Genomic DNA, 72089 nt, shown 5'->3' on the forward strand with positions numbered 1-72089 from the left:
AATTAACGATTTCTTTTATACGTTCTGTTTGTTTTCAAACTTTTCTTTAGAGCAATAAGAATCACACCAAGTTTCTGATAACATATTACAAATTACGCTAAGAAACATTGATAATTAGTAATTCACAAGTGAATGAGTCGACCTCTTTAATCCGTATTCATATGAACTTCAATTCAACCCCTAGCTAGAGATTGACAACGCATGCATTGTACGTGTACTGGTTATTTAAAGAAAAAGAATGTCAACAATGAAAGTGAAACTACGGTAAATCATTTGATTACTATTTCGATGCACATAAAATCATTCTTATACGGTTAAAAACAATGAGAAACATGCATATATTTTTAATCTATAAAATAAAATCAAACAGACCTATAAAAATCCAATTGTACGTGTTGAATTAATCTATTCATGTCTTTATTTATGTTTACATCGCTTATATGGTCATGTGAGGTCAGTTAATTAGTTAATTAGATGGCGTCTGGACTAAAATACACACGAAACGAACCTATATATTATCTACCCCATACTCTGTAAACTGTTTATTTTAGACTTTTGATAGTTTGGATAAATGTTTTACATTGTTATAAATCAAATATGAGAATTTGAGTCAAATCGGTGACCATGAATTTGACAGCTAGTGCCCCTTTAAATATCAGCTGTATTTGTATTCGACTCGAAACAGGTGTAGTAGCTCACTAAAAGCTCGCATACACCTTGTTTCCTAGCCTCGTACAAATACAGCTGACATTTAAAGACACTTAACAGTTATTGTCTATATATCCAGTCAACCCTCAAGAAAAATATCGTTAACTTAAAGTCATATGAAACGAGTGACCAGTGAAAAATAATGATATTCCAATTCTTGAACCAATGCATACAAACATCATAAACTTAGTCTTCTGTGCACGGTTTTATCATTTTTTTTTTTTTTTTTTTGCATAAATTTCGTATATTATTAATCGTCAATTTTGTTTTAACACGTACAATCAGATAAAAGTTTATTTTAAGGACATCAGTGCGTATTGCGATCACCGGATTTTTACGAGATGGGTCCCACTGAGGTCACTTTGCATACGGAAAATATGTCGGGGAATCGCTTCCTGGAAGGAAGCATTCACAAATAAAGTAAACTTCTTCTAAAAAGGAAAAAAATTAAAGAATTTTCTTCAGAAAAAAGTATATGTACATAAGTTTTATAATGAAAAATATCCATTGAGTTATAAAAAAAATATGCATTTTTTTTTTATTTGAGGTTTCATCCTGAGATTGTAATCGTATGCCAATTTTGTTATAGGAGATAACATCGAATTTCTACCGTTTACCACTCATTAATTGACCTGACGATCATAACCTTTTCTTACATTGTCTGTTGATATGTTAAGCAATTAAGGTTTCAATTCCTCAGGAAAAGTTTATTTTGATTATGCTATTTTAAGGGTCTTTTTAAGTCATTATGCTCTTCATGGCTTAATGTACTTAAACGTCCTTGCCTTTGAAATTGTTTTTTTTTTTTGGGTGAAGGGAAGTCAGGAAAATCTCTTCATACAAAAAAAGGAATGGTCTGTTAAAGTTGCAAAGCAGTCCATGAAGATCGGACGACGACCTGCTTTTATGTTACATCCACACCATTTAATCTCTTGTTTATCGTGGTCTCATTGGCTATCAAACCATACTGACATATATTAATAAATGAAGCAGTGGTTAATGTCTGTCTAATTTCTAACGAGGACTACCTTGTATAGTTTATTCTAGGTTATATTACATCTATTATACTAAAATAACAAGGTCCAATTTGTCAGCCGTCATGGGGAAAAACGACCAATCAAAGAATTCAACTTTATATAGCTACTATAGGACAACGGTGTTGATTAAAAATTACACCACTCCATACCCTTTTGTTTTCCAGATAATCAATATTGCCATTAATTAACCTGATCCGGGTCGAATCCGATACCGATGCCAATAGTATAGTCACTTGTTACCTATTACCTTATCTGTACGTTCCGCATCTGACAGGCGCACCACCAAACGGTGTATTTATGATTTTGCTATATACACGGGTCATAATCACAGGTTTGACACCACTAATTTCAATCATTGTTCCCTATTATGACTTTCTAAGATGACAATATGAATACTAAAAATCAGGACTTAAAATAAGGCGTTTTTGTACAGTTTTCAATTCGTTAGCCGGCATGACGTAAAACAGCGAATTAAATAATTCAACTTTCTTTATAACTATTATAGGACAATGCTGTTAATTAAAAAATACTCCATTCCAGGCCCTTTTGTTTTCCAAAAAAAAAATATTACCAATAATTGATGGTTCATGGTCGACGGGTTCAAACAGAAAGATTTGAAAGCAGAGAAAACTGTGCATCTTATAATCGGCATGACTTTATCAGATGAAAATATCAATACTAAAAAAAGGCTTACGCATAGTTACATACTTAAATTCAGTAACGGACCCGCGATATCACGGGTGTGTTCTAGTAACTTATAAAGAATTTTACATATATTTTATAAATCTGTTTGATGTTCCATGTATGTCAATGCGTAATGAGACAAGAAAAATTAACAATAGTGAACATGTTATATCTATATTTTTATCATAGAGCGAATATACATTTTTAAAAGTATAACAAGGTGCAAATGAACTCGTGAAAATAGCCTGGATTATTTTTGTTCATGAATGATATATGTAAACTCTTGTTTTCAGTTGATAGGATGAGTTATAAATTCAAAGTTCATGTCACACACACAATATCAGTCAGTGCTTTGATTATGGATTTTTTATGAGTAGGAGGAATATGTAGGTAGAGAATGTATCATGCATAGCATTTCCCAGGGAGATTAACTTCCCTCTTTATTGTCCTTCTATTCTACGTGACATTAATTAAATTATTTTACTCATAAAAGCAATATTTTCATTTGTATGTCAACTTTAGATATGTACCTATATTGTGTTAATCCAAATGTTAATCTGGTTGATCTTTTTGTAAAGATAAAATCTCCTAAATTTCGTACAAGTAAACCATTTATAAATAATACTGACAAGACATATAAGTATCAATGTTTTTAAATAAAGCACAATTCCATTGCCAACGAAGGAAGGTCTCCATCAGAGACCAAAATAGAGTTAACATCATACCGTGAACTTTATCAATACATGTATATGGAGTAAATATCCTTTCTTCTCGTTCATACGATATTTCGAAATTGGTTGACATTTATTGAACAACTGTGTCATAGAGCATCACACATATGTTCAAATAATCTTAACCACAATGTCATCATGTCATGACGAGACTCAGCATAGAACTTGTACTTAGTAATACCACGAGCACCAAGACGGTGCCACATGTGAGGACGATCCGCTTGCTCTTCCGTAAAATATGATATCATCCATGTTTTTATTGGGTTCTAAAAGTGTGTTGTTTCCATAGAGTAGATGACCGAACATACATTTCAATGTTTCTCTTCAAAATAATATGGTATTCAAAGCATGAAAACGAACGATTTTTAAAAGTTTTGAAGAATGCACTATTTTATTCTTTGTTTTTAAAATGTCTTGCTGCATTTCGACATGTCATATGTGTTCGATTAAGCATATTGGACAGGTCATGAACTATAGATGAACCTGTTTTTAAAATAATATAAGGTATTATTATGTTAGAAAGAAGACAAGAAGAAAGTTGCTGATATGTCTATTGTATTGACTACAAACAGAAAATTGGTTTTTCAGCCTCTAACGTCCTGGAGTACCATTATTACAACATCCATTTCCTACTAAAATATTAAACAATTCTTAGTTTAAACAACATAAATAGAAAAATATATTCATATATAAAGTATTTCTAAATTCATTGGTAGGATTATTTGTATATATCTCCCAATTGATACGATATTCCCGTGCTGGCATTTCCTATCATGATATTCTTGATAGAGGGTTGCTGCTCACAAGGAAGCTAATAAACCTAAAGTTCCAATTGGTGAAGTTGGAATCATCACTTCGTAAATTTTACGGACGACATCACGAGTTGGTTGACCGTTATGGAATAACCGTTTCACAAATGATATCGGATATGTTTCTTACGTCGTAACTACAATCCCTTTCCCTTTCATAAATGTGACCTACCGAATTAGACTATTTACCGGATTTGTTATAATATAAGCAACTAGACGGGTGCCACATGTGGAACAGAATCTGCTTACCCTTCTGGAGCACCTGAGATCACCCCGAGTTTTTTTTTATGGGGTTCGTGTTGCTTATTCTTTAGTTTTCTATGTTGTGTGTGCTATTGTTGTCTGTTTGTCGTTTTCATTTTTGGCTATGCCGTTGTCAGTTTATTTTCGATTTATGAGTTTGACTGTCCATTTGGTATCTTTCGTCCCTCTTTTGTACTTTGTACAAAAAATGTCTTGACAAAATGAAAACAACAAGTTATAAACATGCGTCCTTAGCGCTTCTTTGTTTACTTGACTTCTTCAGAAACGCTCAAATCCGATTAAAAGCCAATGATGTAGTGTACCGTAAACCAAACCAAACTGAGTTCATTTTCAAATTGTAAAAAATTATTGAAATATAGCAGGGAATAAATAGGGTTTTTTTATTACATGGTGATTGTATCATGATAAAATCGGGAGTGATCAGGTATTCCAGAGGGAGTTTCAAGTTGAAAGCCTGTGTCAAGATTATCGTTGATAAAACCACAATCCCGTCCCCTTTTCTCGATCTGACATTCCCTAATGAGACTGATTACCAGATTTGTATTTACATGAGCAACTCAAAAGATAGTGTTCATTTCCTTTGCTTTCACTTCTTTTTAAAGTCATATGAAACGAGTGACTGGTGAAATATAATGTTTATCCAATTTTGAACCAATGCATGTATATATCATAAACTTAGTCTGTGCATGATTTTATCATTTTTACGCAAATATATCGTATAATCGTCATTTTTTTCTCTCTCTATATGTTATGATTTAACAAATATGGCAGATCCTTAAATGCCGTATTTTGACTCCAAAGTTTACTGATTGCGACCTTATAGTAAACAATCAACAAAAAAGCATGGATATTGAGCACGTGTTTAACATATACAATCAGATAACTGTTTATTTTTATGACAGATCCATGCGTATTGCGATCACCGGATTTTTATGAGAAGGTTCACGCTAAGGTCACTCTGCATACGGAAAATATGTCGGCGAATTACTACATGGAAGCAAACAAATAAAAAAAGTAAACTTCTTCTAAATGTGGACAAATTAGAGAATTTTCTTCAGAAAAAAGTATATGTACATCAGTTTAATAATGAAAACTATCCATTTTGTTATAAAAAAAAACATATGCATAATTTTTTTTTTAATTTGAGGTTTCATATGACTTTAAAGTCAAATTTTTATTACCTAAGAGATTACGTTCAAATAAAAACTTGTATTGAATCGTCAGATACTGTTAATTTTTATGACTAAGCAATACAATACTTTTTAATGACCGTAATAAAAATGTGCAATAATATTTTAGTAAAAACAGACGTTAATACTTTAATTTGGTAACATTGTAAATGTTTTTTAAAACATTTTGCTTCATTGTTGTATTATATATTGTTGTCATTATTAATAATGTTGTGACACTATATTGCAATGAATTTTCAAAAGTAAAATCACTCCGAGGAAAATTCAAAAGGAAAAGTCTCTAACCAAACGCCAAAATAAAAAGCTCAATTCATCAATCGAATGGATAACAAATGTCATATTCCTGACTTGGTACACTTTCTTATGAAGAAAATGGTGGACTAAACCTTATTTTAAAGCTAGCTAAACTTCTCACTTGTATGACAGTTGCATAAAATTCCATTATATTAACAACGATGTGTGAACCAAAAAAACAGGCATAAAAGACAAAAATGTCAAAAATAGAGGCACAGCAGTCAACATGTATTATAATCTTAATCACTATAATATTGTGATCAATATCTGTCCAGAAAGTTAATTATTGGAATTATTTGAACCATCCCACATGATGCTCGTATTACATAAACAAAGACATTTTTTAAATAAACTGAAACTGAAATGACGTCCTTTGCCTTTGATGTAAATATTTCCAATAGAGGTTTTGTGTGTTGAATTGATACACTATATTCCGCCTGTTCAGTGTTCAGTGTTATAAACTATTGCAATGGCTTTTATTTTTGTGTTTATTTTGGCAGTTCATGCAACATTATTATTTCCTTCCTTAGCAGTTAATTTATATAAATAAATATAGAGTTGCATTTCAAAAAGTTATTAACGTTGATACAAATACATAGCAGCATTCAATCTCGAGCATTCAATATAGAAACAATTTTAATTTAAAACCGTTAAAAACATACCTTAATAAGGAATGTGCAGATCTTTATTATTTTCACATTTGTCTGTCAGTTTATTGTACGAATGTCCTTCTTTACACGGTTTTTCTTTTCTAACTTCCAATAACAGGTTGCGAAGGTCGATCAAGTTCTCACCTGACTTGTCTGGTCCTAAAAGAAACATTTAAAAACTAACATAAGGATTATGTACCCTTGTGTTGATTCAATACTAAACATATGGAAATTTTATAGAAAATCCACAGCCGTTATCCTGATACTCTCATATTTGGCAACTCGGTTACTGATAGATAGAGGATAATTGCATGCAGTGCTAGCATTGAAAAAAGTTGATCAATGAAGTTTGTGTTTAAAACAAATATAAATATGGACAAAATCAAGTACACCTTTTAGGGTGCGCTGAACTATAGTGAGTTTATATAGTCATCAAAGATACCAGGATTATAATTAAGTACGCCAGTCGCGCGTTTCGTTTACATAAGACTCACCAGTGACGCTCATATCAAAATATTTATAAAGCCAAACAAGTACAAAGTTGAAGAGCATTGAAGATTCAAAATTCCAGAATGTTGTGCCAAATACGACTAAGGTAATCTATGCCTGGGATAAGAAAGTACTTAGTTTTTTCGAAATATTCAGTTTTGTTAACAATTTATAAAAACGACCACATTAATGATATTCATGTCAACACCAAAGTGTTGACTACTGGGCTGGTGATACCCTCGGGGACGAAACGTCCACCAGCAGTGGCATCGACCCAAGATAGTGACTCAACACGAGGTGTTTTGGAATTTACAGGTTGCTTAGAACTTTTTGTAAACAATAATCGCTAGCACATCATAGAAAAGCATGTGAGTAATATATGTTTAAAATTTTATAACAAAAATCTCTGTATTAAAGGCTGTGGATTTTTTTTATAAAAATCTTGGTTTATTTGCAACAAAATCTTCTTTTTCTATTAAATTCAATAAAACAGTAAATAACAATGCTTTGCATCAAGTTTCCCCTTGGTATAGAATGAAATTCAAAACAGTGTGGCTGTGGCCATTGATTGACACATTAAAAATCATCCATTGACTGGGACAATTTACGTGAACGTTTGTCTGTAACGACCACTGTTCACGACGTACCTACGATAGACATTTAAACTGTGGGGTCACCAAAGGTTTCTTAACGCCTTTAAGGAGGCTCGAGGGTATAAAAATTTCAGAAAAAAATCAAACATTTGTTTTTCATTAGAAATTTTATTTATTTCCTTTTGTAATTGTTACTTTATCATATGGTACAAAAATCTTTCAAAACAATCAATTCATGTTGGCCCCAGATGACTTTTAAAATGTATACATCATTGAAAAAGTTCTAAATTATCTCCCTTTGGTGGAAAAATGCCATTTTCTGGCTTTAAAATTGAAATATCTTTTTCAACTCATCGGTGACCTATCTTTTTTAATATAATTTCCATATAAGCTGTACTTAAACTAAATTATTGTAAAATTTGAGCGATTTCTGTAATAAATTTCTTTTTTTATTTCGATATTACCTTTATTTCTCCTATTACTTCAACAGAAAAAAAACACCTTTACAAAAATGTATGCTTCTTTCGAAGGCAGATTGTGAGCGCAAATGAACGGTGACCCCACTTTTTTATTTTATTTTTCTATTAACTATAAGATAAAGTTTATTTATAGAAAAATATAGAGAAATCCTATATAAATGATTTAGACCCGCGAACCCCCTTAATTATAAAATAATTCGAAAAATTAATCAGGAATAACCTTTATGTTTTGATTTATATAATTGATATAAATCAAAACATCGTGTTATTTCTGATTAATTTTTTCGAATTACTTTATTAAGGTGTTGAGAACCTTTGGTGACCCCATAGTTTAAGTGTCTTTAAAAAGTACACAGTGAGCAATGGTCGTTACATACAAACGTTCACCTAAATTGTCCCAGTCAATGGATGAATTTAATGTGTCAATCAATGGCCACAGCCACACTGTTTTGAATTTCATTCTATGTACAAAATGGTCTATTTCTATTATTCATTATATTTGTTGTTTTGATACTAATACAGTTTGAAAAGTTCGTACAAAAACAGCTACAGAAGGGGTCATAAACCTTAATTTATCTACATGTTATACAGAAAAAAAAACGTTAGAGATTATCACATACGTGTGGCTAATATCAGTTTTGTAAATAAATGTTGAAATACTTAAACTAAACTGTTTGGTATTTATACACGTATATTTATGAAATACATAAAGTACAGTTTATATAATTGTATCTCGAAAACGATATTATTTTTGAGAATTTTCATCTTTTCTGCATGAATCAGAAGAAATTGTATGGGTTTCGACCTCATAAACCCCATCAGAAGTTTCTTGTTACAAATACACTCACTACCTTGAGAAAGGATGTCGTCGAAGGATATTGGTTTGCCGACCGCAAAAAAAAACTATTCATTCGATCTAATTTATTAGCACATCTTCTAAAATCGATTTTTTGCATCCTTAGCTCATCCTTCAGGTTATTCACCAGAGAACATCCACAAATTTAAAAACAAAAACCAAAATTTAAAATCAGTTAAAACAAAGAGTTTTAAACAATATGTGCAAAACTTTAGAAGAAATATGTGACAAACTTTGTTGGAGGGCGATTTTTTACCTACATACATCAGAGGATATAAGGACAAAAAATATTATTAACACTACACGTGTAATATAAATGTTTTTCCCAGCAAAATAGTTCTTTTCAAAAACGTATTTTGAGTTTGACTTTGAAATATACTTGAGAAATTAAAAGTATTGGTAAATCTGTATGCGACATATTTTATTTAATATTAATTTCATTTAATTTTGGTATGATGACTTAATTGAAAGTTAAAAAGCGTTACAATTAATCTCTGGAGTGGTTTAGATTGATGAAAAATTGGACCAAACATTTCCAATCAAATCATCTTTTTTAATTAAAACATCATAATGTTACTATATATGAATTTTATCTTATATGTGTTACTACATTGTCGTTGGTCAACAAAATTTCAATTTTAACATATATATTTTTCACTTAATTACTTGAATGAACTCTGATTTATAATTTGTCATCCGGACCTAACATATATTATAATGTTATAAGTTTATGTCTATATTCACATGAATAGGTAATGCACCTGGTCAATGAAAAAAATAATATATAAGTCATTAAATACGGTTAAATTCATTATTAATCCTATAAGGATTAAGCTTCTTTTAACGGCGATTATTCCCTTTTCATAATATTTACTTTAACTTCATTCAAAACCTTTTCTAAACATTAGTACAAAGCAATTTTATTTCAGATATGAACTCGAGTATTAATTTTCATTCTATTTTAATTCAAATATGTTTTAAAATGTATATTACCAATACAATTTATTTAAATCTTTGAGTCAAACCTGAAACCTCAACAAACAAATTCAATAAGACAAATGCAATTAATGTCGAAATGGTACTTATGGAATCGGTGATCTTTCGCATCTTGAATTGTCAAATAGCAGGAGTCACTCGTCTAAATATAACCGTTTAACCTCCGAGGGTATCATCAGCCCAGTAGTTCACACTTTTGTTTTGTCAAATCAATGAAACGTTCATTTACATTAAATGTTTTATTTTTTATGAAAAAAATGGTTCCTAATACCTTGATCGAATGCAAGGCAATTTTAATATTGCATTCCATGCAGTTACTTAAACTAAAAAAGTATGGACTGTTAATCCTTGTAAAGAAAATATATTATAAAAGTTCTTAAGGAACCTTGTTCCTATTGTCATGAATCGGAAAACTATGATAATATCCGAAGGGAATGTACAATCTACATAAATATTTTGTTTACTTTGAAATTAAAAACAAATCCAAAATGTAATCTTACAATTGATTTATTGTTACCTGTTTGTTAATATCTGTTCGTGCGATTATCTATGGGCCAAGTACATTTATATTTTCCTAAATCATCAAAATCATCATAGCTGAAATTTTCTCTCGATCTAATTTAAATATTTTCTATTCTAAATTTTATTGGTGATGAACAAGGTTAATTAAAAAAAGGATCAGTTGCTCCTTTGTTCTTATGATACCATTTTTATTTTTTATTAATGAACAGACTTATGTCCACTTGTATTTTTGTCTATCTGATGAGTTAAGCCTTTTTCAACTGATTTTTATAGCTCGTTCTTATGTTGTACTGTTATACCACTGTCCCAGGTTAGGGGGAGGGTTGGGATCCCGCTAACATGTTTAACCCCGCCAGATTATTTACGTATGTGCCTGTCCCAAGTCAGGAGCCTGTAATTCAGTGGTTGTCGTTTGTTTATGTGTTACATATTTGTTTTTCGTTCATTTTTTACCGTTAATTTTCTCGTTTGAATTGTTTTACATTGTCTTATCGGGGCCTTTTATAGCTCACTATGCGGTATGGGCTTTGCTCATTGCTGAAGGCAGTACGGTGACCTATAATTGTTAATGTCTGTATCATTTTGGTCTTTTGTGGATAGTTGTCTCATTGGCAGTCATACCACTTCTTCTTTTTTATATTATGTCATTCAAAAACATATAAATGCATGTTATAACTTATCTATGTACTAACGCGACGAACGTGGAAATAACTGCGAGCACCTATGTTCTAATACGCAAAAATTTCAAATTAATCCACTTTATTAAACTATAAAACCCAATCAGTATAAACCGTCAAACTGTGTTCGTGTAATTTATATTTTCATCTTGCCATGTAAAGAATCAGACATATCTACATCTTAATAAACATACTAATACCAGAGCATCATGTGCCTTTTAAAATCAGCAGTTTTTATGTTTAATTGCCACATCAACTGTAAAATTCCAAATTCGTGATTATCTTCTTATATATATTTATAATTTTGTTTAACATTTAAGGATTTCAGCAATCATCATGGCGATTCATTCCATGACAACTGTTGATTTGACGGTAAATAGTAGCCAATGAGAAAAAATGTTTGGATTGAGTATTATAAGAATGAAACATATTGTCTTTCTAAATGTCATTTAAGAAATAATGGAAACAGGATATATACACCTTTTTCAAAATTATTAACACCAATTTATCAGCAATCTTACCTGGGCTTCATAGATATTGTGAAACTGCATATTCTTGATGTGACGTGAATCAGATATGGATACTAAAAACATCCCAAAGATCTTTTAGAGTACATACAATCTACGACTCTTTCATCTTGCCTATATATATAGTATTAAAGCATTTGACTTTTCTACACTTTATACAAGTATTCCCCATTCCAAACTAAGAGACAATTTGACAGAGTTGGTATTGCTTTGTTTCATAAAAAAGAATTTCCAACGTATCTTGTCTTGGGGAGGGATAAAGCCTACTTTGTAAAGAATCACTCTGATTCAAACAAAAAATTCTTTGAAACTGACATAATCAAGATGCCTGATTTCTTGATTGACAACATATTTGTTACGTTTGACGGACTTGTTTAAAAAAAATACTATCGGCATTCCCATGGGAACAAATTGTGCCTCCTTCTTGCCGATGTGTTCTTTTATTCCTATTAGGCTGACTTTGTACAACAACATTTTAGGAAGAAAGACAAGAAGTTCGCAATATCCTTTAACTTTACTGTCCCCTATATAGATGATGTTCTGTCACTAAATAATACAAAATTCGGTGACAAGGTTGAATGCATCTATGCCATCGAACTAGAGATAAAAGATACAACAGATACAGTTAAGATTGCCTAGTATCTTGACTTACAGCTTGAAATTAACAATGAGTGTCGCGATCTGTTGAAATCAAAACTTTACGAAAAAACGAGATGATTTCAGCTCCTTATTGTGAACTTTCCGTTTCTATCAAGCAACATTCCATCAGTGCCTGCATACAGAGTATATATCTCAAAATTGATTCCATATTCCCGGGCTTGAATTTTCTATAATGATTTCCTTGATAGAGGGTTGATGCTCATAAGAAAGCTATTAAACCAAGAGTTCCAAATTGGGAAGTTGAAATCTTCTTTTTGTCAATTTTACGGACGCCACAATAAGTTCGTTTACCGCTACGGAATATCCGTTTCACAGCTGATATCGGATATGTTCCTTATGTCGTAACTATAGTATCGTTCCCTTTTAACAAATATGACCTACCGTTTTACCGATTTACCGGGTTTGAAATACTTTGAGCAACATGACTGGTGACACATGTGGAGCAGGATCTACTCAACCTTCAGGAGGACTTGACATCACCCACAGTTTGTGGTTGGGTTCGTGTTGCTTAGTCTTTAGTTTTATATGTTGTGTTTTGGGTACCATTTGTTTGTTTTGTCTTTTTTGTAGCCATGTCTTTGTCAGTTTGTTTTCGATCTATTAGTTTGAATGTCCCTCTGGTATCTTTCGCCCCTTTTCTATAGATAATTACAAATGTTTATAATATTCTTACAGGGGTAACATATAACTGTAACACTCGGTCATATGCACTTTTTTCAAATACACTGTTTCGATACCTTAAAATTATTTTCCTATTTAACCGCGTACAGGTGAAATTTGATCTTTATCAAGTCATTTAGTTTATCTGTGGCTAAACGTTGGTAAGCAATTGACATATCAAATTCCTATAGGAGCATTAGGAGCATTGATTACCATTTCAAAGTTAATCACACCTTCATCGCAGAGTTTTACAACGTTATGTTGACACAGGAACTGTAAATAATAGACCAAGGTCCGGAAATCCCCGTTTAACTCCTTGTCGTGATGACAGACTGATAATTCGTCGTGCTGAAGCCAGCCCATCTACTCCTGCCCCACACCTTAGAATCACAATCGAAAAGCACATCGATTTGTCAATAGACATGCCATTCAAACCAGGCACCGTTTAATCAGTTTTAAATGCGCTAACGAGCATCGACGCTGGAACATGAGAAACAGGCAAAAATATCTTTGGTCAGATGAGAACCGGTTTCTGTTACGACCAGCAGATGGCAGAATACGAGTTTTGCGGGAAACTATAACTGCATATGACCAAAAGAACCTCTCCTCAACAACTGCATTGGATGCAGGTGGTTCTACAGTATGGAGTTGCTATTCATACCGTTGTAAGCTTGGTATGCATATTCTGCAGGGTAACATGAACGAACAGTCATTTATAGATTTTGTGCTAAGAAACATTGAACTCGCTCATTTTAATAATCATCCACTTGCGTTAAAACCCTTGTACATGAACCCTATCGAACATAATTGGGATGTCATTGGCAGAAATCTCAATCGCAGAGATCCACCGAAGCAAAATCTTGACGATTTAAGAGTGGCAATTGCTGTTAAATTGAATAGATTTTCTCAAATAAGTTCAGAAGGCTTGTACAGAGTATGAGACGTTGTGTTGTGGAACTGTACCGGAAGAGTAGTGGCTAAACATCATATCGATTCCAATATTGACCTAAAATTTGCCGAACATACTAACAAATTTCTGTATTTATATTTTATAATTCATTGTCTGCAATTTACCGGTAAAGTCCCTTCTTTTGGCGTTGATAAATTCATTCGTGTGAAGCACAGTTCATAATTATATGTGACTATTGAACAGCGGTTTACTACTGTTGCCTTAATCTACGAAGAAGAGACAGATATATAATTATTCGTTTGCTGTCTTACCTTTATATAAGGCTTTGTGTTTGAGAAGGAAAATGTGTTGATTATTCATATCTGGTATACAAATACGTAACATTTAATGCTCTTTAACTTGGTAGTTAGCTTTCCAACTGTTTTAATTTGAGCGCCACTGATAAGTTTCCAGTTCACGAACGCGCGTCTGTAAGCCTGTTGACTTTGGTGAGTTTTTAATAACACGTACAGTGTTGGTGCTGCTGCAGGTTGATATTTTGTTCCCGCGGATATCACCAACCTATAAGTCAGCACTCTGATTTCAGTTGGGTTCATTTGTCGTTGTAAGCTTTTTGAATATTTGGAAATATTAAGGTTTATCTACCCCTGTCAAAATTACCATTTATAAGTATTTTTTTTACAAAAAGCTGTGAAGTATTTGACTTTAGGAATATATATTTGGGGGTATATAGGTCATCGTTCTGTCTTCAATTAATCAATATAATATTGTTTATTGACAAAATAAAACAGAGCATATATATGTATATTTTATAAAAAAAAAAATAGTTAAACAAAGAACGATGCATCTATATATTTATTTATAACAATAATAATATGTCCCTGCTGTTTTAACCACCTGCGCCGCTAGTACAACATCCATGTTCTACAAAAGTATGAAGCAAAAGCCTTAATAAAGAAAACAAAACATATTCAATAAAACTCGGAATCCATATGATACGATCGCAATAGTTTTGTAATAGTTAAGATTATTATTATGGGTATATGTCACAAATTAAAAGTCGACCGAAATGGATGAACAAATTTGGAAAAGTAAAGTGTGACAACTATGAAATATGTAATCCCTCGTACGCACTTCATCAAATTATTTTAATTCCAAACTGAAATATGACTTCATATATTTGACGCGTTCATTTCTTGCTTTTTTATTTACCATCACTAAGATAAGCTGCTTTATTGTTGAAGGCCGTACGGTGACCTATAGTTGTTAATTTCCATGTCATTTGGTCTCTTGTGGAGAGTTGTCTAATAGAAATTCTAATATGACGTGCTTCTTTCGCTTTGTAAACAACACCGTGATAAAATTCTCGATATATCTATACTTAGCGCAGACTCCAAGATGTACACAAATGGCTGTTTAAATATGCCTCCCACGTAAATCCACATGTATCGTAACCTATGTGTAAACGGTTGTGGATTTCGCTGTGTCAACAATTACAATTGAATAAAACCCTACAGAACATTTATTCTGATTCTGACGCATAACAAAAAGAATTTACACATTAGAGAACGGAAAAATGGACAAAAACAAAATAAATTAAAATTCCGCGAAATTCCAGTAATGATTTTGGCGCATTAACGTCATTTCAAAACATGACGTCATACGAATGAAAACGTCAAAGCTGAAGGTTTTTCTATTGCGTTTACCTTCTAAACTCGGATACAATTGCATTAAAATAAAGTATTGAGGTAGGTGTTGCTTGTTTTCTGTTCTATTGCATTATTCGCACATTTACTAATTTCAGCAAGTCAACATGGCGGCTCCTTGGTTACAATATGTCAACAGTGAATTTAACGGTAGCTTACGATAAAAAATGTAAATTTAAAATTGCAAATGTTGGGTTTACTGAGAAGTAAAAAAAGTAATCACATTTTTTTTTCAAGCGGTTAGTTAAGAAATCATTCATGCAGGTTTATTAGATTTGTTTTACATTTATCGAACAGTGGGTAAAATAGAACAGCCACACACACGGTATACCCATCATCGCTTCAGTTTTTAATGATCGTATTTGTCCTATTAGAATCGAAATAATTCATGGAAGCCATAGATTTGTTGGAAATTTACACATGGCCTGGGCCGTGATATTCGTTAATTTTATCCCTCGCTAACGCTCAGGATAAAATTCGAGTATCACGGCCCAGGCCATGTGTACATTTCCAACAAATCTATGGCTTCCATGAATTATTTCTTAATCTTACAACATCTTTTATATCTATATTACTGATAAATTATTACATCAGGATTTTTGATAGCACAAACTAGTCAAACCAGTTACTGAATTTTATCATCGGTACAAGGACATTATTCGTAATTCTAATATAACGTGCTTCTTTCGCTTTGTGAATAGAACCATGCTTTAAATCCAATAAAATTTGTTTGCATATGCGTATATTGACTACTGCAAAATAATGAATATTGTCAAATTGTTACGCATTTAATATATTTCATTAACTTAAAACACTTCCAAACTCTTAAATGATGCACATGTTATACTAATTCATCAACATGTAGGCATTATATTCGTGTTATTAAATATTTACGAATATAATGCCTAACCATGTTAAAACTACAATAAAGTATAGCTTGCATCAATTATTTCTTAAATATAAATCTACATGCAGACACCTTGATATCTTTTAGAGACTATGTTTTGCAATGTGACTGAGATATTGTAATATGAGACATGTATCAAAACGTGACCTCAACCTATCTTATATGTTGTGTGTAGAATATAGTTTGTCTTATTCATGTTATAAAAAAGGCAAACATCTTTATTTTTGGTTACTTTTATGGTTGACAAAAGAAATAAATTTCAACCAGATGTAATTGTCTACATAAGAAAATGCCTGTAACAAGTCAGGAATTTGACAGTTGTTATCCATCTGTTTGATGTGTTTGAGTTTTTTTTATTTTGACATTTAATTAGTGACTTTCCGTTTTAAATTTTCCTCGTAGTTCATCGTTTTTGATATTTTACTTTTGAGTTTGTATCTACATGAAGAAAAAAGAAAACAAATGTAATATCTAGAAATGATGTAAATGGTAAAGTGGATATAACGCAAATTTCAGATGAAACTTATGACAAAAAGTGGAAGATACAGCGTTAATTAAAGAATATCAATATATTTTAACTTTTGATAAACTTACTTTCCAAACTATTGAATCTTTCATCAGCATCTTCACATTTTCCTGTCATTCTATTGTAAGAAAAACCTTCTTTGATGCACTGGATTTGCCCTCTATCTCCCAACAAAAGTTTACGGAGGACATTCACAGGGTCAATTGGTTTTGCTGGTTCTAAATAAAACCATTTAATTTACTTTTAATAACGGAATATAGATGTGCAAAAATATAGATAGGAAATAAAACAAACTCCGGTAATCAAATATAGATTTCACAAGGTTTTATGCAAATTCACTCTGCTTATAAATGATAGAGTTTATTTTCATTAATGACGTAGCTTTCATTAATGCATTATTTTTTCGATGGACAAAAATAACGAATTTTGGATAAAAAAAAACATATTCCGATCAAACATATATTTTATAGATGTTAACTAGGTTTTATTTCGATGTTACAATGGATAACAGTCATTAATGCTTTCTTCTCAAGTTTCCAGACATAATATTGAGCTCAAACAAACAGCATCCCATTCGTCCTGTATGTCCTATGGGATGTGTTGAGAATATAAATACAACAATGGTTCTTTTATTTATCTATATTATGGGTGTATCATTGTTCACAACATTAAACTAATATGACCTTTTGGGAATATCATCAAACAGGGAAAATAATAATGATATAAAACCAAGAAGATGTAATTATAAAAGCGCTAACTCGCCCACAAAGACCAAAAGACTTAGACGTTGACGACCAAAGGTTACCGTTCAGCATTCAACATTGATAAATACTGATACCACAAAGTAAGTTATAAAAGGGACGAAAAGACTAATGCTGAACAATTCAAACAGCCATATTTATGTACAAATCAATGAATGAAAAAAGAATATGAATTATATGAACATACAACCACTACTTAATGCATCACTCCTGAATAAAGAAATGACAATTATGATTGTGAAGCACAGGTGGTCGTGTGCTCTAGCGGGACGGCTACAGTGCAGGCGATTGGGTGTCACGATATCTCAGTAGCATGGGTTCGAATCCCGGCGAGGGAAGAACAAAAAATTGTGAAAGCAAATTTACAGATCTAACATTGTTGGGTTGATGTTTAGACGAGTTGTATATACATAGTGTACACAGCCATGTATCACCATCATTGCTGGTGATCCGATGGATAAATCTGTTGTAGAGGTGTCACTGACTCAGACGTACTTATTAATATAATTATTTTCTGTGACTGTATCTTGCATTAATTTGTAGGATCCTTTACTATAGATAACTGAGCTGATCTGTAACAATAACATCTCCATGCCTTATATATCATGTACTGTAGTACCGCCGCTAGATTAAAACTGACGAGGAAAGGTAACACACGGCCACCGAAAGCTTTATTATTGTGAGGCCCAGGTGGTCGTGTGGTCTAGCGGGACGGCTACAGTGCATGCGATTGGGTGTCACGATATCTCAGTAGCTTGGGTTCGAATCCCGGCGAGGGAAAAACAAAAAAATTGTGAAAGCAAATTTACAGATCTAACATTTGCTGGGTTGATGTTTAGACGAGTTGTATATACATAATGTACACAGCCATGTATCACCATCATTGCTGGTGATCCGATGGATAAATCTGTTGTAGAGTTGTCATTGACTCAGACGTACTTATTAATATAATTATTTTCTGTGACTGTATTGCATTAATTTGTAGGATCCTTTACTATAGATATTCGAGCTGATCTGTAACAATAACATCTCCATGCCTTATATATCATGTACTGTAGTACGCCGCTAGATTAAAACTGGCGAGGATAGGTAACACACGGCCACCGAAAGCTTTATTATTGTGAAGTTCAGGTGGTCGTGTGGTCTAGCGGGACGGCTACAGTCTAGGCGATTGGGTGCCACGATATCTCAGTAGCATGTGTTCGAATCCCGGCGAGGGAAGAACAAACAAATTGAGAAAGCAAATTTACAGATCTAACATTGTTGAATTGATGTTTAGACGAGTTACATATATATATTTATTTATAACAATAATCAACTTTTCCTTCTGTTTTAACCACCTTGGCCACTATTACAACATCCATTTCCTACAAAAATATAAAGCAAAAGTCTTAATTAAGAAAATAAAACATATTCCATAAAACTCGGAATCCGTATGCATGATATTTATTGCAAGCGTTTGATAATGGTTATAAGTTAATTTTGATTGATATACATGTCTTAAATATTTATTCACAAAACTAAGTTTATTTGAAAAATCGATCGAAATGGATTCACATCTTTTGACAAGAAAAGTATGGCAACAATAAAAATATGTAAGCCCCGCAAACACTTCGTCAAATTTTCTCAATAACAAACCAATTTTTTTATTTAAAAACGCTTTATTACTGAAAAATTATTACACCAGGGTTTTCGATATCGCAAATTAGGCAAATCATTTATCAAATTCTATCATCGGTAAAAGGACATCATTCGTAAAAAAAAATCAACATGAAGACACCTAAAACTCTCGTCTTTATTTATCAGAAAAAAAAACATACAAATAAAAAGGAACAAATCATCCCAAAAACAGAACTAATTTTGTTGAATGTGAAAAAAATGTCTTTGAAACCGTTTGATGTTGATCGAGTTTCTTTTAGAGACTGTGTTAGTGTTTTGCAATTTGACTGAGATCTTGTCATATTAGACATGTATCAAAACGTGTCTGTTTTTTTCTATATATTGACCTTTACCTATTTTAAATGATGTGTGTGCAATATATTTCTCCTTGTCCGTGTTATAAAAAAGCAAACGCCTTAAATTTTGGTCACTTTGTCGGTTAATAAATAAATTAGTTTGTAGTATATAGAAATAATGTAAATGGTAAAAAAGATATAAACACAAATTTCAGAAGACATCTATGCCAAAAAAGGGGTAGATACAGCGTTAATTGTAAGATTATCTATATATTTTCAACCTTTGATATACTTACTTTCAGAAAGATTGGATCTTTCATCATCATCTTCACATTTTCCTGTCAATCTATTGTAAGAAAAACCTTCGTTGCACTTGTATTGCCCTTTATCTCCCAACAAAATTTTACGAAGGACATTCACGGGGCTAGTTAGCTTTTCTGGTCCTAAATAAAACCATTTAGTGTACTTTTAATATCGAGATATAAATGAGCAAAAATATTGGTAGGAAATAAAACACACCGGTAATGAAAGACAGATCCCATATGGTTTTATGTAAATTCACTCTGCTAATTAGAAGCTGAATTAATGTTTTAAACGCTTGAGTTTTTTCGTCATTGTCGTATTATTTCATGTAATGAACAAAAATAACGTGTATTCAGCATTATGGATTGAAAAATATTCCGATCAAACATATATTTCCTGACGTTTACCAAGGTTTTATTCCGAGGTTACACCGAAATATCGTTGTCATTGATGCTTTCTTCTCAAATATCAAGACATACAATTGATCTCAAACAAACAGCTTTCAATTTTTCCTGCATGTGCTGTGGGATGTGTTGAGAATATAAAGACAGCTATGGTTCAATTATTCACCTATATTATGGGTTTATCATTGTCCACAAAAGTGAATTGATATGACCTTTTGGGAATATCATCAAACAAGGAAAATAATAATTCATAAAACCAAGAAGATGTAATTATAAAAGCACTTTCGCCAATAGACAGAAGTGTATCACTACACTATTAAAATCAGTAGATAAAAGCTTTACCCATCAGATCATCAGATCAATACAAAGCAAAAATAACTACCAAAAAACTGATAAGACACAAAGTACAGATATGATAGTATAATGCACTCGTAGTAGCAGACAAAAAAATGTGGTTTTTTTTTTTTTTTGGTTTTTTTTTTTTTTTGGGGGGGGGGGGTTGTAGGAGACAAAGTTCTTTATTATAATATAATATATTCATATAACAAGTGTTTTTTCAGTATAAATCTTCTGGCATTCAAGAAAAGTGGTAGATACAGTTTTAAATATTATATTATGTCTACATGTTCATCCCTTTATATACTTACTTCCAGAAAGATTGGATTTATCATCATCATTTTCACATTCCTCTGTCAGTACATTGTAAGAGAACCCTTCGTTACATTCTTTAATTTCATCTTCCAATAACAGGTTACGAAGGGCATCAATTTGTTCATTTGTCTTGTCTCTTCCTAAATAAGACCAAATAGTATAGTTTTGATGACGAAATAGAAATAACACAACATAGCAATAGCACAAAAAAAAAACACACCTGTAAAGAATATAATAAGTCTGTACATTGTTTTCTACAGATTCTGCAATAGAACAAATTGTTTGCTGTTTCTTCCGTAGATTTTTTTAATTGTGCAGCTTCGGTTGATGGGGCTATTTTTTTTTAAAGAGAATTAAAAAGAAAAAAAGAAATTCATAATGTATTTTCTATAAAGGCAACAGCAGTTAATCGCTGTTCAAAAGTCATAAATCGATTGAGACAAATCCGGGTTGCATACTAAAACAAAGGGAAACACATCATCTATAAGAGGAAAACAACGGAACAACTGACACACTGAAGTGCAACAAATTACAAACGACAATATAACATACATAGAAACGAACTTTTAGATAAGGATTGCCATATTCCTGACATGTAAAATTTAAGAAAAATATGGTTGAACCTGGTTTTGTGGATAGCCAAACCTCACACTTTATGGCAATCTTTAATGTACCGCTCAAATGACAGGAATACAGTACGAATTAATGCAAGACCACTTGGGACAGAGAAATTCTTCAAGAAATAATATAATGGAACATTTCGACATGTTAACCACAGAATGACAACGAATATCTAAAAAAAATTAGGACAGTACACAAAAACAGCATAATAGAATTACGAACTGTCCATTACATGAATGAAATAACGCCACAAAAGCGACGTCACATTTAAATTTCTAAAAAATGGATCTAATTTGTAATTAGGTTTGTTATTATGTTATTTGATATATTTTATAACAATAAGAAGAATATCAAATATATAGATGTGTAAGTAATTGTAAATTATAGGCTGAAACACATCTTTTGATATCCCAGTGACAAAGGTGAAACTAAAATGAATGAGATATAACTAAGGAAGAACTATTCCTTGATAACAAATGAATTATTACAAGAAACAATATGTCGATGTCAATTTTTATTTATCAGCCATTGTAGTTTCAACCAAGAAATGACCGAAATTAAACATATAAATTTGTTATTTTCACATTCCCTTGAATCAAGAACAGGAAAGATATAAAGCTGTTTTTGTACTGTTTGTATACTATTTATATATTGAGAAAAGGTTAGTTTTGCCTCCTTGCATGTTAAGATGACAATATAAATTGACTGAATATGCACAGATAAATATGTGCCTATTAAGACATTCACTTTGATTTCACTGTGGGACTATTGACGTTATGTATATTTCATATGGGATAAGTAGATATGTTATTTTTAGCTAGGGAAATGGCGACATATTTCTTGCTTAATTAAGACGTACACTGATTCATTAGTTCATTACTGGAAGAATTCTAACCATACCCTAGGACAGATAAAGTCTAGGTAGATATGCATGCTTCCATTATCTTAAATTATGCTAATTATTTCAATACAATATGATCATGAAAAAATACAGACTTTTCTTATTTATTATGTATAGGTCTCAACTTTTATTGTTTTTCAATATATAAATAGTATAAAAGCAGCTACCATTTTTTATGGCATGTAATAATATGTTTTATATTCAAACACTTTATGGTATTAAGAAAACATTTCACAATCTAGAGTAAATTATTGTAGAATTTGTAGAGGTTATAAATAATCTACGATATAATCGGCCGTTTGGTTACTTATTTATTTTTATCGAACATTCACAAATAAAATGAAATCATAAACATAGTGTAGGAATAAAAAAAATATAGAATAAAAACAGAAACACAAAGCTACATTTTCGATAAATAAATAAAAGTAAAGTCATGGGTTCCCATTTACATACATACCTCTAACGTGTCGGGTGAGTGCGATATCAAAGCATATACACACCAAAAATAACGTCAATACTGAACGTGGAATATTCATGTCTAACTTTCTTGGTAAATATTTTTTCCGTTCTTTTTCGTATCAATTATGTCTGTAACGGAATTTTACAGTGATTTTTTTTACGTTTCAACCTATTTTTATACGACGTACCTTGACATAAATTCAATTACGTGAATGGTAGGTAAGATGAGTTAGTTCAAAATTAATATGGCGTTACATCTAATCTCCTGGTTTGATTGACGAAAACCTTGGACCAAACCTTTTTATTCAAATCACCTTCTTTAATAAAAAATATTTGCAATGTTTCCATTTATGAAGATTAATTCAAACTAACAAATGTAAGTGTCAACCTTTACTAGCATGAACTTTGATTTATAATTAGTACATCGGTCTAGTTGACAAGTCAATAAACTACAAAATCGTGTTTAATCCTCTAAAAGAATTTGCGTAGTTCTGTGTTGATGCAAACGCACCAATAACACATGCGTCATTAAAATCATAATTCAGTAAATTTAAATTAATTTTATTATTATATGTAGATTAATCTTTTGTTATAATCTATATTTAAAACCTTTTCATACACATGTTTTGAAAATATATATGCTGGGATTTAATTTAATTTACGAGTTTAAAAAGCTTGCAGAATACATTTTAAAGTTCTTGCACACTATGTTATTGTACTAATGTAGTACCGAGGCTTTCTGTTAAAGGCCGTAATTTGACCTATAATTGTTTAGTTTTTACAAATTGCAACTTGGATGGATAGTGTCTCATTGGCATATACATGTAGTATAAATAGATAGTGACCACGAGCAAGAATGATTTTGTGAATCAAATCAGTTTCACCAATTGTTGAATCGTGTTTCCAATTCAATGTTGAAATTAATTTCTCTTTTATAACTGAATACATGAGTAAACCATCCCAAGCTAAGGAATTAAATTGAAGGTCAAATGAATATGCATTCAATGATGTCGTATTATTCCCTTGCAAATTAGTATTTCCCTATTCTACTTTCATAAATGATGAACAAAGTCAATATATTTATATCTCGTAGATAAAGTGCCTTTAAAACGACGTTATTGAATGGATTAAATCCAAAGAGTTTCTAATTGCAACCCCTGATTTTAGTATGGATGTAGTAGTTCAAACTTTTATCAAAGTGTTTCCAAATTTTAAATCTACAACATAAGGAAAGTTTTTGGTTGTTAAAATTAACATAATCAACAATTTGTAATTACTGTATGCAAGATTATATTATTTTGCATTTGAAGTTCATGCTCAATTGTTTTATGTTCCTTGCTTGTGTGCCTGTCACCGGTAACAATAAGTATTTGTCAAATACGTAAATACACAACACTTCTGTTAGTCTGAGGTATAATTTCAAATAGGAAATCACAATTACAAACGCGTGTTCGTCTCTTTTATCCATTGCATGACCATAGTGCTGCAACTGTATTGAGGACAGACAAATAAATGAGGAGATATGGTATGAGTAACAGTGGGACAACTCTCTGTCTACGTCACAATGTATAAATAAAGACAACAGTAGTATACCGCTGTTCAAAACTCATAAATCTATGGACAAAAAACAAAATCGGGGTAACAAACTAAAACTGAGGGAAACGCATTAAATATTAGAGGAGAACAACGACACAACATTAAAATGTAACACACACAGCAACGGACTAAGCATTAGACAACATCCGATGAGAATAACCAATATAACATCAAAACCAAATACATGAATTTGGGATAGAAAAGTACCGTGACACGTCTTATAGTAATGTGAATTCACAATCAAAAATAGGAGAAAACAAACGACACAACGGAAACACAACGTAAAAATGTTACACACACAGAAACGAACTATGATATGACAAAGGCCGTTTTCCTGACTTGGTACAGGACATTTTTAAAGAAAAAAATGGTGGGTTGAACCTGGTTTTGTGGCATGCCAAACCTCGCACTTTGATGGAATTGTTAAATATAACATTAAAATGACAACATAATAATACAGGACTACAATACAAATAAATAGCAGAACGTATTAGGCATAGAAACACATGAATAATAGATAACAAAAGGCATCAGGTTTAAAATAAAAGTTAACATTTATATGTCAATGTACGGTTTTTCACACCGAGTCTTGGCTCACATCGAAGAAAAAGATATAAAGGGCATCACAATGATTAGTGAAAAAAAATCCAAATTAGAAATACAGTCTAATCTATATAATAAACAAGAAACACCTAAGCTTTTTTTTTCCTATTTCCTATTTAGTTTTCTGATATTTAACTCTTGGATGTCGTGGGCTCATTCAGCTTTAAGTAAAAACTGTTTCTCATTTTGACTTTATTTTGTAGGCTAGCTTTTTATCAGAAGAGTTAAATCAAGAACATTTACATGTTACATTTTGTGATATTATCTCCCCTGTTGTTTAAATAATTTTGATCGTTGTTTTTAATAAATGACAATTTGATTGGAATCTTTCTCCCTGTTACTAATTCGCCTCGAAAAAACGACCAATGTCTGACCTGACATGAGTGTTCATGCACTCATATATTTAGTCATAGGGTGGGTTCTATATTTGGTATCCTTAGCTTTTATATATATATCTATTACGCTGATCACATTAGACATAAAAACTTATCTATTTTATAAATTCATTTATGTCTATGTGGAAAAATTCTGTTTGAACTAAACAGTCAATTTGGACTGAGTGTGAATGGCATAATTATTTTCATCTGTTTTTAACTAACCAATCAGATCACAGATATATTTTATCGTAAAAATATATCAGCGACAAGAAATATCCTCCATTTTTTATGGATATTTTTCTTTCGCACCCTCACCCGAATTACTTGCCACCTTGTATATTTAAATATGATGTGGGTTTTGTGATTTATTTTTTTATGATTTTTCCATTATGTTGTTAATGGCTTTTTTATGATATGTTACTTTTTGTAAGTGGTCTTTTTATACGACACCTTTTTTGTAGGCTGGCCTTTTATTGGCAAAACTTTTAGGAATTTTTGCTCTTTTTACTTCGTACTGTATTTGGCCCGTTAAACATTTTTTGATTCGAGCGTCACATTAACTGTCTTTTGTAGACGAAATGCGCGTCTAGCGTAAGTGTAAAATTGTATTCCTGGTATCTATGATGAGTTTATTTATGGTACGCCACTTTTTGTAAGTAGCCTTTTTGTACGACACCTTTTTCGTAGGCTGGCCTTTTGTTAGGGGAGTTAAATCAGGGGCATTTAAATGTTACCCTTTATAAGATTATCTCCCCTGTTGTTGTAAATAATTATGATCGTCGTTTTCAATAAATGACATTTTGATTGGAATGTTTTTCCTTGTTAATGATTCGCCTCCAAATACAGAGCAAGGTGTATCCGGACATAAGTGTTAATGCTCTCATATATTTATTCATAGGGTGGGTGCTAAGATTGTAACAAAATCATGACTGCTGTACCCATAGTTTGATTATTTTATTTTTTTATGTCTGTTTTGTTCACGCATCGTTGTAAATATAACGAAATTTGATGAAACTGTCGTAAAACTGAGAGGTTTAGCGCTATAGAACCAGGTTTGATCCACCATTTTCTACATTTGAAAATGCCTGTACCAAGTTAGGAACATGACAGTTGTTGTCCATTCGTTTGATGTGTTTTGTCATTTGATTTTGCCATGTGATTAGGGACTTTCCGATTGAATTTTCCTCGGAGTTCAGTATTTTTGTGATTTTACATTCTACATATATTTGGTATCCTCAGCTTTGATATGCATATCTTATGCTGATCACATTATACATAAAGTTAGTTTTCTGATTTTTTCCCATATTGGTCATCATTGATTTTTTTTTTACTTTTTTTTTATAGAAATCAGCATATACTTGTGTACCTCGGGCGTGATTTCAAACTCGGTAGTGAGGTAAATATCAATTTGAGTAGTTTACTGATGTTCGAATCTTATAATTCGATTGAAGGGACAAACCCAAAGTAAGAATAGGACAGAGGGAATCGCATAAAACCAAGTTATGGTCTCCTGCTATGCATTTATATCCCGTCACGTGAATCCACACTAAATAAAACATTGAAAATTTGGAATAGGACACAAACGGAAAAATTACATTTAAGACTTTGGTATCTAAAGATTTTAGACTACAGTGACATGTAATTATTTCTCACTATAGAAGCTGAATACATGAAGACGATATTGATAAGTATGCTAAACAAATATTTCAAAAGTTTACTTAAATAGCAAAATAGCTGATAAGAGGATAAAACACATACATTATGTTCACATTTAATGTCACAATAACTAATTTGAAGTATACTTATTATAAGAGAAAAAGCCTACTCTTCCCTAAAAATTATATTCGAAGCTTGTACAACCAAAAAATGCATTTCCAACAATTTTTTTTAGTTAAATAATTTTAAATGGAATTACTTTTTTGTTTTTCTATTTGATATTTTTTTTAAATGTTGGTTATTTTCTAATCAAAAAGGTAGATAGGATGCTGACAATTCATTCCTTATTTTCCCCCAATTCCTCCTCCACCAAAAGCTCCAATACCTGCAAAAACAAATTTGCATATAAATTTATAGTATATATTTACTTCGGTGGCCATAAATATTATTCCAACAAGATTTATTGATACTAATATATATATCACATTAGTTGTTATCTATCAATAGTGGCTCTTTTTTACTATTCCTTGTCATTTTATTGCATTGCGTATTATGTTTTAGAAGGATTAAGACTTCAATAAGATATGCTTTGTTGTTGAAATTGGATGTACCAGAAATCAATCAAAAGAAATCACTTTCAGTTGCAACTCGTGGCCAGAGACAATGTGTTCAATCATAATACGCTAACTATCCTACAACTGAACTAATTGATAGTAAATATCATGTAATGAAGTTTAATAACTATCCAGGCAAAAATTTATTAAAAATATGATTATAATTAGACAAATGAATATCAATTTCATTTGTCTAATTATAATCGGTGAAATTTTCATCGAGGAGTCGCCCGTTAGACACTGGCCAGCTACCGCGGGTCTCTCAACCATCGAGGCCGGCAAACTATACCCTCGGTAAAAAAATTTACGTGGGTGAAATTTTCATCGAGGAGTCGACATGCAGTTTAGTTTCCAGTTTTCGATATTCAATTATGCGTTTTGAAAGTGAATCCCAAGGCTTATGTTGTTTTTTTTAATGTAATGGAATTTATGCGACTGTCAAAAACGTTAGAGGTTTAGCAAGCTATAAAATCAGGTTTAATTCCCCATTTCTACATAAAAAATGTCTTTACCAAGTCAGGAATATGACGGTCGCTATCCATTTGTTTGGTGTTTGAGCTTTTTATTTTGCCATTTGATAACGGACTTTCAGTTCTAATTTTCCTCGGAGTACGTATTTTTTTTTTTTTTTTTTTTTTTATTTTTTTTTATTTTTTGTGTATTTCAAGTGATATCAAGACATGTACCTTGCCTACCCATATAATTTCGAATATGACAAAATTGTAATTTGAATTCGTATCTCTTTTTCTATTCTTAAAACCCTCTTTTCCTGCAATGTTTAGTAGTTATTTAGTTCTAGTAAACACTCAAAATAGCAAAATTATTCTTTTATCAGTCTGTACACATCTGTTAAGTTGTATCATTGGCAAAAACACAATTACTCATTATGTTAATATATAAACAGAGGGGTGATAAGATTAAATTATTGAAACTAACAATATATGTCGAACAAAAGCTGCCGAAACCATGATTGAATGATAAAGCACGATTATAGCAACGGTAGCCATCTGATAATGATTGGAACTGATAGCCCTGAGATAGTGTATTAACACTTTATGCAAGCGCTGTTGGCTGTTGCTAATGACACTATACATGTTTTCGAGTTTTCAGAAGGAAAGTTTATAATCATACTTTTTTCAATGAGTTTAGGTCAAAGCAGATCTTTAATCTCAAATATTTTATGCAAATATAATTGGATCAGTATTCATAATTTCGAGCGGAAATATGCGATCAATAATTATCAAAAATATTCAGTGAAAAATATATCACCATATTCACAAAAAGTGAAGTTCAATAACTAGAAATTTAAGTCTAATTAATTAAAATTTTTACTTACCGTTTACTATACAACTTCGAGTTTCTTTGCGAAAGATTTCGCCATCCCTACATTCTATTAAAAAGAAAGAAGTTAATTGTACAATGTATGCGTCACAGCATTTAGGCCATGAAACCAACTATTTGTTAAATCAATTAGGTGTAATTATTCCACAATAAAATTAAAAATGAAAAAAATAAGAAAATAAACATTAAATTTGCAATATCTTTAAATTTGCGAAAATATGTAACCTTGTTGTTTGATATTGTAGATTAAACAAGGTTCGTGAATTCATGCTTTTAAAGTAGTATTCTTTGTAATTAGAAAAATGTTCTGCAAACCGCTATATTCTTATTACAGAATATGTTCATGCATTTTAAATCTTTTATATAAAATGCTGCATATATAGTGAACTATTTGTCATAGTGTATAAATAAAAATTAAATTAAATTGCATATCTCTAAACAGCTTTGTGCCTTTCACTAGGAACAATTCTGACAGAGAAGAAAATCGTACTTTTGCATTTTCCTGTAGTTGCATTGTACACTTTATCCTTCTTAGCACACTTAGCAGCATTCATTATTCTTCTCGTTTCGAGAAGATTCAAATCGGAACGCTCCATTGTATTCAGGTTGTTCAGGACTCGCAATATTCCATATTCCTTTCTTTCTGAAAAAAAATATTTATTTTAGAACCATGTGAACTTGAAATTTAGTTTAATATCCGTAAGGAAAAATCTGCTACAGTTCTTTTCTGTGATAATAGCACAGCAGGGCGGCTTAAAACTACAGTATATGTTAAACGTGATGATGAAAACTGTCGAATTGTCAATTTTCCTTTTCTCAGTAGTAAATATATATACAGTAATCGTGGCAATCCCAGGTAGCCCGGATACTGGTGACATCCATGAAAATCTGTCAACTGAACTTTTATACATCTAGCTAATTAACGTTTAAAAAACGTTGGAACATATATTTTCATATAAAACAACCAAATTTATAATGGATTTTATATATATTTGAGCGTATACTAATCCATTCTTGTTTATCGAATATCTTACTAGCGAAAATCACGATATGACTATAAAAGCTGACACGAGGATCCCAAAACATCATACGCCCGGTTTTGATGCGAATTTCATTAACAGGGGTGTGCTTCTTGCTCCAAACAATTGCTCCACTAGAGTTATGAGGAAGAAAACAAAAATTACAAAGAGCTTGCAATTGTATCCAACAACCATAAATTAACGAGTTACATCAACCATTTTATATATTTTTTTCTATTCATTTGTTTAACATTGTTATGAAGAGCACGTGCAGTCATATATGTTGCATTTGTTAGTGGGAATATTTAAAAGTAAAGAATGCATTCTGCTTCATGTATCATGCACGTTTCTCGCCAAAATCATATAAAATCGTATGAAACCTCTTTGTATTGTTTTTTAATTGTGTAAAAGCATATTAATCAACTACATCCCGGTAAATATATAAACAAACTATCGTTTGATAGAACCACTAATTCGGGCTTGGTAGGTAAGAACAAAAAATAACTGCTTTACATGTTTAAACAAAATAGTTTGTACGCATAGTTATACATAAGTAAATGTGTAAAAATATTTAGTTAGTTTTGGTATCAAATTAAACCATAAAGAGACATAACTCTTTTGTTTGTATTGAATGTTTCCGTAAGTTAATGAATGTTTTTGATAATCGTAAATATGTTATAACTGTCAACTATTCTTATAGATAAAATAATTTCTATTACATAATTTTGCTCTCTTATACTTTTCAAACATTGACGTATATATACGCCGGTATAATGGACATATTATGGTACACCGTTGTCCGTCCATCTATCTGTTCATTCGTCTGTCGTCAACATTGAAACTTTGGTAAATTGTTTATATCTCTTGACGTTTGTTTGTTCTGTTTTGTTTTGTTTTTTTTTTGTTTTTTTTTTTTTTCTTTTGTTCGGTTTTTTTCGATTTTGCGTTTCCGAGTTATGGATTTTTTTTCGATAAAAAGGGTGATTTTCAAGTTTTCTGACCATTACTCACACACTATTTCAAATTTCCAAGAAGCTTTGGTGACTGGTTTATATCTATTAAGATAGCCTCCTTTAGTTTTTCATAAATTTCTGATATGACATTGAGAAGTTATGGATCTTTATTCTATGAAAAAAAAGTGACGGGCGCATCATGCTCTCATGGTGCAGCTATGTACACATCAAAGGGACTTTACATATTTTAAAGACATCATCAACATAAAGTTTATTTAAACTTAAGATAGAATAGCTGGCCTCTTAAAATCGCCGAATTCACCATCGAAAACGAAGGGGCCAAGATTAGGTATTTTATTACATCAAAAACTCTAATACCTCTTAATTCGAAGAATGCAAAAATTAAAACATTAAATGATAGGTATATTTAATTATACCAAGTGATCATACAAAATGTAATTTTTGGCAGGAAAAAAAAACATTTTTTCTTTTTCCTACAGTTCTTTTTCCTACAGTTGCAAAATAGACAATAACGTGGCTAACGATAAATGGCACAATTCGCGACGTCAAATGTGAAATATAAGGGAAGGATGTCTGTTTCATTTGAATTTAAATATTTCCTAGAAAACCAGTACATGAACTCTTGTTTTTTGTCTTTATGTTTTGTTTACTTTTTATTTGGAAAAAATCCACGATTTATTTTTTGAAGGAGTATACTGGATTCAATACTAATAATATCACAAAAATGATGTTCATTACCGATTAATACAAAAAAAAAGAGGTTTGTTATAAAAGCGTTATATCGAATTGATATATCGCTATTAGCAGTCACTCTGGTTCAATTTATTCAGAAAGGATTTTAAGAAAAAACCATCATCCCTGAGCTCAACTAAGTATAAATAACGAGATTCAGTAGAAGCTTCGGAATCTAGGAGACACTATCAACACAATAATTCTGAAAATGGCAAACAATTAAAACCCATTGGCAATCAGACCACAAGTCCTGTTCTTATTACTAAATAAAACAAACTGAAAGTTTAAAAAAAAAATCAACTTAACTTTCTCACCTACTTTCAAAACCCATCGTTGTAGAGATGACTAAAATGAAAAGCAGACCTTTTACGAAATAAAACATCCTCACGTACTGACGGTGTTTGGTTTAATGTCCTATTTAAGAGTAACTGATTTCAATTTTTATAGTATTTGACCATTTAAAATATAATGGGTTTAAAGTAAAAGAAAATAAATATTTTTATTTTTATTTTATTTGCTACAGGCGTATTTTTATTAATGATTACGTATTTTAAGTGATAAAGTAACATCAATGTGTGAACTAACTATTATGTATTTATTTGGTTAAATTTGAATTGACCCCCAGTAGCAAATTAATGCCGTTTATAGATTTTTGAATAACAACTTTTACACTTCTAAGTGTCTAAACTTTCCTTGATTTTTTATTACCGTTGTAAAGAAAATTAAAATGAATTAAAATAAGATTATAACTCTTTGAAAACAAATAAATATATGTTCACGCCATTTCTATTCTATTTTTGTTGATACATGTACTACTTTTCAAAATTAACCAACAAAGCAACAAGGTCCATTCTATATTTAAAAATAATACAAACAAATATGTGAGGTAGATTCTTAATTGATAATATTTTTAATTGAAAAAAGTCCATTCACCATAACAAGACATTTCTGTACGAGATGTCTACAGGGGGACCTTAGCTATACTTAAACGTCATTACGTACGTGTACAGGTGGAAACCCGGTTGAAATAGAACAAAAGAATCGAAGCTCTTTGTTAGAGAAGGAGATAAATGCTTACTGTAATGTTTACTATAGTGACAAAAATTTTAAAAGTTAATAGCAACAAATGAAATGACAATTTTTTTCTCAATAACGAAGTGTTTTATTTTAAAAACACCATTTTCACAAGTTTTCAATTTATCTAGTATATAGTTAAACAGAACAATTAGATATCAATTCGACGCCATGGGTATCTGTCAAGTTGGATGTAGAAAATGCACAACCTCCGATTTTTAAAAAAAAAAATACCACGGACGGAAAACATATCAATCTAGTTCAGTAATTTTCGTGTCTGCCCTTCCATTATGTGACCCCATTTTCGAGTATGGTCTCGAGGAAACGATGATAGTCCGTCGGTAGGGGACGATAAATGGCTGACCCGTGTTAAGAGAGAGCCATATCTCTTGCACGTTAAAGACGCCCTTGTAGATTTCGAAAAAGAGCAGGCTAATGCCGCTACAAGGTAGCACTAGCACCCGCAAAGTGGAAAGGGATTAATATAAGTTGCAAAACTTGTTTCCCAATCCATTATAAGGCAGCAACCATTTGATTTTCGGGGGAGGGGGGGGGGGGGGGGCTATGGTTTTTTTTGGAAAAAAAAGTTTGTTTCCAGTTTTTGGAGAAAAAAATAATTTGTTCTTGATTCTGAGAAAAAAAAATTGTTTGTTTCACCCTCAGCTGCCACTATATGTAATGCTAAAATTGAAAGAAAATAATTGTTTTCGACTTGTCGCGAAAAAAATAGATTGTTTTTCCAGACAAAAAATTGTCCAGAAAAAAAAACCATAGCCCCCCCCCCCCAGAAAATCAAATGGTTGCTGCCTAAATAAATATGTTTAAAAATTATGTAACTCAAGAAAAAAATCCAAAAAATGTGTAACAATTGTACCGAAAAGAGAAAAACGAGTGCACCTTTTCTTGTTAGAGCGTGTTTCAGTTGAATATTTTGTCCTGATATCGTACAAAGCAAGAATATTTCATGCATCGTCTCGCTTCAGATTCTATCATTCTTATATATCAAAGCTACAGGTTGACTTTATAACATAAAAAAATCACAGTACTAAAAGATGAAATATATGGGTCAAGTGAAATACTTATCTAATGAATTACAAAAACAGAGTAGGTGTGTTCGAATAGCTATTATTTTACTAAATGTACTTGACGACAGTATTCCAAGTTGGATGATGAAAATGCATATCTTCAAAAAATTATATTTTTTTGTGTGTGATAACTAGGTTTTATAGTCTTCAAATTCTAAAAAAAAAAAACAAGTCTGCCCTTCCACGAAATATTTAATTGGAATTTTTTTAAATGTTGATGAATTTTTAAAATTTCCACCTGACAACCGATCAGACAATAGTTTTAAGTTGAATCAATGCAGAAAAGATCATTAACTGATTCTCATTAGCTAGTTGGTACATTTGTCTTTTAAAATACAACTGAGATATAAGGATCGTAATGGTGCAATGTGGATAAATTTGTCGGTTTCCAAGAGCAAAATTGGCAGCGCGTCATTCCTTCAATGGTTTCCATTTCTACGATTGTGAAAATGTACTGGCGTAATGGGGAGATAATTTTGACGAAGTAGAATCCTGACTGGTAATGGATGACATAATGTAATCTATATTTGAAATATTTTCAGTTGTAATCTTTCCTTTTAAAAGAGAGATAACCCTCAGTTTGTATTATGCTACTCAGCATTATAAATGCATTATAAGTGTGTCTATAAATCTACATGCATTTAATTAAACAAACATATGCATTGCACTTTCGTACGGTCGAGACGCTGTGATGTTTTTGTAAAAAACTTTATTTGTCAAATCGAATCCATAACAAATGAAAAAGTATCAATGGAAATAAGAAAAGGTATATTTAATTTACACCGAGATATTATTATCAATGCAGAAAGAACATTTTCAATAATTTAGGAGGGGGTCTGACAGCGTTTTAACCATATGTTCTTGAAACGCATGATAAATGAAGGGTATCAAATTTCTTTTATAGACATCTTGGTGATTTGTGTGTATATTAAACGTAATATATATCAACGGCAACATTATTTGACCGATGGTAAATCAATTTAAATGAGCGAAGCAAGATTGAAAACGTCGTCTTAGGAAATCGGGTACGTCTATGTTGTAAGCGTCTCTTGATAACTACTGACAGGCGAATCCACACTCATGCAATAGGTTACAATAGAGAAAGTCAGTTCATCAACAAATCAGACGACTATTCTGCTATCTAAATGATAGTGTCGAGATTGTAAGTTGAGGCCAAGACTCATGGTACCGGTCAACCATTTTGTTATAATGACTGATATAAGTTAGCAGTCGTTTGTTCTCATATTCCTATCGGAGCAATTTCTGTACACCCCTTTTAGGCAAGTTCATGGCCATATAATGTAAACATTATTGTTTAAAAATGAATCAATAGTACACTGAGTAGTGGGGTAGCACTACTAGTATACACAATACGACAGCTTATATAGTACAATTTTTAATAAATGTTTTATTTAACTTTACAAATACAAGGTTATATGAAAATGGATCACACTAGCATATCAATTAATACTCTAGAAAGTTAGAATAAAAAAGACTTATGAACACATTTTCCTGAATAAGCAAAACAGATAATGATTTGGAACATGAATATTTAAATATGACACAGTCAGGAATCTTCACAGGGAAATATCTTGTACGTTTTTGTATGTAACATCGACAATTTTCCGGTGATCGCGATCTTGTATAATTCCTCCAACTATTTTTTAAATTGATGCAATGAGATATCGATACGGTTTACTTTTTACCAACTCCACCATTACAGCAGCCGTGTGTTCCGATATCTGGATCTATCAAAACAGATAAAGAAGATTAGAAAAATATCATAGTAGTATGCAAACATTGTCACATTCTTTCAATTTTTATAATTATCTGTAATGTTTAAAATGGGCATTCTTAACTAAACTGACAATTTGTTATATCAAATAAAGTGCTTCACTATTTATGTGCACTGTTACACAGTAAAACAGTTTTGTAATTTTTAAAGACGATTGATTGTGTAATTTATCTGTCATTGTGCAGTATGTGAACGGACAAACAGATCAACCATAACATTTTCAGCCAATGAATTAACAATAATGAATGATCTTTTTCGTCGATATAGAAAACACAACAGATACAGGTATATTTGATGATAGCCAGAATCACTTCTACAATAGGTACGTAGACCATAAGGGGACGGCCATTTTATTTCCAATGGAGGTTGGCAGGAGGATTTTGAAATGAATAGCTTGTCTTTTTAGGAACAGACAATAAAAAAACTTTTATACATTTTGTACATTGCAGGGTAAAAATAAGTAGACTGCAGCATAAATGAAAAAAAAAAATATTTAAAGTGGTAAAGAAGACTATGTGGGGCAGCAAATAAAAGTCAATAATCTTGAATAAAATTACCGTAATGTTCCTGACAAACATTAATCTTGTATTATGTTTTATGTGTTTCTCAATTTTTTAATCGGGAAAAGTTGGTCCATTTTTAAAACCAAAAATGGTCGAGCACAGTTCCGTTGCTATGAAAACATTACATATGTTTTATTAATTGACTTACGGTTAACTTATTGCAAACATAATACTACAAACCTATAGGTTCACATTGTTCCGTTACTGCATTATAAATCTCGTTCCTTTTACATTTATTTCCTTTTAGGTTTAGTGATCTCTTTTCCAAATAAATGACATCTTCGCCACTAAATTCGTTGCTTGTTTTAACAACAATGTTATCTTTAACTTTTCTATATTCTGAAAAAAAATCCGGTTTATCTTCAGGGCGGTAGATAAAGTAACCGCTAGTTATAATACAGTTTAAAAAAGGAAAATTGTTTTGAAATTAAAGCCGAAAAGCTAAGAATAAAGAATTTCAGGAAAATGCATTAAACTAGGTCATATGTTTCCTTTGACATTGCCTAATAAGATTGATTATAACTCGTTTGTAATTAAAACAAATTAACATAAAAAGAACTTTAAAAATGTATGATATGGCTAATATCAATATGTGCTAGTCCCTTATTTCATTAAACATAACGAGAAATGTTTTATGATCATTCTTTTAGGCTCTTTATTACATTCTGTTCGATGTGAGCCAAGGATCCATGTTGAAGACCGTACTTTGATTCATAATGGTAAACTTTTACAAATTATGACTAGGATGAAAAATTGTATCATTGGCAAACATACCACATATTTTATATCTATCATACAATAACTTACTCGGAAAACAAACTACAGAGGTAAATACCATCAGTGCTATTAATAAAACAAATTGATTCTTTTTGTAGACCATCCTGACACGAGTCCTGTATCCCAAAATTTAAAAAATAACTTATTGATCTGACTTTTATAAGCAAAGTAATAATGAAGGTATTTAAAATAATAAAAGATTAAGATAATCGCAGATTTAAAATTATTAATTGTATCAGTAAATATGCTTCTTTTTTATACAGTTAATATAGTTAAAACCATAATGTATATATATATATTGGTTTAATTTTGGTACAAATTATTTATGCTTTGTAATTTCGTTTTACGTACATGTATTTAAAAGCAGATTATGTTTCCGTATTTTCACTTTACCCCTTATGTAGAAAGAAGAATATCAATATCAATCGTTTTATTTTACAATTAAACTTATTTATAATAAGCTTTATAAGACCAGACTTTGACTTCTAATGGTTTACTTTTACAAATTGTGACTTGGATGGAGAGTTGTCTCATTTGCACTCATATCACATCTTCTTATATCTATTAAGAACATGGAATCAGTATGCTCGCATTTCAAGTGATGCTCGAGTCTTGTTACAAGTTATTGCAATTCTCGTTGGAACTGTTTGTGTGTTGTATTATTCTAACTGTTTTTGTATCCTTCTGAATCGGAATTTATTTAGCCATGCATGTTTGGGGATGGGATAATTGTTTTTTATTAATGATAGAGCATTTGATGTTACATTTCGGTTCTATTGGTTAATAATTCATTCATTACGTTGTTTGTCCAAGAGAATTTAGAACAACATAATCTATATCTGAGCCATATTCAGAAATAAATATACAATTTTTGTTTGATATCCAATGAAATTCATCATCAACATTTCAGCAATAATTTACTCTGCATTTGATTATTCATATGAAGTTATACATCAACCATTAGTTTAATTTTCTCATTGGCAATCATCCCACATCTGTTGTTTTATATACGTTACACTTGATTCGATATTATAACTCTCACACATTTTGGAATTTGATGCAACTGTCATACAAGTGAGATATTTAGCGCTATAAAACAAGGTTCAATCCACCATTTTATACATTTAAAAATGCCTATACCAAGTCAGGAACATGGCAGTTGCTGTCCATTCGTTTGATGTGTTTTATCATTTGAATTTGCCCTAATTTTAATTAGGGACTTTCCGTTTTAGATTTTCCTCGGAGTTCAGTATTTTTGTGATTTTACTTTTTACAAGAGAAAGTTGTATCCTATTCCTAAGATGTGTTTGGTAGTTACATAAAACAAGTGACTGATACAATCATTTAAGTGTACAAGTGACTGCTACAATCATTTAAGTGTACAAGTGACTGCTACAATCATTTAAGTGTACAAGTGACTGCTACAATCATTTAATTGTAATGGTACTTCTGCCAAGTGATTGTCTCATAAAGCAGTCTAAACTATAAAAAAAACAATGATGATGACAGGTAGGACGCCGCTAGTACATGCGTATTCAGCGCCTAAACTTAAAAATAATTATCATACAAACAAAGCTATTAAACATTTAATTGGATCTCCCACCATATCAAGTTTAAGATATGTCCAGTGTTAATAACGAGATTCATAAAATGTGAGCCATAACTTGTAAAACATTTACATTTCTACATTGAGTGTCAGCTACCATTGTCATTAGGTCACTCTTTACAACATGTGTTAGACTACCCTGTATGTGATTGTAATATATTATAGTAAAAGATACAGTCCAGTCAATCAGAACTTTGAAATATCGAGTCAGGAATATGGCATTACATAGTCCGTTTCTGTGTATTTTGGCCTTTTTTATCAGTTCAGTCTTTCTGTTGATTTGGTTTTTTCCTCTTATAATTGACGTGTTTCCCTCAGTTTTGGTTTGTGACCAAGATTCGTTTCAGTTAAATCAAATTCTGACCATTGAACAGTGCCTTTTCGTCAGTTGTTATATTTATAATAAAAAAAAAGTGTTCAAAGGGAGGTCACTTAAGTTTAAAACTGATCTGACAATACCTCATACAAACCAATGTTTTAACAGAAGATAAACTATTATATATGATAGATGATATAACAACATTTACCCTGAGAATTTATTTCTCTTTAATATGACAATTTCAAACATTACCAGCAACATGAAGATTATACATTTTGATTTAAAATTGTTCGTTGATGAAGCCTGATTTGATCACCATAAATATAATTTTAGTTACAGTGTTCACTTTATACTACTAGTACTATGTAGGAAATGTAAATAGATAGATTTTGACATACAATGTATTGTTAATGCACAAACGAAAGATTGATGGCTCCCCTACACATGTTAGTCTAACATTTTATAAAAACCCTAGGAAAATATGACAAGCGGTTTTGGAGAACCGCTGCGGACAAGTTCATTTTTAATGTGGCGGAAGAAGAAGAAGAAGAAGAAGAAGAAGAAGAAGAAGAAGAAGAAGAAGAACTGAGCAAAAACAATAAGTCTCCAAACTTTGTTTGGAAGACTTAATAATATACCAGCGCTAAGAAACATACACGTGTATGAGACGGAAACCTTGATCATAGAGTCTCTGTATTCATCTTCTAAAACTGGATTTTGCTTTATTCTTGAGGTTACGTCCATTGATGATGTGCAGATTGCTTTGTTTTTTGACCATTTGCTATTTTATACCTTTATTGTTGGTTTGTTAATGTATTTTGAGATGCCCCCTTATTTTTGTCACCTGTAATCGTAAGTCTAAAGTGTAATCCTAGGTATAGATCTAGTTTTCGCAAATGTCTAGTAACATTATGTAAAATTTCAATACCTTCTTATCATACAATGGCACTCATCACTATCCATGGAGTCGTAATTGCACCAAAAGATAGAATAAAGCATATAGCATTCAAAATACTGTTTGTGTATTTTCAAGATTTTTAAAGTAAGTTTATCACGAGATGAAATAAACTTGCATAACCAGTTGACGTCTGTTATGTTGTCTTTTCGTCTTTTCGTTGAGTTGAATACTATTTAAGCTGCTTTTGTGTGTTTTTGTGGGATGTAAAAATATGCAGTAACGTTTTATTGAATACATCAATGTCAAAATGCATTTTTTTCATCCTTCATACTCAATGTTCCTCAACATTAGAACGCTATAAAACGCTTTAGTATAGGTTTAGTTCATACTGTTTTCCCTAAATTTCAATGTATTTCCGGTAACATTGTAAAATTTTAAATAACCACTGATTAAATAATGTAAAGATTCATAAAACTTACTACTAGTATTGCACACAAACAAATTAAGATAAAACTGTACAATTATATGTCATATCCCATACAAGTCATGCACATGCACGAACTCGAGCTTTTGATTTTGCCATTTGCTTTGGTCTTTCAGTTTTTTAAATCCTTGGAGTTCGTTATTTTTGTTATTTTACTTTTCTATATATGTGAACTATAGCAAGCTATAAAACCATTTTTGAACCAGCATCTGATAAGAAAAATGCCTGTACCTCGCCAGAAATATGACAGTCGCTTTCTACTTGTATAATGATAGGGATCAGGGATGAAAAGGACAAAACTGGAAATAAATTGCACAGTGGATAGAGGCAAGCGTTTTGCCTTTCAAAAAGCTATCCACGGACTGATAAATGTCCTTTTAATTTTTACTCTTTAAATTACAGAGAGCGTCCCACTCTGCCTTCACTAGAAATCATGTTTAACGTACCCATTCCCAAACGAGCATGAAGAGTATAATAGACAAAGATAACTTTGATAAGCAATGATGATCAGCAAGATCTGCAAACAGGCAAATATGAAATATGAATGTTCATCTATCTGGGAGTTATTGCTCTTCAATTACTATTTTCCTATTTTTTTCTTGTAGCTATTATCTTTAAAAGTATACAAAGAAAATGTGAACTACATTATATGACCGGCAAGATAAAGGTTAAAACTGACAAACAATCATAGAAATGTAGGCCATTGTTTTTCTTGTTTGGTTGTTATCTTAAAAAAACATAATTTAAGTTTCAATTTTCCGTCAATGTCCAAGGTGACCCATTTGGGTTTCTTAGTAAAAGTTTCCGGATTCTTCTTTAAACCTGGAAATAACCAATCAGCATATGTGTCACATAGTTGAGATGCATTAACAATAATAAGTTAAACAAACTTGATAAGAACAAATCAATTCATTTCTGTCAAAGAAAACAATATTAACCGGAAATTATATAAACCATTCCGTATTCACTTTTGACATTACTACTTAGTCATATGTGCTGTTTACACTGTTTTTTTTCCTATTCCTTATTTATTAATTGTTATGCATGGTGTTTTGTGTCTTTCTGTAGACTTTTAGTTGAGTATTGTGCCTTTTCTACTGTCATGAACTTTATATATATGTTTCTTTTTCTTGCTACAAAAGTCCATGAGAAAATCAAAATTAAGGTTGAAACGATACAAGGGTTTTCATTTAACCCGATGGGTTTAACTGACAGAAGTCGTGAATGGAATTAGTTTGTCTTTAATCTTCAGACTATCAGCAAAACCTCAAAACTGATACAAAATATCGAGACAAGGTTACCTTTTTCGCTAGCATAACTGGGGATGGATCATTTCTTTACAATTCTGTTATTTTTTATATGTTTTTGTGCATAGAAATGACACAAGTAGGTTAAACATGCATACAGTGTGTTTGTTATCTTCATTGAAACTGTTTAGGTTAAATCATAATTAAGCAAGGATCCTGTTCACTAGAGCCCAAATTGAGTCTACAAAGAAACCTATAAGACTACCACAAAATCGCATAAGCATCCATAGAATTGCTACTCCTGGATTGGTATATGAATTTGGATGTATGTTGTCAACGAGAGAAAAACAAACTCCGCCAGGATTTCTATTGTTGTAAACTTTAACAGTGACTCCACCATTCGTTGAACTAAACTTTGTTTCATTCTGAACATCTACCCAATCCCACAGTTCTACTGGCACTCGCAGAAATATGTATGGATGTTTGTTTTGGTATAGTTTCTGGTAATATCTATACACCCATAATCTTCTATTATCCAAACAAAAATACCTGTTTCCTCTACGTATTACTCTCATTTTTCTTATGTATTCTATTCTTGTATTTCCATTCACCAAATTGTCTAAGAGCTCTCCTATAAGTCCTCCTCCTTGAAATGTGTGCTTTATATATTCCTGACTAAAATACATTTCGGATGGCTGCAGTTGAATTTCTGATCTCTCATAATCTTGTCTTCGATGATATGCCATTGTATTTTCGCGATGTTGTCTTCGGCGATGAGCCATTTTATCAATATATTACTTCCTTTTTCGTGTATGTGCATGACTTGTACAGTTTGTACTTATTCATAGATGATATAAAGGATCTTTAAATCTGCATTCGACAGTTGTCACGTCTCTCGACCTTTAAATTTCAGTTACAATATTGATATCTTTAAAACCCTAACATTTACATGGAATGTCTCAATTATCGTTCAATCATTTTCTACAAATTAAATTATTATGGTATTTTTCAGGCAAATATGACCTGATTTCGAAGTCCGCGTAAGAAGTGTTATTTTGTCAATATAACGGAACTATAAACAACTACAACAACAACAACAACAACAATACTTTATTTTAAGAGGGTTACACAGTTAGCTATATAACTAATCTTCCCTGAGGCCCTCGACATGAGAAATCAAACAAAATGCAAACATATACATTGCATATATTAGTATAAAAAGTCAAGTATGATAATAATGTTCAATACAACTTGATAAAATGTGATGAAAAAAATAAACATGATGACATGATCAGTTTTTTTATATTATTGATACAGCTAGGTTGATTTCAATAAATGATCTGTTATTTTGTATTTGAAAGAATTAACATTTGTAATATTTCTTAACGGTATTGGCAAATTATTCCACAAGAATGGTCCAGAATACATAAAAGATTTTTTGAACAATTCTGTTTTTGGTTTAGGGAGTATGAGGTTTCCTTGAACAGCATTTCTCAAGGGATATGGATTTCTGTCTGAAACATAATGAAACTTGTTAGTAAGATATGATGGGGCATCACATTTAATGCACTTAAATGTCATCACTAACTCATGATATTTTATTCTCTGTTCAACTGTCATCCAGTTTAAGTGTTTGAATAAGGGTGCAGAAGGAGCCAATGGGTCTGTTTCTAGTATTAATCTAGCAGCCCTCTTTTGTAATTTTAATATCCTTTTTAAACCCTCACTGCTACAACTACTCCACACTATACAACAATAATCAATTAGTGGCAAGATATAACCATTATAGAATAATTTTCTGCAGTCTAGATTTAGAAATTTTTTAATCTTTAATAGTAGATATAGTCTAGATGATATTTTTGAGCAGATCACATCAATTTGGTTTGTCCATGTGAGGGAGGGGTCAATTTTAATGCCTAAAAGACTTTCGCATGTGGAAGATTGTATCACTTGATTGTTAATAGTTAAACAATTCTCATTGTAATGTGGCATTGCTCTTTGTTTCGTTCCAATAATCATATATTTTGTTTTATTTTTATTGATGAACATATTGTTATCATTGCACCATTCCTCTACACCATGTAAATCTTCTTGTACCTTTGACTGTAGAGTTTGATAACAATTACCAGAAAGATGTAAAGTTGAATCATCGGCATATAAATCAGTGCAACAATTTTTCATATAAATAGGAAGGTCGTTTATGTATAATATAAACAGAAGGGGGCCTAATATGGAGCCTTGGGGGACACCATACTTCATATAAAGTTTTTTCAGAATGAGCATTACCAATTTGTACTTGTTGAGATCTTTCATTCAAATATGATTTAAAAAACGAAACAGCAGTATTATCAAATCCATAAATTTCAAGTTTTTTACAGAGAATATCATGATCTACTACATCAAAAGCTTTCTTAAAATCCAACAGGACTGCTAAGTTGATATCACCATCATTCATATCCTGTATCCATTTATCTATGATATTGATAAGGACAGTTTGGCAAGAGTGTTCTTGTCGAAACCCAGACTGTGCTGGGTGTAAAAGATCTAATCTTTTTAGGTAGTCATACAAATGTTTTGAAACATGCTTTTCTAAAAGTTTTGATAACACGGGAAGTACAGAAATTGGTTTATAATTTGTTGCCATGAATCTTTCACCAGCTTTAAAAACAGGGGTTACTCTTGCATTCTTTAGAACACTGGGTAATGTACTTGTATCTATTATTCTGTTAAGAATGTAAGTTAAAGATGACGTTATGAAAGGAGCACTCAATTTTAAAATTTTTGGTCCTATGTTATCAGATCCGGTGGATTTATTAATGTCAAGTTTGATCATCTCATTAAATAGACCATTTATTGTGACTGCTGGAATTGAACATTTTACTTGTTCTGACTTAGTAAATTTCTTTTGTACAAATTGATTTAATTTTGCATAATCACGAGTTTTGCTCATACATCTGTCAGTCCTAAGGTTTTCAACACAAGATGTAAAAGACTTATTAAAAACATTACAAATGTCACTGACATTATTAGTTTTAACACCATCTTCATTTAAAAGTTCATATGGCTTTTCTTGTTGGGATGGGTTAAGACTGTGAATACATTTCCACAAATCTTTAGAAGCTTTTGAATCTTTTACCATCTTTGAATAAAAATTTCTTTTTGATTCATCGATTATGTTTTTTGTCCTGTTTCGCCAAAATTTGAACTCGGACCACATTCCTAATTTATGGTTTTTCTCTCTCATTTTTCTGGCATATGCAATTTCATTATTGAACCATTCAGGTTGTCTGTCTCTTTTTACTCTTTTAGTAACAATTGGTGCATGTTTATCTAGAACTGCATTAAATATGTCATACCACATCTGAATACATGTATTTGGGTGACTTTCATGTTCAATTCTATCAAAAGGTGCAATAGCTAAGTCACGTAGAAAATTTGTCTCATTGAATTTTTTAAAGTTTCTGTAAGAAATGGTAGTATGAATATCTTTTTTGATATAAGTGGAATGTTTGTCTTTTCTAGTTAAACAAACTGGATAATGATCACTTATTGAAAATTTAGCAACATGTGATTCTAGTATCAAATCTTTATTGGTGACATAAACATGATCAATTAGTGTACTAGAATCAGGTGTAACTCTTGTTGCCTCTTGAATTATCTGGTTGAGATTGTAGGTTTCTAATAAACTTAGCCATTTTTGTGGTTGTTTATTAGGTTTTAAAAAATCTATATTAAAATCACCAACTAAAATAATATCTGAATTATGATTGATGACAGTTGTATTTTCTTTTTCAAATTCATCAATCCAATTAATTAGTGAACTAGGAGGTCTGTATACTGAACATAATAAAAATGTTTTTTTGTGAACTGGTTTAATTTCAAACACATTGTTTCAATGTCACTTATTTCAAATTCAGCTTTTCTATTAAATGTTACTTTTTCTGAAAAATAAGCAACCAAACCACCTCCACCTCGAGATAGTCTATCTTTTCTGTTTAGAATAAACCCAGGAATTTGTATAAAATTATCCTGGGTGTTACTGTCCAAAAATGTTTCACAACAACAGTATATATCTGGAGGATTTTCAGAGAACATTAAATTGTATTTGATTTCATCCAGCTTGTGTTCAAGTCTGTTTACATTATGTGAACATATTTTTATACCCTTTGTTAAAGAAAAGTCATAAACATTATCCTTTCCTTCAGATGTTTCTTGTAAATTATGTACATTTTGTAATTCATAACAATTATTATTTAGTAAGGCAAATAAACATGCTGTCACTAATACACTTAATCCAATTGAAAAACAAAGCTTAAAATCAACAGGTGATAAGGCCTCAGGGAGATTGCATAAAACATTTGTATCAGTACATTGCAAATTAATTACCTCATCATTAGATTCATAAGTACCATTATCAGATTCTGTAACAGCTACAGAAAGATTGTCATTCACTGTAAAATTTCCAGCATTAGTCATACTGGTGATTGCATTTATTTTGTTCAAATCACTTATACTAGTTTTAGAAAAATTGACAATAGATTTGTCCATTCTATTTGAAGAATGTTTAAGTTTGGTGTTTTTTTCACTTTTCTTAAAGAGATAATTTAGACTCCTGTCTGTAGGGCAGATACAGGTGTAATTATTACATTCTTGACAAATTTGATTTAAAACATCGAAGTAGTTTGTGGAAGTTTTTTCATTTTTAGAAATAAATTTTAAAGATGAAATGGCTATATCTTCTTTGCCAATTTTTTAACTCCAATACAGATCACAAAATTTCTCCTTATGACCAAATGATTTACAGGAGAAACAAGACACAGGCTTACCATGCCTACATGTATTTAGGTCATGACCTCTTTCACCACAGTATTGACAGTAATCATTGTCTGATGAAAGTTTAAGAATTTTTACATATTGATCAATGTTTTGTAAAAATACCATTGTTTCCATTTTTGTAAGATGAATGCCATCTCTTTGATATAAAGTTTTTTTGACATAACCATAGTCATCATAGAAACATTTGCTATGATCTATATATTGCAAATTGTAATAGTCACACATATCGATTAGAATTTTATTAACCGGTTCTACATCTGTATCCTTTCTTGGGGGTACACTTGACACAATAATGTTGGTGTTCATATCTGCTTTAGATCTGAGCAAGTACAGCAAACTTTCATAGTTCTCTTGGATCAAATTCAGGGTTGCACCATTGCTTATATCATTCCCACCAATATGGACAATGATTGATTGATATTGCCTTATGTCTGTATCTTTGATAATATTGATAATATCAATAATTCTTGCACCTCTGTTTGTTGATACACGGGTGTTAATCATGTCTTTTGTATTTATGCTTTTCAGAAGGGAACTTCCTATCACAAGAATGTTGTTGTTATTAAAATTTCTACTAATTTTCTGTTGTTGGGATCCATTCCCAAGTCTTTTGCCCTTGTTTTCCTGAGAGTAGGATTTAGAGATATTTTTAACATCAGGAGTTGATTTTATGCACCTTTCAACATTTTTTGAATGCACCTCAGGCATGTCAGGAGGGGATGTTTGCATGGCACTGTCCTTTAAATCAGGATGAATTTGAGTTTCAATGCTATTAGTTTCAGGTTTTGTAGTTGCCAGTATTTGGAAATCATCAGTTTGTGTAGAAGCATCACAAGTAGTAACTTGTGTCCCTTTGTCAGTTACAACTGATTTATTGTTTATCAAGTTCATTAGATGGCAAACTGTTTTCTTCAGTTCAAATATTTCTTCCTGTAGATTAATACTTTCATGATGATTGATGTTAATTGGAGATAAAGTATTAAAATCTAACAACAGTTCATTGGTATCAGGTGACTTCCTGCTGGGAGTGGAAGTGATGACAGTATCTGTGTTGATTGATGTCATGCTGTGTACTAATTTTGATTCTGTCTCTACACAGTCAGATGTCATGTACTGCACAACCTTAGGATTGGTCTCTGACACATTGGAATTTTGTGTAGATCCAATCTGGTTTATATTACTGATGTTTTTCATTATCCTCATTATGAACATTTTTAAATTTCACTATTTTTGAATCATCCAGTCTCTGTGTGTTATAAAAATGATAAAGTTCTTCTGCAAAAATCTTAAAAGTATTTTTGAACCAAAATATACACCCTTTTCCATGAATGTGTAGAGTGTTAGTGGACTCATATATGTGAAGAACAACTTTCCCTTCCCTATCATCAAAAGAATGCACAAGTCCATTTTTACCTCTGTCCACAAATTGTTCTTCAGAGTAGTTTCCAAACAATATATTTTTAAAAAGGTTGTATATTAAATTATTTTTAAAGTTAATTACATAGGACAGAGTTCTGTCTGTACAGTCATCAATGTTATATAACTCACTTGATTGAAGAAAGTCAAAATCCTCGGAAACACTTTTAAATCCAGAAAAGTCTCCAAGAAAAGATGTAATGTTCTTAAAGAATGTTGATGTTAAATCCATATTTTTAAAAATTAGTTTAAACCATTATTTATCCATAATAAGATGGAGCTTGCAAAAACACATCTTATCACTTCAACTGCTGAACATACACGAACTGACATTGAAGTTAGAAGTTAAGCTAGCTATTAACCGAGCTTTTACTTATCATATTGTTCGAAAAACGCCTGCACAAAGTTATGAATATTGCAGTTGTTTTTCACTCCTTCTGTTGGATGATAACGTTTGTTTTGTCAGTTTTTATAGATGTGTTACTTTTTTGTCGAGCCTTCGACTTTTGTCGAAAAAGCGGGGCATATCGATCCTACGTTACGTCGTCGTCATTTTAATAACTTTCTTAAACTATCCTTGATTTCTACCAAGCCTGGACAGACGCTCGTTTATGATCATAAGAGAGTATCCAGAAATAAATTTTGTAAAAACAAAACCCTGTTTACCCGTTTTTACTTATAAATGGACTTTTCTGCCAGTTTATTCCAAAATGGTTTCAAATACGGACACAGTATAAAGAAGTGACCATAACCTTCTTCTTGTGTACAAAAATTACAAGAACTATTGTTTACAATTTTCCACCTGCATAAAAGTTTCTTTGTAGGTAGAATATGTTGTAGTAATTTCCATCTAAAAATTCTAAGTTTATTTTCTTTTAAATATCTGAATAAAAATTTAAATAGTTTTGATATAACACATCATCTATATCAAATATACGCAGCCATTTTTTGGGTCCAATAGCTGGTTCAATTTTTATTATTTATCAGAGACTTATATAAAAGTTTATTTGTTAGTGTTTCTAATTTTATAGGTAAACCATCCAATATAAATTGGTTTCTTTTTATATTAACAATACTTTTTATAGAATTTTCCGATTTTAAAATTGCTGCCCAGTCTTTTAGTAAAAATGCTTTACTAAATTAATTTCAGCTATCCAGTTTGATTTATTTTTTAGTTTATTTAAAATGATGTCTTGAGAAATACAGCCTTTTCATCTATGATATCATTAACATAAATAAGATCGCTTTTAATCCAATTTTTTTAGAAATATAGCTTTATTTTCAAATTTAATAAATTTATTGTTCCATAATATTTGTTTTCTTATATCTGTAAATGTTTCTGTTTTTTTTTTTTTTTTTTTTTGTTAGACCTACACCAGTTAATTTCCAACATTTAATAATATCTTTATAAAAATCTGGGATATTTTCAATGCTTTCGTCTGTCTTATCCCCACTGTTTGTTTGAAACACTAACCAGTTTGACCCAAAATTATTAAAATAGTATTGAGGTATAATTATCCACCCGCCTTCACAATCATTTACTAGTCAATTCACCACATAGCTTTTAAAGCCGTGAAATAACTTCTGATATCTATCATATTCAATCCCCCCTTTTCATATGGACCAATAATTGAATTTCTTTTTACTTTATCTGGTTTATTATCCCAAACAAATTTAAAACAACTTTTTTTCTATTTCTTTTAAAAATTTCTCTGGAACTCTGCAAGCAGATCCCACAAAAGTAAAAATGGGCACAATTAATGTTTTAAGGGCATACGATACAGTTTTGATCCTGTATTTACAGTATGATGAAATTTCCATATAGGCTAGTTTTTGCCTGATCAAATCAAATATGTAATGAAAAATATACCTTCATGTGCTACTTTTTGAGTTAAATGAGGTCGAAATTTTGTATATTTGCTCAAAATTCGGATTTGTGGCCGTATTTTCCCTTTCGAAAGAAAGCCATAACTTTTTTGTTTTAAAAGATAAACACAAACTGTTTTTTGTTAGATAATTTGTAATTTTTGTATTTTATAAGTATCCTAAAAAAATATGCATTTTTTATTCAGAAATAACTCATATTTATCAAATGGTCATGAATTAAGAAAAAATCGTATTTTTTTGCTGTATATTTATCAAATTTAAAAAAATTCCTCTATTTACAGTTTTATAAAATTTGGTCTACATAATCTCCCTGCAAAACGAAACAAAATGTCGTTTTAAAAAATAGGGGTCCATGCACTCGTTTTCAAATTAAATCAGTTTGAATGATAAAAAATAGTCGAAAAATGCATCTTTTCCCGATATGTCATAGTTTGACGTCGCGAAAATAACATTTTACGTTAGCAACGTTATTACCTACCCTGTAACTGTATCGTATGCCCTTAATTGTCAAATTTTTTCCAAAAATAGTAAGATTTCTTTTTTGCCAAGAACAAAATAATTTATTCATCTTTTCAATCTTATTTTCCCAATTTAGTTTTTCACATTCCTCTCTACAATGCCCTAAGTAAATGCCAAGAGTTTTAACTGGTCCTTTGCTCCAGTTGATTTCCTCAATTTTGTCTTGACAAGATTTAAGCTTTCCTACCCATAACCCCTCTGTTTTGTTTCTGTTTAATTTCAGTCCTGAATAAGAACCAAAAATTTCAATTTCATTCATAAATAAAATTGAGAATGGAAATGGGGAATGTGCCAAAGAGACAACAACCCGACCATAGAAAAAAAAACAACAGCAGAAGGTCACCAACAGGTCTTCAATGTAGCGAGAAATTCCCGCACCCGGAGGCGTCCTTCAGCCGGCCCCTAAACAAATATATACTAGTGCAGTGATAATGAACGCCATAGCTACTTGAACATCATATTTAGAACAACAAAGTAGTATCATCTGCCAGTTGCGAAATTTTTATAGTATGTTTTTTGCAGTCTAATTTTACTCTGATACCTTTAAAATCAGTATTGCTTCTTAATCTTGAAGCCATAATTTCCACAGATAAACAAATAATAACGTAGACTGTTTTGCTTTTGAAATCTTAATCATTTTAGTTTGAGAAATTTATTAAAAAATCAGAAGAAAACTTTAAACTTTATTATTATTTTCATTTTTTGTCGAAATTGATCATTTCTAAAAAGCTTCAGTAAATTGGTTCTTATGCGTTTATTTGCAATGTAATACTGTAAAAGCCTTCAGGCGCTTGTCCATTCTAGATAGACCGACTCTATTTGGATCAAGTTTTTTTTTCCGGACGGATGAAATTACTAATATTATTTTTATCAGATTTTACGACTCACAGTTGTGAAACGTTAATTACCTTGGATTTGAAAAAAAAAATATTGATTTACTCGGTTTCTAGATTAGCACTAGATTTGTAATATTCAAACAAATAATGAAACCAATCAATCTTATTCATATATTTTTTTAGAATTTAACATTCACGTTTGACAGTTGTTAGAACCCACAACAATCTGATAGGGAAATATATTTTACACAACGATTGAAACCAATTCACTCATTAGATTTGAGGGCATTTTGTACCCTTCTGGAGCACCTTGGATCACCCCAATTTTGGTGGGGTTCGTGTTGCGTAGTCTTTAGGTTTCTATGTTGTGTTTTGTGTGCTGTTGTTTGTTTGTATGTCTTTTTCGGTTTCGGCTATGGCGTTGTCAGTTTATTTTCCATTTATGAGTTTGAGTGTCCCTCTGATATTTTTCGTCCCTCTTTTGTTAACCTTTTGTATAGTTTTGTGAATTTTCTTTTTTCTGTAATGATGTCTTCCACCATGATCCGAAATGACACGTATATATATATATATATATATGTGTTATGTAATGAAGAATATCAGATTTTATCAGGTTTTGTTTCTTGCCTTAATTTGTCTTCCATGTCCATTAAGGTGGTACCACTTTCACTAAAATAAATTTGGCTCGTTTAATTTTCATAAAATTTGGTCAAAGTATTTACTTTGACACTTAAACAAAAATATAAAAATTAAAAAAAATTTGAACCAACCGTTTTGTCAGAAAAAATACACTGGTTATATAGCAATTTGACAACCACCAATTTTGATCATTGAGAAGCTTCATATTCCTTGTACAACACAATGTAATTAAAACGTTTAGCTGATTTTACAGAGTTATCTCCCTGTAGTGTTAGGTACCACCTTTATAATAAGATTTAAACATCGTTTAATTTTAACTATATTTGAAATTTGGTTGCAAATGACTCTTGTAATAACACACAGCAATTTCACTGCACCAGATTGGCCTTTCGATACTGAATGTCTTTTCAGTAATGCTGAAGGCCGACATATTTAAATCTAAAACCCAATTAAAAAATCTGGAGAACAGTCAAACAAACCAAAAAGGACCCAAAGTATAGACCAATCCTGACCAAAATGGAACTACATCTGTAATCATTTATTGAGGCCTTGAAGAGTTATTAACAAAAACGTGACTATATTTTTACAAATTTAGCATATTACATATCTATAATAGTTACCAGACGCATGTTGATTTAAATTAATCTTATTTTTTAGACAAACTTAAGCACTATTGCCCTGAAAATTTTTCACATTATTTTTCACAATGTCGGTCTGTATCAATTCACATAGGCAACAAACTTGGATTGTTTTTTTTTTTTAAAACTACCAATTATTTTTTGGATTGTAACATTTAACATACTGAATAACTGGATTTCATTTCACATACCAAATTACTAAAATTTTGTATATGATTAAAAACTTATTTTGTTGTTTCAATAATCTTAATAGTATATTAGATAAAGCAAGCTGACAAAATGTTCGATCTATGTGTATGACACTGAAATCCAATCTGAAGTACAATGATGAGTAAAAGTTTAGTCTGCTGGATTTCATATCAGCAGAATCTTAACCTACTTTCAATATTGGTAACTGTGAGCATTTTTGTACAGTCTTCTTTATGTTTATTGTAATTTTGTTATTTTAAAAATACTTGTATTTTTGACACTTTTCCTGTACTAGTTTTTATGATTTGTTCTGTGAATCCATTGATCTATACTTAAAAAAGGGGGAGGGTGCCAAAAAACCTATATTTACCCAAAAACTTGTTTATTTGCTTGTTCTCAGTCAGAGACCATGTCACATTACCCATGCGCCAGATGAGATATAAAGGAAAACAGAACAAAACATAAAGATGGTCATTATTGACTGTTGAATGTTTACAGTATATGTACGGCTAAGTCACTATAAAACATTAAATCACCTTCACAAGTAAAAATGATCTTTATCTAGATAAAACAATGTCATACTATTACACATTAACATGATCAAAATTTCTATAAAAAAACATAGGGTGGAACAGTAAAATGTAAAAAAAAGAATTTATAAAGACAATACAAATATGTGAGTTGTGTTTGCTTAGAGCACAGAGGTAATATAATAGTCATGACTGCTTGTATTACTCTGTATAATGTAAACAAATGAATAGTTCATATGGTTGAGTTCAAAACAGGTTGAATCTTTGTTGGAATCAGTTGTGTCTATCTGAAAGTAAAAAAAATATTTACTATAATTCATTCAGCATCTGATAGAATATCAATAAATTTTACATGTATAAGAAAGATATTTCAGCTTACAAATATTACGATCAATGGGGTTAAAAAATAAACTGTATTTCTCTAATGAAGTACTGAAAAAATTAAAGCAACATATTTTGAATATATTGAAGGGGAATCATATGCATGCAAAAATTGTATCCAATGTGTGTTTGTCAATAAATTTGTCTCCTGGGCAGAACTGGTTTAAGTACATCAAGAATAAAATAAGAAGAAAATTAAATAATGTTCACACAACTAAATGTATACTTAAAATTATCAGATTGATACTTTGTATTTTTTATCAATCAAAAATACTGCCAGAAAAATCTAAGCCATTAATTCGAAAACTGAAAAAGTAAGACATTAGACAGAGTGACTGACAGGTCATACACTTTTTTTTAGTAGAGTAAAATAGAAAACTGAGAATTTAAGCTTTCTATTGAGCAAAAAAAAAAACACATAAAGCAAAAGGATTTTTATAGTACACTCAAACCTAAATATCAATTTTACAATCCAATAGTTTGGAACAAAATAAATTTACCCAACTGAGATTTTCCTATAAACAATAAGAAAGAGGTACCCCCAATAACCCCTTTAGTTGTTTTTAAACTTGCTGTGTCTAAATCTTCTAATTATGAAAAACAATATATAGTCTATACTATGTAACTTTTTGAATAATTTTCCATATTTCAATATATCAGAATGCTAATCAGGGCTAAATGTTGCTTTTGAGGGCATTTTGATACAAAATATCAATGAACGTCACTATTAACCAAAATTAATTTGTTTGTTTTCAAGAATGTGTCAAAGAGACAACAACCCGACCAAAGGGCAGATAACAGCCAAAAGCCACCAATGGGTCTTCAATGCAGCGAGAAAATCCCACACCAGGAGATGTGCTTCAGCTGGCCCCTAATAGTTCAGTGATAATGGACTTCATACTAAACTCCAAAATATATAACAGAAACTTAATTTAAAATCATACAAGACTAACAAAGACCAGAGGCTCCTGACTTGGGACAGGTGCAAAACTGTGGGGGGGTTAAACAGATAAGTACAACAATTAGGCCCCTTCATGAAATAAATTAACTAGAGGCTCTAAAGAGCCTGTGTCGCTCACCTTGGCCTATGTGCATATTAAACAAAGGACACAGATTGATTCATGACAAAATTGTGTTTTGATGATGGTGATGTGTATGTAGATATTACTTTACTGAACACTCTTGCTGTTAACAATATATCTATCTATAATGCACTTTGCCCAGTAGTTAAAGAGAAAAACATTTCGTAAAAATTTAACAAAATTTACGAAATTTATGAAAATTGTTAAAATGAACTATAAAGGGCAATAAATCCTTAAGGAGTCAGTTGACTATTTTGCTCGTGTGACTTTTTTGAAGATCTAACTTTTCTGAACATTATTGCTGTTTTAAGTTTATATCTATCTATAATAATATTCAAGTTAATAACCACAATGGGCAAATTTTCCTTAAAATTACCAATTCAGGGGCGGCAATCCAACAACCGGTTGTCTTATTCATCTGAAAATAGCAGGGCAGATAGATGTTGACTTGATAAACAATATTACTCCATGTCAGATTTGCTTTGGTTTCAGAGTTATAAGCCCAAATCTACATTTTACCCCTATGTTCTATTTTTAGCCATGTTGGCCATCTTGGTTGGCTGGAGGGTCATCGGACACATTTTTTGAACTAGATACCCCAATGATGATTATGGCCAAGTTTGGTTAAATTTGGCCTAGTAGTTTCAGAGGAGAAGATTTTGTAAAAGTTAACGGATGAAGCCGGACAACGACGACAGACATCAAGTGATGAGAAAAGCTTACTTGGCCCTTTGGACCAGGTGAGCTAAAAAGGAATTTTACATTTATAATAGTACTCCTACTTTATTCATACTTACTTTGGCCACTGATATATTCCTCTTACAAACACATGAGTCTTACAAACACATGACGCATCTAATAAACTGTAAAAATATAATAAAGATTCTCATTAAAACGTGACAATTTTTCCAATAAAAAAAAATTAAATCTTAAAAAAGGTTTATGAATAAACTGAGTAGATGTCAGATTAGGCAGGTGACACTACATATTTTGTGAAAATAAGTTTTAGGTGTCTAAACCCCTCCTGGACATTAACAGTGAGATATTTTGTAAATTTAGAATTTAAAGGTGTGGTAACCTAATTTTTATTCAAAACCTAAATGTACTTTTAAGAGCAAGCAATTCTTTATCATTGTAACAAAGACAATTACACCTTTAACATTTGGGTCAATAAAGATATTCATAGCTTAGTACTCACGTCATCATATGCAAATGTACAAGTTCCAGAATCTCCACCATTTTGTAGCTGATCTCGCTTTCTGAAGGCATCTGGAAAAAATAAAACCAAAATAAATTTTGACAAGAATTGTCCAAATGGTATTTTGGAACTCTATCAGAAAAAATAAAAAAGTCATAAGCTCTTGTTTTAAAATGGCATGTCAGTCAATAAGTCTTTTTATTTCATCAATTTTATTTTTTTAAATTTATAACATAACTGAAAATTTTCTTCTGTTCAATTATTAACACTAAGGTTTCTACATCACATCTTTAATTTTATTTTGACATTGAAAAGGTCATGTTTTTCTAAGACTGACTGCTTATGGTGTCTTAATCTTCAGCATTTAAATTTTGTAATAAAACTATGTTCAACCCATCCAATGAACCCCTGGAACCAAGTCAGACTTTGACATTCAATCACCAATTTTCATTTGACAATCAATCATTTAGTGAAATTTTCTAATAAAGTCATCATTATAAACTGGTTTTATATTTTTGAAATAAACCTTGAATCACTAACCTGTATAAGCCCTAAGTCGTACAGATACTGATACAAAATCATCGAATGCTATCAGACATTTTTCTTGTCCTCCCCACATAATCACTCTGGAGTATCTTTTCAGTAATGTTTCTATGCTCTGTGGTGTTAAGTTGTATTCTGTAAACAGAACAAAATATAAATCAATACTTTTCTGTCGACTAAAATTACCTCATATGTTTCCATTATTTTGCATAAAATTAAACAAAACAACAAAAATATAGGTTGGGGGAAAACTGTATGGGCCCAAATCTTGTCTTGCTTATAATTTTTTTTGGCAGATTTTTTGTTTATTTATCATACTTACAGTTTTCAAGAGAAAGGCAAAAATGAAAAACATATATTGGTTTAAAAATTGTGATTTAGGGGCAACAGCTTCTTTGATGAAATGATTTCAATCATTTTGGCTTATTTTAGATCTTGTGTTGATGATTACTTCAGCTGCTCAAGTTTCATTCAGTTTATTTATAATATCTATAGATTTATAGTCCTCATTTTGCTGATAAATTTTTGCACAGTTTCTCTTTATTTTCTTTAATTTCTGCTCAAAACACAAAAATAGGAAAACAATTATGTTAATGGGCAATAACTCATATGAGTGGTGTGAATCTGTAGTCATTTGAGGCTCTATGTACAATGTTAACAATTCTAATGTCTGTTTTATACAGACATTAACCTATGCTAATTTTTTTATCCAAGTAAGGGCACATGCTCCGCGCAACTTAGCTTTAATAAAAAAAACATGTGTGTACAAGGTTTGAAAGTTATGTTATATGAAATAATTGATCTTAAAGAATAAATAACCAACAAGTAATACATGTATGACAGTTATACTAATACCTACTGAACTGAGTTCTGACTATGTTGACTAATTCATTAGCTTCAATATACCCTGACCCATCATGATCAATGTATGACAGTTATACTAATACCTACTGAACTGAGTTCTGACAATGTTGACTAATTCATTAGCTTCAATTTACCCTGACCCATCACGATCAATGTATGACAGTTATACTGATACCTACTGAACTGAGTTCTGACAATGTTGACTAATTCATTAGCTTATATATACCCTGATCCATCATGATGAATGTATGACAGTTATACTAATACCTACTGAACTGAGTTCTGACAATGTTGACTAATTCATTAGCTTCTATATACCCTGACCCATCATGATGAATGTATGATTATAGTTATCAAAAGTACAAGAATTATAATTTTATACGCCAGACCCGCGTTTCGTCTACATAAGACTCATCAGTGACGCTCAGATCAAAATGATTAAAAAGCCAAACAAATACAAAGTTGAAGAGCATTGAGGACCCAAAATTCCCAAAAGTTGTGCCAAATACGGCTAAGGTAATCTACTCCTGGGGTAAGAAAATCCTTAGTTTTTCAAAAAATTCAAAAGTTTTGTAAACAGAAAATGAAAATGATCCATTTAATAATATGACAGTTATACTAATACCTACTGAACTGAGTTCTGACAATGTTGACTAATTCATTAGCTTCAATATACCCTGATCCATCATGATCAATGTGTGACAGTTATACTAATACCTACTGAACTGAGTTCTGACTATGTTGACTAATTCATTAGCTTCAATATACCCTGATCCATCATGATCAATGTATGACAGTTATACTTATACCTACTGAACTGAGTTCTGACTATGTTGACTAATTCATTAGCTTCAATATACCCTGATCCATCATGATCAATGTATGACAGTTATACTAATACATACTGAACTGAGTTCTGACAATGTTGACTAATTCATTAGCTTCAATATACCCTGACCCATCATGATCAATGTATGACAGTTATACTAATAACTACTGAACTGAGTTCTGACAATGTTGACTAATTCATTAGCTTCAATATACCCTGACCCATCATGATCAATGTATGACAGTTATACTAATAACTACTGAACTGAGTTCTGACAATGTTGACTAATTCATTAGCTTCAATATACCCTGACCCATCATAATCAATGTATGACAGTTATACTAATAACTACTGAACTGAGTTCTATGTTGACTAATGCATTAGCTTCAATATACCCTGACCCATCATGATCAAACTGTTTGAACATTTATACTAATACCTACTGAACTGAGTTCTGACAATGTTGACTAATTCATTAGCTTCAATATACCCTGACCCATCATGATCAATGTATGACAGTTATACTAATACCTACTGAACTGAGTTCTGACAATGTTGACTAATTCATTAGCTTCAATATACCCTGATCCATCATGATGAATGTATGACAGTTATACTAATAACTACTGAACTGAGTTCTGACTATGTTGACTAATTCATTAGCTTCAATATACCCTGATCCATCATGATGAATGTATGACAGTTATACTAATACCTACTGAACTGAGTTTTGACAATGTTGACTAATTCATTAGCTTATATATACCCAGACCCATCATGATCAATGTATGACAGTTATACTAATAACTACTGAACTGAGTTCTGACAATGTTGACTAATTCATTAGCTTCAATATACCCTGATCCATCATGATGAATGTATGACAGTTATACTATTACCTACTGAACTGAGTTCTGACAATGTTGACTAATTCATTAGCTTCTATATACCCTGACCCATCATGATCAATGTATGACAGTTATACTTAGTAATACCTACTGAACTGAGTTCTGACAATGTTGACTAATTCATTAGCTTCAATATACCCTGACCCATCATGATCAATGTATGACAGTTATACTAATACCTACTGAACTGAGTTCTGACAATGTTTACTAATTCATTAGCTTCAATATACCCTGATCCATCATGATCAATGTATGACAGCTATACTAATACCTACTGAACTGAGTTCTGACAATGTTGACTAATTCATTAGCTTTAATATACCCTGACCCATCATGATCAATGTATGACAGTTATACTAATACCTACTGAACTGAGTTCTGACAATGTTGACTAATTCATTAGCTTCAATATACCCTGACCCATCATGATCAATGTATGACAGTTATACTAATACCTACTGAACTGAGTTCTGACAATGTTGACTAATTCATTAGCTTCAATTTACCCTGACCCATCACGATCAATGTATGACAGTTATACTGATACCTACTGAACTGAGTTCTGACAATGTTGACTAATTCATTAGCTTATATATACCCTGATCCATCATGATGAATGTATGACAGTTATACTAATACCTACTGAACTGAGTTCTGACAATGTTGACTAATTCATTAGCTTCTATATACCCTGACCCATCATGATGAATGTATGATTATAGTTATCAAAAGTACAAGAATTATAATTTTATACGCCAGACCCGCGTTTCGTCTACATAAGACTCATCAGTGACGCTCAGATCAAAATGATTAAAAAGCCAAACAAATACAAAGTTGAAGAGCATTGAGGACCCAAAATTCCCAAAAGTTGTGCCAAATACGGCTAAGGTAATCTACTCCTGGGGTAAGAAAATCCTTAGTTTTTCAAAAAATTCAAAAGTTTTGTAAACAGAAAATGAAAATGATCCATTTAATAATATGACAGTTATACTAATACCTACTGAACTGAGTTCTGACAATGTTGACTAATTCATTAGCTTCAATATACTCTGATCCATCATGATCAATGTGTGACAGTTATACTAATACCTACTGAACTGAGTTCTGACTATGTTGACTAATTCATTAGCTTCAATATACCCTGATCCATCATGATGAATGTATGACAGTTATACTAATAACTACTGAACTGAGTTCTGACAATGTTGACTAATTCATTAGCTTCAATATACCCTGATCCATCATGATGAATGTATGACAGTTATACTAATACCTACTGAACTGAGTACTGACAATGTTGACTAATTCATTAGCTTCAATATACCCTGACCCATCATGATCAATGCATGACAGTTATACTAATACCTACTGAACTGAGTTCTGACAATGTTGACTAATTCATTAGCTTCAATATACCCTGATCCATCATGATCAATGTATGACAGTTATACTAATACCTACTGAACTGAGTTCTGACTATGTTGACTAATTCATTAGCTTCAATATACCCTGATCCATCATGATGAATGTATGACAGTTATACTAATAACTACTGAACTGAGTTCTGACAATGTTGACTAATTCATTAGCTTCAATATACCCTGATCCATCATGATGAATGTATGACAGTTATACTAATAACTACTGAACTGAGTTCTGACAATGTTGACTAATTCATTAGCTTCAATATACCCTGACCCATCGTGATCAATGCATGACAGTTATACTAATACATACTGAACTGAGTTCTGACAATGTTGACTAATTCATTAGCTTCAATATACCCTGATCCATCATGATGAATGTATGACAGTTATACTAATACCTACTGAACTGAGTTCTGACAATGTTGACTAATTCATTAGCTTCTATATACCCTGACCCATCATGATGAATGTATGATTATAGTTATCAAAAGTACAAGAATTATAATTTTATACGCCAGACCCGCGTTTCGTCTACATAAGACTCATCAGTGACGCTCAGATCAAAATGATTAAAAAGCCAAACAAATACAAAGTTGAAGAGCATTGAGGACCCAAAATTCCCAAAAGTTGTGCCAAATACGGCTAAGGTAATCTACTCCTGGGGTAAGAAAATCCTTAGTTTTTCAAAAAATTCAAAAGTTTTGTAAACAGAAAATGAAAATGATCCATTTAATAATATGACAGTTATACTAATACCTACTGAACTGAGTTCTGACAATGTTGACTAATTCATTAGCTTCAATATACCCTGATCCATCATGATGAATGTATGACAGTTATACTAATACCTACTGAACTGAGTTCTGACTATGTTGACCAATTCATTAGCTTCAATATACCCTGATCCATCATGATGAATGTATGACAGTTATACTTATACCTACTGAACTGAGTTCTGAAAATGTTGACTAATTCATTAGCTTCTATATACCCTGATCCATCATGATCAATGTATGACAGTTATACTAATACCTACTGAACTGAGTTCTGACAATGTTGACTAATTCATTAGCTTCAATATACCCTGATCCATCATGATCAATGTATGACAGTTATACTTATACCTACTGAACTGAGTTCTGACAATGTTGACTAATTCATTAGCTTCTATATACCCTGATCCATCATGATCAATGTATGACAGTTATACTAATACCTACTGAACTGAGTTCTGACAATGTTGACTAATTCATTAGCTTCAATATACCCTGATCCATCATGATGAATGTATGACAGTTATACTAATACCTACTGAACTGAGTTCTGACAATGTTGACTAATTCATTAGCTTCTATATACCCTGATCCATCATGATCAATGTATGACAGTTATACTAATACCTACTGAACTGAGTTCTGACAATGTTGACCAATTCATTAGCTTCAATATACCCTGACCCATCATGATCAAACTGTTTAAACATTTGGTACCACTGGACAAGACACTGTTGTAGTTCCTGGAACTCATTCCATTGCATAAAACCATCTCCTGATCTCTGAGCTTTAGTTAAGGTTTGTAATTCAAGGTTTGTAATTCAAATTTTTTTTTGTTAAAACAATTAAGTATCATTTGACAATTATAATTTGTAAAGCTTACTTCAATATGACACATGCAGCTTTATTGTTAATTATACACATTTACACTTAGATACAAAGTTTCAAAAGTTTAGTTTTAAAAATCATCATGATCATCCATATCACAATTGAAATGTCATAACTAAGGAGTGAGCTGATGTATTGAATTCCTGAAGTCAAAATGTTTAATAACTACAATATTACACTAGTAATGAAAAGCAATTTCCACCTTGGTTGCACTTTGAAGTTATATATTATCCAATCTTTGATCATACAATTTACAGAACAACCTTTAATTTTGAAAGTTTCTTTTTATAAGATCATGTTTTAAAATGATTTTAATGCACCAGAATAATTAACAACATTTCAAAGAATTGAATTTATTCTATATGGATTTTGTACCTATTTTCAAGCTCAATGGAAATTGTTTTGGAAATTAATTTGATTAAGAATATAAACAAAAATTAAAGTTGCCACTGTGAATTGGAGATTATAGTTTGTTCCATATCTCTTAAAAAAACATTTGTTCTTATATCAATGTTTTATAGCTAATAAACTTTAATTAATGTTTCAATGGTCAAATAAGCCTATGCTTCACCATGTTTACAATTAATGCATGCAGCAGTTACAAACAAAATATAAAATATATGAGAAGAGCAATTAAACAAAGAAATTAATACTACATATACTTAATAATGGTTCTATATTTAAATTGAAGGGGCAGGGGGAAGGGGGTGCAGGAATAAAAACTAAAAAAGGAAGTTTTATTATTCAATTTTATATATTCATTACAGTTTAGAAATAAAATTTGTATTGCAAAAATACAATTTTTAAAGATTTCAATGTTTACAGACATTTTCATAAAATTGCATAAATTATTTTGAGCCTCTAATCAAACGAGAGTGCACACACTGAAATGTCTCGCCTTCTTTACTAATCATTGATATTATGTTGATAGTCCTATATATTTAAATTTTTTATTACAACTGTCACATAAACTTTACATTAACCAAGAAAACTAAACATTGACCAATGAACCATGAAAATAAGGTCAAGGTCAGATGAACCATGCAAAACAGGCATGTACAGCTAACAATTCTTCCATGCAACAAATATAGTTGACCTATTGCTTATAGTTTAGGAAAAACAGACCAAAACACAAAAACTTAATACTGAGCAATGAACCATGAAAATGAGGTGAAGGTCAAATAAACCTGCGCAACTGATATATAGATCATAAAATATTTCCATACACTAAATATAGTTGACCTATTGCATAAAGTATTAGAAAAAAAAGACCAAAACTCAAAAACTTAACTTTGACCACTGAACCATGAAAATGAGATCAAGGTCAGATGAAACCTACCAGCTAGACATGTACACCTTACAATCACTCCATACACCAAATATAGTTGACCTATTGCATACAGTATAAGAAAAACAGACCAAAACACAAAACAACTTAACTACAACCACTGAACCATGAAAATGAGGTCAAAGTCAGATTAAAAATACACCAAATATACCAGACCTATTGCTTATAGTATCTGAAATATGGACTTGACCACCAAAACTTAACCTTGTTTGCTGATCCATGAAATGAGGTCAAGCGCAAGTGAAATCTGTCTGACAGACATGATGACCTTGCAAAGTAGGCACATACCAAATATAGATATCCTATTACTAATTTTAAGAGAGAATTTAATATTACAAAAAATCTTAACTTTTTTTTTCAAGTAGTCACTGAACCATCAAAATAAGGTCAAGAACAACGTACATGTAACTGACAGAAACTTTGTAACATGAGGCATCCATATACAAAGTATGAAGCATCCAAGGCTTCCACCTTCTATTACTGTGTGTGTGTAATAAGCTAACATCGGCGGCATGTCGAGCTTTCTGCAAAGAAAGTTGCAGGCTCAACAAAAACCATTGGTTTGTGATTTTTTTAACAAAAATGACAATACAATGTGACTTGTTTCCTTTAAACCATAATGGATCATTCATGCTGTAATCCCATCATATAAGATTCAACACTAACATATTTCAAATTTCAATCTTAACCACTGTGTATCATCGTACAGCAGATATAGGTCCTAACCAAGCGGCCGTGAGCGATTTGGATCTTACACGGTAACGAAAATTTTTGTTTTGTTCACATTATATCAATGTGTTCTTAAATTTAAACATAATTGCTGTTTTAAGAAATGATTTAGTCGTAGGTTGATGATTAGAGATGTCTCATTATTTACCCAAAACAAGAACGATTACTAAAAACATGTGCAAATACTTGTCAAAGAAGTTGGCCCTTGTCTCATCTGATATAATTCTATATTCATTGCAACTATTTTTCTGATAGAAGTTCACTGTGTGTGTGTAATAAGTATAGCTGTTTCCATAACTGGCATTGAAATCTTTCATACATATGTTATGTTTCGATATTTTATCCTGAAAGAAACGTTGTGTACGGTGTTTAGCTAACCACATACATCCTTATGTATGGTGCATAGTTAAGTTATTGTACACCTATACAAAAATTTTTATTTTCATACTTGTTTATTACCCAAAAAGTTTCAAGGAATGAGTAATCACAGGTAGGTTTATGATTGGTAACTAATACTTTTGCCCTGTATTAGGTTTCTTTCAGATAAAACATGTAAATGTCTCAACAACTGTATCGAAATTGAAAGTTGGTGTTGACATTCACAACTATTTGCGCATGTACAAGTTAATTGTTCTTATTTAGAATATCAAAGTTGTTTTATGGATAGGAAAAAATCGATGCGAAAATTATTTGGGAGCAGGAATTTCAAATGTTGAGAAATGTACATTGAATATTGATAAAGCAAAACAAAGATTTTTCGTCACCGTGTAAGGTCAAAATCGATCATGCCCGTTTGGTTAGTACCTATATCCGCTGTACTGATGATACACGGTGTTAACTGGACTAATAAAATGTTCTTTGTATAAAATCATTCCAATGAACAATGATGAAACAATAAAGAATTGTTTTAAACATATTTTACTTACTTTCTCACTTTTTAAAAATATTGTTAATTAGATATTTGTGAGAATTGTGACTTTATCTAAAAACTGTCAATGTTCTAAAGGTCATGAATTGGTCCACTCATACTTGATGTCAAATAATGGTAACAAGCAGCATAAGTTGGAAGTAATAAGTATGGTCCTTGCAAAACTATGTCAGCACAGATTATAAAGAATTATTATAAGGGGCACAAGTAGTGTTAGATAGATTTTGCTAGCAAGTAGATATATATATAGTGTTGAACCTTAATAATACCATACTTATGAAAGTATATATTTACTGTTTACTGTTAAAAATAATTGTTAATTACTATCACCAAGAAAATAGCACACAACTCAATACTCAACTGGATACATCTAACATAGAAATCATTATACTGAAAATATAAAACATGTCCTTGATGACAGAAATATTGAAATGCAATAGCATATAGTCTTAAGAGTGGACTGCAGAACAATTGCAGTAGGTTTCACTATGCTACGTACAATATGTTTAAAATCAAATACCAATAACTTACCCAAATAAATTGTCAAACAAAAATGATTTTTATATGATCAACAATAAACAACGGCAAAAATCTGTTACAAGTATGGAAGAGTTTGGGTCAATAGTCTTTGAAGTGTGTGTTGACCTAATCAGGGACAGATCTGGATTTGTGAAAGAGGTGTAATTCCATTAAACAGACGAAATCAATTATTATTCCTCTTTACACCCCCCCCCCCCCCCCCGACATTAGCAATTGAAAATGAAATACTAAATAAAGGATAGACTATTACTATATTATGTCCCTCATCTACAGGTAGTAGGTATCTTAACACCTAGGCTAGTATTCAAAATCATACCATTTTTTCTATAAAATGAAAGAAAAGAGAGAAAGTTTTGTGGTCAAATTGTTTTTGAAATGAAATGTATTTCAATAATTTATAAAAATTAGTGAATTTACTGCTCAATACCAGAACTATAAAATGGCATCAGTAATAAATGGCAAAACTTCACAAAAAGCCTCTACTATTACTTTCTATATATATATAGCACCTACACACAAGAGAGAAAAAGATAAAGCCCCCCCCCCCCCCCATCCAAAAAGATATAAATTTACACAGTAAATTTGTTTTGTATATATCTACTAAATGCTAGCAAAAAACTGGAAATTAATCTGTTTGGGTTTTTTGGGATAATGTAATCATACATGTATAATATCTAAAGACCAATACATTGTTTGTGGGCCTCATTCTAATCCTTAGTATTTTCATTGTATATATGTATGAAGGATACATCTAACATGGACAGCATTATACTGAAAGAATGTAAAAAAAAAAATTATAAACAATTCTAAAAATAAGAGATTCATCTAACTTTTCAATGAAGAATTTCATTTTTTGTGTGACAAATGTGTAAGGAGGTAAAACTATTAGTTACAAATACTATGTTTACTGAAGACGTCCACTTATAACACTAATGCATTGTATATAAATTATAATTTGCAATACAAGTATCTGAAAATGGTCCAATCAATATCCATTCTCAATTCTACATTTAATCATAATCGGCAATATCTAATATATCAAAATTTTCACAATCACACTACATATCTTAATTGTATCATTAATGAATTTATTCTTTGTCTCAAATTTCCCCTTGAAAACTAGTACAGCAATTTTTTAAAAAGATTTTCAACAGGTTATGACGTGAACACATTAAAATTGGCATGGACTTAATTTTCTAATTGAAATTTTATCAATACAGCTAAATTAAATACCTGCAAAGTTCTCTGCTCCAGTGTACTGTAAATAAAAGAGTAAGTTTTCAATAATCATAAAATTCTTGACTTATTTATAAATAAATTATTTTCAAATTTAAATCTAAGAAGAATAACTTATTCATCAATTCATTGATAAAACTAGCTTCAATCATGTGTCCACAGTAATTGTGTAGTTGTTGTTGAATCATGTCTGTAATATTTTTTTCATATATTGAATTGATATACATTAACCCCTTTATTTTCATGTTTTGAACTATTATTTGACGATTTGTTTCCTCAATATTGAAGGCCATATTACACAGTGACCTACATTTTGTATAATTGCTTATATTTACTTCTTAACTGGTGAATAGTTGTCTCATTGGCAGTCATACCACATCTCTTCACTTTCATAATGATAATGCAACTTAAATTTTTTTTGAACACAGTAGTTTTTTTAAACTAAATCGTATGGTATGTGTCATGTATAAAATTTATCAACATTTTTCTGTGCCCAATTTCTTTAAATGAATATTTGCAATCATCTCGTCAGACATAACACTATGGTGATACAGGTTTATATGACTGTATAAGTTAAATGAACTTACTATAACCCTCATGACATCTGAAAAAATTTCTAATGGTGTGACAGTTGTTCATTATATTGCACAAATCTTCTGCTTGAATGGCTTGTCTTCTCTGAAAAAAAGAAAAGATCAGAGAAAACTTAAATAAGTAAATAAGTTAATCTTATGTAGAAATAGGATAGCCTTCAAATACCTAATTATTTATAAAATATGCCCTAGCATCATTTATGTGATGTTATATCACTGTAGGTTGTTTGACACCTTAAATCAAATGATAACTTTTTTTATTCCAACATAACATTTTAAGAATATTATTCGAAATTCTGAATTGTTTTTTTTTTGTAGCAACCTTGTTTAATATAGGTACATTGTGGTGCATCGTTGTTTGGATATGTTAATCATTTCTATCTTTAATGTATAAAGAATAAACTGTTTGTTATAGGTTACTAAGGTGATGTATGGTATAACCAAAACCTTGTTTCAGACTTGTCGTATGGTATGTGTCATGTATAAAATTTATCAACATTTTTCTGTGCCCAATTTCTTTAAATGAATATTTGCAATCATCTCGTTAATGTATAAAGAATAAACTGTTTGTTATAGGTTACTAAGGTGATGTATGGTATAACCAAAACCTTGTTTCAGACTTGTCTGATGTATATTTTGCTGTCATAAAGCAACGTTTGTATGATTGTCTAAAACAAGAGCTTTGTGCTCAGTTGTATACTTCTCCAAAATGTTCTACTTATAAATATATGTTAGATAATTTTTGTCTGCAATTTTATTTATGCAAACCAATTCCTAGATGTCTTGGTTTTTTTTCTCCTTTTATTATGACATGCTTGCCTTCTTAATGACCTATCTAAAATATCCTTTTATTCATCTTCATTGCTATCCGATTCCATAGTGTCTCATTTCAGGAATTTTCGTTTTTTAAATTAAAGAAATAGGAGATAAATGGCAATGTCAGTCAAGTGAGACTTCAGAAAGAAATCTACAATTTTTACCAATTAAATGATATATAATTATACTGTCAAACATAAGATTAAAGCTTACACCATTAGCAGGATTCTTTTGCAATTCCATTTGGAAAACTTGCTGAAGCTCATTTGGAGTCTGGAACTGAAATGCCTGAAAAAATACAAACAAAAGGAAGTTATAGTATGTCAACAGCCTTTTAGAAGAGGTAACTAAGGCCAACTAAAATTAATTAGTAGATTTTCATCCAAATTTTTGAAAAAAATGGAGCGGGTGGGAGGATTTTATTTTTTAAATTTTATTTCATATGAAACCTTCTTGTCACGTGTTATTCAATCATATATATATGCAAGTGTAATAATAAGCTTAAATCATGTAAACACATCCATTAGGTATTGTTTATAAGACAATAACAATCAAAACCAAGGAGTAACAAAAGACTCATAAAACCAAAAGACATTTACATCAACAGTTACAAATAATTAGTAGGAAACAACACAAACTCCACTAAAAACCAGGAATGAAATCAGGTGCTCCGGAAGGGTAAGCATTTCCTGCACCGTATACGGCACCCGTCATGTTATTTCTTTGTTCAGTTCGATAATGAGGGAAGGTTGTTATGACTGAGGAAGAATATCACTGAGATATGATTTGATTTCTGACAGACTTTTGTCATAATGGCCAATCAGCTCATGATGGCAACCATAAAATTGAGTGATGACCTTAATTTGATGATTCATAGCCCTGTCTTAGCAACTTTTGAGAAAGCAGTATTTCTCGTTGAACAAACTTTGAGCTAGCTCTAGAGTAACGTATCAATATGGAAACACATTTACTCCATATGCTGGTGCCGCTTTTTCAAATTCGCATAGGCGGATCCAGGGGGGGGGGGGGGGCAGTCAGCGGGCCCCCCTTAGGAAAAGTTCTGGATCCGCCACTGATTTGTAAAAATATATCTCTGATTGGCAACCACTGTTCTACATGTAATTGCCGCTTTAGAAACCTATTTTATAGTAAACAGCAGAAATGTGAAGAAATGCTCTCTTCAGTTGGACTACCTACATCAAATGTATTTTGCTTTCTAAGCTATGTTTTGTTGTCCTAATAAAATGAAGCAAATACATTGGTATGCAACACGAGTACAATAAGTACAGAATAAAATGAAAACTCAAACAGTGTTGAAATAATAGGGTTGGTCCTTAATATGCAAGATGCAAATATAATTACAATGTAGAACATAAAGTCGTTTAATGACTCTATCTAGGGTATTGGACAGAGGATGTTTTCTGTTTTTTTTTATACAAAAAACGAAAGGCATGGCTCAATTTATTTCTAAGAGCTTGCTGTAAATTAATAAATTAAAAATGCGTATGTCGATTCTGAACTCAATATACGGTCATTAATCTAAAAAGTTCATGCTTGTGTCAATTTCTTAATTCCAGTCAAATGTGTTCCACGATTCTGACGCTTTTGGGTTTCCTTCACAGTCCAAATTTCTTGACACAGTCATTTTATAAATAAAATAAATCCAAGGTGTTTTACTCACAAACATTTGTGTCATTTGTGACACAGTGTACGGCGATTTGCGTTCTTGGACACAGCGTATTACTCGTTATTCGAATATTTCACACCCTTCTCGTAATCAATCTTTAATTTCGGTAAATGATGTTGTCATCATAGATCAGCAGAATATATCGACTTAATCATTCAGTTAGAATACTCTAACTTAGAAATACGAAAACCGAAATTTGAAACAGGAAGTTTTACACGAAACGAAATATCGACGGTTACCGGTAACGGAAATGAACAAAATCCGGAAATCGTAATTGTTTTCAAAAATAAAAAAAATCGGGGCGGGAAGATATCAGAGGGGCGGGCGGGGATGAAAATCTATCAATTAATTTTAATTGGCCTAACCATTAGTTAGTACAAAGGTCAACATGTTTTCATGTTTTTTTTCCACTATGCATGTCTATTTATCATTGTCTGTTTTGTTATTATAAGTATAAAAAACTATATAGTGCACCAGACATTGCTCTGATTTGGCACTGACTAGATCTGATTCTGAATTCAACTTTTAAAATTACTTGTGTGCAACCTGTGATACTGTCACTCACTCTGTAAAATAAACACCTGTTATATTTATCTTTCAGAAATAAGCTTTCTAAAAATATTTAATCAAATAACATGAATAGCAGTGTTTTCCACAGGACCTTTTGGCATCATGGTAATGTAATGCTATATTTCTGAATGTGATGCTATCTGAAATGATTTTCTTATGGATTGGATGTGATGCTACATGTATACTTTTTAGAAACATGTTGGTATTTCAAATTTCCTTTTTTTACCAGGATGCTATATGAAATATCTGAGTAAGAAATAGTGTGGTTCTCAACATAAGATTTGGGCAACCTTTTGGGGTGCAGACCTGCAGCTGGCCTTACAAAAATATCTCTGTCTGCCCAGTTTCATATACAATTCTGAGTTTTCAAATTAAATACAAGTACATGTACAATTTACTGTTGCATGCATGTCCCCTTGCTTACCCTAGTGCTATCCAAAAATTATTCAGAGAATGGGGAAATGGGCAATTTCACCCAAAATAAAATGTACCTTTTGGTCCTTCTACATGTTCTATTAGCTTTTGTATAAATGCTGTTTTATGGTTTAATATCAATGTTCATTTACTAAGCACTTTTGTTTATTCTTATGGTAATTTAGTCCTTTATTACTCTTCAAATTGACATCAATATATATATGCCATTTCAAGAATAAATATTTTATATCATTTATACTCAATTGAGCAGAGTCATGAGACTGACAAGCTTTTAACATGTTAATAGTCTAATTCAAATACTTCATAGGCAGAGTATGCCAGTGCGACACAGAGGTTTCACAAGGCGTCATTATAAAGTAAAGAAGTAGTTTCAAAAGACGTCATTTTATAATTCTTGAACAGTATATTATCCCAGCAATAATTAACCAACCTGCCATGCATTTGTACTAAATACACTTTGTTGAAAGTAGTTGCCATAATCCCCATACTGTTGGCTTGGCTGTTGATAATGTTGATATTGCTGTTGGTAGTACTGTCCATGTTGAGGTGGCGGACCTTGTTGATATCCTGCCTGGTACTGTCCTGCTTGATTGTACATTTTAATCAAGTATCGATATTTTTGTGTAAACAATTTATGATTATTAAACACTGAAAATGGTCACCAGAATAATTATTGAAATAACACGCCGTGAAAAATGTTAATTTGCTATGAGGCCAGGTCAGGTATATTATTGCGAAACAGCATATGACGTCAAAAAAATGTTAATAATATCACTCTAGTATTTAAACTTAAATACAATGGTAAATTATCAGGTTTTGCATGTTGTCAAGGAAGCCTCGCACTTGTTTTCGTACAGAGTTATGTCCCTGTAATTGAGATTAGGAGGGGAGGTAAGCAATTTTCCCGCGATTTTTTCGGAATGTCTAAAAAAAATATCTACTGCCTACGAAATTGAAATATTGAAAAAAAAATAAAGACTTGATTTAGGGCTTGATATTTTTTTCAAACAGAGGCATATAATATAATGACAGTTTCAAGTAATGAAATTATACATAGAAGAAGAAGTTCAGAAAGAAGAAGAAGGAGAAGATGCTTTATTTCCATAAAATGGGCTTACAAGGAGCTTAATATAT

The 72089-nt window shown here is 31.3% G+C and overlaps 3 protein-coding genes across 7 annotated transcripts; all 3 read right to left on the minus strand.

Annotated features, from left to right (window-relative positions):
• Nucleotides 1–14579: 14579 nt before the first annotated feature.
• On the minus strand, nt 14580–23153 carry LOC143062419 (uncharacterized). 2 transcript variants are annotated; one of them, XM_076234113.1, is made up of 4 exons: nt 22929–23153; nt 20946–21089; nt 16944–17093; nt 14580–14660 (listed from the first exon to the last, which is right to left on the minus strand). In XM_076234113.1, exons 1-4 carry the CDS (start codon nt 23005–23007, stop codon nt 14626–14628), a joined length of 408 nt encoding a protein of 135 aa, XP_076090228.1. In that variant the 5' UTR covers nt 23008–23153; the 3' UTR covers nt 14580–14625. The 2 variants fall into 2 exon arrangements, with proteins under 2 accessions (XP_076090228.1, XP_076090229.1); XM_076234114.1 differs by lacking the exons at nt 14580–14660; nt 16944–17093 and adding exons at nt 18921–19003; nt 19888–20034 and having other exon boundaries at nt 22929–23133.
• Nucleotides 23154–27206: 4053 nt separating this feature from the next.
• Nucleotides 27207–37270, minus strand: LOC143064437 (uncharacterized). 3 transcript variants are annotated; one of them, XM_076237261.1, is made up of 5 exons: nt 37167–37270; nt 36540–36698; nt 29608–29760; nt 29113–29166; nt 27207–27547 (listed from the first exon to the last, which is right to left on the minus strand). In XM_076237261.1, exons 1-5 carry the CDS (start codon nt 37237–37239, stop codon nt 27507–27509), a joined length of 480 nt encoding a protein of 159 aa, XP_076093376.1. In that variant the 5' UTR covers nt 37240–37270; the 3' UTR covers nt 27207–27506. The 3 variants fall into 3 exon arrangements, with proteins under 3 accessions (XP_076093376.1, XP_076093377.1, XP_076093378.1); XM_076237262.1 differs by lacking the exons at nt 36540–36698; nt 37167–37270 and adding an exon at nt 32161–32259; XM_076237263.1 differs by lacking the exons at nt 36540–36698; nt 37167–37270 and adding an exon at nt 32157–32259.
• Nucleotides 37271–53187: 15917 nt separating this feature from the next.
• LOC143064438 (sorcin-like) lies at nt 53188–71831 on the minus strand. 2 transcript variants are annotated; one of them, XM_076237265.1, is made up of 10 exons: nt 71386–71831; nt 68477–68551; nt 67442–67532; nt 66852–66876; nt 65447–65468; nt 61817–61967; nt 56382–56519; nt 55842–55912; nt 55441–55506; nt 53188–53467 (listed from the first exon to the last, which is right to left on the minus strand). In XM_076237265.1, the coding sequence occupies exons 1-9, from the start codon at nt 71551–71553 to the stop codon at nt 55480–55482; spliced, it is 768 nt and encodes a 255-aa protein (XP_076093380.1). In that variant the 5' UTR covers nt 71554–71831; the 3' UTR covers nt 53188–53467; nt 55441–55479. The 2 variants fall into 2 exon arrangements, with proteins under 2 accessions (XP_076093380.1, XP_076093379.1); XM_076237264.1 differs by lacking the exon at nt 65447–65468 and adding an exon at nt 66368–66389.
• Between the last annotated feature and the right edge of the window lie 258 nt (nt 71832–72089).

This window comes from Mytilus galloprovincialis, chromosome 2 (genome assembly GCF_965363235.1).
Source record: "Mytilus galloprovincialis chromosome 2, xbMytGall1.hap1.1, whole genome shotgun sequence".
Classification (NCBI taxonomy): Eukaryota; Metazoa; Mollusca; class Bivalvia; order Mytilida; family Mytilidae; genus Mytilus; species Mytilus galloprovincialis.

Excerpts from the sequence above, each read along its gene's own strand:
- LOC143062419 (XM_076234113.1), bottom strand. The coding sequence starts at position 23,007 with ATGAATATTCCACGTTCAGTATTGACGTTATTTTTGGTGTGTATATGC. Across the intron at positions 21,090-22,928 it reads ACTCACCCGACACGTTAGAG|GAAGAGACAAGACAAATGAA; the intron begins GTATGTATGTAA and ends GGTCTTATTTAG. Across the intron at positions 17,094-20,945 it reads TAAATCCAATCTTTCTGGAA|AACCAGCAAAACCAATTGAC; the intron begins GTAAGTATATAA and ends GGTTTTATTTAG.
- LOC143064437 (XM_076237261.1), bottom strand. The coding sequence starts at position 37,239 with ATGGTCTACAAAAAGAATCAATTTGTTTTATTAATAGCACTGATGGTA. Across the intron at positions 29,167-29,607 it reads AACTACAGGAAAATGCAAAA|AATGTAGGGATGGCGAAATC; the intron begins GTACGATTTTCT and ends TCTTTTTAATAG. Across the intron at positions 27,548-29,112 it reads TCGAAGTTGTATAGTAAACG|GTATTGGAGCTTTTGGTGGA; the intron begins GTAAGTAAAAAT and ends TTGTTTTTGCAG.
- LOC143064438 (XM_076237265.1), bottom strand. The coding sequence starts at position 71,553 with ATGTACAATCAAGCAGGACAGTACCAGGCAGGATATCAACAAGGTCCG. Across the intron at positions 66,877-67,441 it reads CAGATGTCATGAGGGTTATA|TACACTGGAGCAGAGAACTT; the intron begins GTAAGTTCATTT and ends TTTTATTTACAG. Across the intron at positions 55,507-55,841 it reads GTACATTTGCATATGATGAC|TTTATTAGATGCGTCATGTG; the intron begins GTGAGTACTAAG and ends ATATTTTTACAG.